This window comes from Lepidothrix coronata, unplaced genomic scaffold (assembly GCF_001604755.1).
Source record: "Lepidothrix coronata isolate B3197 unplaced genomic scaffold, Lepidothrix_coronata-1.0 Scaffold14, whole genome shotgun sequence".
NCBI lineage: Eukaryota > Metazoa > Chordata > Aves > Passeriformes > Pipridae > Lepidothrix > Lepidothrix coronata.
Genome location: NW_016690194.1, coordinates 4602122 through 4663965, shown reverse-complemented (window position 1 = coordinate 4663965; position 61844 = coordinate 4602122). Strand labels below are relative to the sequence as shown.

Here is a 61844-nt window from a genome sequence, read left to right as displayed (position 1 = left end):
TAGAATACACAGTTTTGGGTTACACCCATACCATGATGAACTGCTCTCAGCTGTCCTAACTAGGACATCTATATATTCTTTTCTTTTCTTTCCTTTGATTTTTCTAAAACATGGAAAATGAAATTCAAATTTCAACAACATTACTAGTATTTTGCATTTAATACTCAGCCTTTAGAATGGTTATAGGTAGGTCTCTCTGTCTACAGAACCTATGAAGGTATTCTTAGAGATATCTGGAAGAATATAAGGTTAGCTTGTTTTTAGTCTGTGAATCTCAGGGTGCTATAGGCCAGCTTTTTATTGGTCAGTTTGGAATGTGTGAAGCTCAGTTTCTGCAGAGATGTTACTTTGGATGCAATTAAAAAACTGCAGTAGTTGCAGAAGGTATGTGTGGGCTTTCCAGAAAAGGTATCCTTCAGTCTTTGGCTATAGCTGCAGCATTTTCTGTCAGATCCTGAGAATTTAATTGAAATATGGAAGCATTATGGTTCTCATTATGCAAAATATCAGGTTTTTTTTTTTTAAATTGGCTTGTGTTACCACTACAGGAATTTGTCTGCACTTCAGGGTGTTATAATCATGTTATACTAATTCATAATGACTATTGTTAAAATATTTACTTTTATAGGTTGTACATTACTTTTTCAAAATTACAGCTCTCACAGAATTTTTACAGCATTATGATATAGATATTTTAAGTAGTATATTTATTACCACATAGTACAGAAATTCAGAAAGAGTAGNACATTACTTTTTCAAAATTACAGCTCTCACAGAATTTTTACAGCATTATGATATAGATATTTTAAGTAGTATATTTATTACCACATAGTACAGAATTTATAAAAGACTATATTTTATTAAAATGTCACATTTAAAAAACGTTTGTCATGAAAGTAAGAACAATTATACACATCTTTGATGCTGCTGCAATGGATCATTTAAGAAATAGTTTGTTAAGTAAGAGCAAAATATTTTCTGTTGCTCTGGATTGCTTGTGAAGAGTTTATCTCTTTTTTTTTTCTGGTTTTGGTTTTTTCCCCCTCAAATTCATTTATTCAAAATTATCCACTGGATTGTCCTTAATTTTAGCTGGAAATTATCAGTTCACAATGACTACTTGAAATTAGAATTTTCCTCATTTCTGCTGAAGACAAAGTCACATGAGATGCTTATCAGGTGGGTGAACATGATGGCCTATTTGTGCTAAGACAAACCTCAGGAGTCAGCGGAGCACATTCAACTGTCACAAAGTTGTAATATGGTATGAAATACAATATAAATATCCAACAGCTTTTAGCCCTCTAATATAGTCAGCTAAAGCACTTAGACTTCATCAAGGCTAAAGCCTAACTTAATGCAGCCAAATGTGCAGCAGCTGTTATCTTTGGGTTTCAGAAATCAGGTGCTTTAGGAGGAGGATCAGCCTGCCACCAAAACCACTTTATGCTACAGAGTTAATTTTCCGTAGATGTTCTTGAGCATTTCCTTGCAGTATACTAATCTGCGTACATGAGTATTCTCACTATATAAAAGACTTGTGAGCAAAGATTGAAAGAATACAATTTGTGGAAGAGGTTTCACCTGTAGAAGATAACATATTAGAAATACTTTTGTAATCTTTTCTAGTTCTGTAAATCTAAGAAAGCATATTTTTTTTCTTTATGCTTTGGAGGCAGATGAGGGGTAACCCTGGTTTAGTAGTGTTTTAGTAACTAAACTCCTGTTTTAGTAACATTCAATAAAAATAGTTTTTTGTTTGTTTCTGATTTTATATTGTGTTGCTGAGATTATCTTTCTGTAATTTTTATGATGAGAAAAGAAGAACCCTTAAACAGGTAGAAATTCTGGCAGATGATTTTTCATGTCTTTTTTTTCAAAACTAATGACAAGATTTCACTCCTCTTTCAGATTAACAAGCACAGTATTTTATCTTACATTTCAGAAGAGTTAGTGTGGCTTTATAATTTTGTGATTCTTTTATTGTTTGTTTTACTTTTCAGCTCTGAGTCATGTAAACTTTAACCACCTCTGGTTTAAAACTCCCATTAATTTCCTTTAACACTTTCCTATTTAAAAGATCCTTGTGGGATGCTTTGCTACACCTTTGTTTTGCCCATCTCTCCATTATTTTATGACAATATTGTTTGATCATATATTAAAATAAATAATTATTTAAGGTTTTTTGATGCACTTATTTCTCTCATGATACAGAAGTAATCTGCTCAGGTGGAGAAAAGTTGAATTAGCTATGCCTACATTTATTCAGCATTTAAGTTTGAGCTATTGTCAAAGTATTATATATCCAGGAAGTAAATTCTAATAGGATTATAATCTCAAATGTTATTTTGACCTTTTATAAACAAAAAGGCCTACACAATTTAATTTTCTACCCTAATAAATTAAAAGCATCAGAACTGTTCTCTGGCACTGAGATCAGCAGATATGGCAGTGTCTACTTCACTATTATCGAACTGGACTTACCTTCCTAAACAGGGTGACCATATTACAACTCGCTTATTTTATCTCCCAAACAGTGTTCATAAGGACAGAGATATGGGAGATGCAGTTTTCCTGCAACCAACTCTGGGGGATTGTTCTAAACAACTGAACAGTGTAGGTAGTTGAGTTTCAGTGCCTCTGCCTGAGAACTCACAAAATTATTAGTTGCAGTCAAGGGGTTGGAGTAGAGTTAATTTTCTTCACAGTGGCTAACACTGTGTGCTGAACACAGAGTGGATAATAACAGATGTTTTTGTTATTGCTGAGCAGGGTTTACACAGAGCCAAGGCCTTTTCTGCTTTTCATACTGCCATGCTGCCAAGGAGCCTGGGGGTGCATGGGAGGTTGGGAGGAGACACAACCAGAACAGCTGACCTCAATGGACCAAAGGATATTCCAGACCAAATGTCATCATGCCCAGGATATAAAATGAGGGGGACAAAGAAGAAGGAAAGATGTTTGGAGTGGCATTTGTCTTCCCAGGTTACTGTTACACATGATGGGGCCCTGCTCTCCTGGGGGTGGCTGAACACGTGCTAGCCCATAGGAAGCAGTGGATTAATTCCTTGTTCTGCTTTGCTTGAATGTAAGGCTTTTGCTTTCCCTATTAAACTGTCTTTCTCTCAAACTACGAGTTTCTAGCTTTTGCCTTTCCAATTATTTCTCCAATCCCACGGGTGGGAGAGTGAGCATGCAGCTGTGTGTGGCTTGGTTGCTGGCTGGGAATAAACTATGACACCATCCAAAACTGCTTTCAATGGGGCATTGACCAGTTAGGTTTTCTCCAGGAATACTGCCCAGAAGCCTGAAGTTGTAGGAATGTCTAAGAGCCCTGTTGGACACAGCAGCTCAACAGCAAAAAACCTTCTTGGGATCCACAAATAGGACATTCTTCCCTCGTTCTTTAAAGGCCTGCTCTGTTGTCAAACACAAAGTTTGCCTCACATGAACAGGAGAAGGTTTCACGAAGTGAAACAGTAGTACCCACTTTTGCCCAGGATAAAGTAGAAAAAAGTACCGAATGTGTATGTCTTTTTCATAAAGCAACTTGAAGGTAAGAGCATTACACGCAAGACTGGAGATGGATTCAGTTTTTCTGTCTCTCTCTGAACAGATTTAATTATATTTTGCTCCAGGTAAGCAAATGTCTTACAACTGTTCAAGTGATTGAATAGATAATACTTAGTCAGAATCTGTGAAATATGATAAAATTTTTTGGACCAGACAGAAAGAAATGAAAGATGGATTGGTGGTTCACTGGCATAAGGAAAATTGGCATCTAGCATCTTCCCCAAAGACTTTTGTGTTGTGTAGTTGTAATGCACTGTAAAACACAGAATCTTGGAGCAGTGGCTTTGAGCAATTTTGTGCTTCTCAGTTCCATCACTGTCTCCAGTAGCTTTGTGGTTAGGACAGTCAAATGAGGAAAAAGAAAAGTAGCTTTAATTTGCTTCAGGCAAGGTAGTGATTTAAACTTGATTCTTCTGCTTCTGGTGAAATGTTCCAACACCTTGAGCAAGAAAGGGAAATAGGAAGAAACAGTGACCATTCTGTTTGCAAGGAAAACCTGGACCTTGCTGTGTTTTTGAAAGAGCTTTGGCACCATTCTGCAGAAAAAGGTCAAAGGTGGAAGAAGGTATGTCTGTTTGACCTAACATTGTTAATCTCTGTCCTGAAAATCCTGTCTTCAGCAATGCTTTTTGTTAATTGAATTGCACTTAGGGAATTGGATTTTGAGATGCCCATTTATTTAAGAACAAAGAAGTTTCATCAGTAGATGCCATTTGGTTTTAACTATTAGAATTGCAAAAAGCATGTAGACTTCCAAAAACAAGGAAGGCTTCCTGTAAAAGATGAAGTTCATAAGTATTTACTGCTAGCTAGTTATGTTACTCCAAAGATTAATAGGGAAAGCAAAAGCCATGCATACAAGATTTTGAGATTTTGAGAACTGGCAGGGTAACAACATGTCTTTAGAACAGTCTTTTTCTGTTATTTTGGGGCTGAAGGACTCGTCAATCATTATTGGTCCTTTCAGCATCTCTCTGTCTATTCAGTTGATCACAACAGGCAAGCTTTCAAAAAGAATGTGAGATAGTCATGCCTCATTTGCTGTTAATATCTAAAAATTTCTGCAAGAGCACAATGACTACTTTGCTATGCCAATATTAATTCCAGTCCCTTTTGAAGGCTGAATACGTTTCAACTGAAAAATTTCCACTTCAGTCATTGTCCAAAGTTTATTAAAGTAATTAATAAATCCATGAAACTCATTATCTCACTGTTTGAACTGATAAATTTTTAGTTGAATAAAAATAAATCTGTGTATCCTGTGAGACATTTTTGGTTTTTAAATGTACCTCTGCTTTGACAAAGAACTTTTATTGTCATTTTCTGTCTCATTGTTTTAATAAAGTTGAAGCATAAAATTGTGGATATTATGCACATTGTGCAATATCATGCAAATGTCTTAATTTCTTTGTCTTGTACTAAGTTTTTAAAGACACAGATTGTTCCTTTTCCCTTTAAGAGGTCATAATGATGCAGTCTATCTGAGAAACAAAGTCTACATGATGTCTGTTACCAGATACATTATTCTTAGCTTTTAATTGAAGAGAATAAGGGTGAATCATCTTCAGAAGTATTAAAATATTCAGTAGTGAATGAGAGTATGTAGATATGTTTTGTAATCTGCCTAGACTTGGCATTTAATATGCGCATCTATCCTATGAGCTTCACACAAGGTACATGCCTGGATATAACTAAATAAAGAGCTTCTTTAATGCCATCAAAGCATAGGTTGATGCATTGAAGCAAAGAAAATGCCACCAATTTAATAAAAAGTGCAAATGAAGACATAGTATGAGAAAGGCAGAGAAGGGAAGCAGTGGGGAGGAAGAACAACTACCACAGCTCATCTGCTGGAGACCTCCCAGAGCCACTCCACTGTGCACATCACCCTCTCACCTTGCCCTTCATCTGCCTGCACATAATGTGCCTCCCTTCCTGTTAGAAGGGAGATGAAGAGGTCATGAACAGGTACAGGTACAGAAGGAAGAGGTAGAGTGTCACACCAGGATTGTGATGCTTTGACATATTATGGTGGCTTGCAGAACAAGTAAAGTTTGTGTTGGTTGGGGGAGAAATTAAAGCAGTTTTAATTAATTAGTTTTCATGGTGTTGTGGCAAGTATGATATCTGTGTGTAATATTAACTGTTTTCAGTGAGATATTCCTTATTACTAGATGATTGTATTTTACTTCTTGTCTACTCTCCAAGTAAATCACACAGGTTATGCTAAGTTGCTTAAACTATCCAAATGTAAAACAGAAGATGAAGAATAAGAAAGTAATTGCAAGCACAGAGGGATCCATTCACTTTCTTAACCATCATTAGTTGAGAAGTTTAGTTCGTATATGCAGGTACTATACAGTAAGTATATTCAGTCTTCAGTGTAAAATCTGAATAGCATGCATGACATTGTAAATAATGCTCAAGGCCATGTACAAGAATGATGAAGTAACAATTGTTCCAATTTATGTTCTAATTCCTACCTTATAAATGCTTGATGTCCAAGTTAAAAGTCTTCCTTTAGTATGTATGTAGGATTCGTCAAACAATACATAGAGAGGCATGGGAAGAGGCCTGCTATATCAGGCATGGGATCTGCGTGGAGCACAGCACTCCAGCTTTTCTGGGCTTGTCCACAGTTCTGCATAGTTACTTTCAGAGATCACATATATTCAAATAGAATTTAAAGGTTCAGTAGCTTATCCCACCAGTCAGCTCAGCTCCTCTGCTCTTTCGCTTCCTGCGACAATGCTAGGTCTTGATATCATGTGCTGACACACCTCCATTTTCTGGTTTACTCCGTTTAACCTCTGTCTCTATAACAGTGTCAAAACCCACCTTTTCCCGCTCAGTACAATAGGACACTTTAGTAGTGATACAATGAATCCTTTCTTGTTCATCTGTTGCCTTAGGCCTCTCTGAAGTTCCTGAGCATGATTTAATGTTCTCTTCTGCCTCTTCAGCCAAATAGATGCTTGGGCTACCTTGTGTGTTTCATGGAACAGTGAAGTAAAATAGATGATAGACTGAAAATAGCATGCTGGGTATATCTGTATCTGTAGCCTTAGTATCTTATGCATGAATTTGAAACTTCCCTTATGAATATAAAACTACTATACCACAGAAACAGTGTATTTACATATTTATTTAATTTAGAGCTGGATTTGAAGGGGCAGATCCTTCTAAGAATAGGCACATGATTTCAGAACAAAGCACTGTTTTGTCATTGCCTGCTGGGAATCCTGATCTCACCACTCATTCTCATGTCTCATCAAATAAGCATCTTTTATTTGTTGTCTCTGTGCTGTTGTGTTAGGACTATTCAACTAAACCATGGCCTGCCAAGCAAGCACTGGTTATGTGGTACTGTACAACACTGTATCATCTATTTAGCAGAATATATGTATGCCATGACAGTGCTAAATGAGACACTGTACTTCGTGCCAGTGCCTGAGATTTGTGTGACAAAATTTCTCTAACAGCGGAAATAAGGGAGATGTCAAAGACAATGAAATCCACTGAATACACAAGGAACTACCTGCACAATAAAGCACAAAGCATGTAGGCATTGTATTGGCAAATTTTATTGCAAGACTTTCATATGGCTTGATTAAAAATGGAATGTTAATGTGAAGATTTCTGTTTGTTTTCAGTGTTACTTACTATTTACTTTGCATCATATAGGGAGAAACATAAAGGCTTTAATGAAAACAAAAATTCAGAACTTCACAGTAGAATGATCAGATCCTAAGTAGTATCCAGAACAGTGTTACATAGAAAAGCTTGGGAAAAGATGATGTTAACTATCAGAGAAAAAAAAAAAAGAAAAAAAAAAGAAGAATAAAAAATCTCAACAGAGACTACATGTCTAAAGTCTATGCCCTCTACTGTAGCAGCCCAAGGTGGTCACTACCACAAGAGATACACACAAGAGAGTGAGTAAAAGAGTGGGTAGGATAAGGATTACTGAGAAATGCCAATTTATAAACCTGCAGCCTCAAAAGCAAACAAGAAGGTGAGCACATTGATTGGAGTGGGAACTCCCTGTCTGTGTAGTCAGACTCAATTCAGCCTAGGATGAGGCTGCTGCAGTTCAGCTCATGAGCTTGTTCACTCTGACAACCAAATGTCCCTGCTTCTATGGACAGAGAGCTGGGTTGTATAAACAAGATAAATTTGTCTCTTTGGATGGCTGAACAACCCTTCATCAACCCCATAAGATCTTCATGATACTCTTTGGGTATAAAAATTTGATGGGCAGATGAGAGACCATGGAATAGGAAGAATACTTTTGTTAAATTAATTTTGTTTTACAAAAACACTAGGAAACTGATGATCATACCACTTCACTACTTTTAGTAGTTCTGCAGTTCTGTGGTGGAAATATGACAAAAATGTATAAAATCATAAATTTAAGTCCTTCAATTATCTAACATTTTTAAGCTAAAATTTATATTTCAAATTATTTAACAACTGTATTTCTCTAAAGTGCAGGGAACATTTCACAAAACTTTTTATTGTCTAGAGATAAATTGTTGTCTGCCTTCTCACCTTTGACAAGAAAGTAGTCAAAAGCTTTTTAAAAAAATTATATTTCCTTTGAGGGCATTCCACATCTCTTAGGCAGAGGAGAACTTTATAGTTCCCATTTGCAGTACGTGATTTATTCTAAGGAGAGGTCTGGACTATTTGTGCTTTGGTGGATCACACATACTTAGCCTAGGCTCTGTTTTGGTCAATAAGAAAATGTTGGTTTGACAGTAGGATTTGTATTCTGTTTATCACAACTTTAGTATGCACAATTTACATTTGTAGATAGACATAAACAAGAATAGGTGTAGGGAAATAATAGCTTCAAAAAATCTGTTAAAATTTAACTGCTTCAAATGGAGTCTAAGTTTTGAGTCTGACTTCAACAAGGGAGGCACCTTGACTTCTGTCAAGGAAGACAGGTGGTAGTTCTTCACAGAGCACTGAAAATCTAGCTCTTTTGGTTTATTGACTTGAATGCAGCTTTTGCATGTTCAGTTTAAGCTGGTATTTTAACAATGCACATTTCTAAATTACTGGTGGTGGAATATCAGTGAGCACATACTTGCACTGCTTAACTCCATGACTATTCGTGGTCAGCAAGAATTTATCCGTTGAAACTTTGTGTCATCCTGGGTTCTTGGTCTTCAAGAACATCAGGAGTATTTTTATTCTGTGGGAAAACAGAAGTGAGATTTAACACCCTATGGTGACGGCAGAGTATTGGGACTCATATTTGAGTGCTGCAGAGGGGTGAGATGTGTGTTTTAGCCCGCGATGCTGTAAAACAGTCACCTGTGCAAGGGCAAAGGGGAAAGTGGGATCGGCATCTCCCGGATGCCGGTTCGGGGTCGCCCTGCTTTGTCCCGGCCGGCGTTCCGCGGGCCTCTGCGGCACTGCCAGGCACCTATCCCGGCCGAGAGCCGCCACCTGCGTTCCGCTTCCCGCCTCCCAGGCGCGCCCGGCCCCGCGGGGCGCCGGGGCGGAGCAGGACCTGTCCCGCCCCAGTGGGCCGCAGGTCGGGTCGCCGCCTTCGCCCGTCCCGACCTGTCCAGTGCCGGTCGCGGTCGGAGGATCCGCGCCCCCGGCGCCGGCCGATGGATCCCGAGGCGGCGGGGGACGAACTGTCCCGCTTGCGCTCGCTGTTCCTGGCGTGCGACGCCAACGGCTCGGGCCGCATCGAGCGGGAGGACTTCGCGGCACTGTGCGCCGAGCTGCGGGTGCGGCCGGCCGAGGCCGAGGCCATCTTCCAGCGCCTCGACAGCGACCGCGACGGGGCCATCACCTTCCCGGAGTTCGCCCGTGGCTTCCGCGGCGCCACGCGGCGGCAGCCCGGCGGCGGCGAGCCTGCGGGCGAGGAGGGCGAAGGGGAGGAGACGGCCGCGTGGGTCGCCGCGGGGCTGGAACAGCCCTGGAAGGACTTCGAGGTGCGGCTCGGAGACGAGGCGAGGTACATCCCCAGGTAAGGTCCAGGCCCGCCCGATCCGTGCCACCCCCGATCCCGGCGGGGGGCGCGGGTCCGCGTTCCCGCGGCTGTCGGGGCTGAGGCTGGCGGCGGCACAGCGGCCCCACGGGACAGAAACCGCTCTCCTGAGGAGCCTGCCGCCGGTGCTGATGCAATCCCAGCTGGGAAATGGCCCTGTAGCGTGGCCCCTGCGCCCCTGCGCCTGCAGGTGTGTAGAGCCCTCCTCACATCTGCTTCCTGGCCTCGGTGGTTTTCAGCGCTGTTTTTCCAGCATGCATCTGCTCGCTTGCTTACTCTCCGCTGCGCTGCCAGCTACCCACGTGGGAAACTCCGGCCGGTGGAACGTACGGGATGCAAAGTTCTGCCGGCTCCGGAGCAACGTTCTCCCCGCGCTATTCCCCGACCACCCCCAGCACCTTTCTTGCAGCCCTGTCAGCCTTTTCCTGGTAAATACTGGCCACCAACAATTTTGCCCCGAGGTTAACGGTGTTGATACGTACGGCTCTCGGTCTGAGGAGCTCACTGAAATTCGTGAGAGCCTTTGCCCTAGGTGTCAGGGAAATAAAGATAATTGATGGTAACTTGGTTTGAGATTAAACCCGGTTACCACGGGTATGTCAGTACCAGGCCGGTTCCTATCTACAGAGGCACATTTTGGTGACTTGCAGTAATCTACCTGAAACCTGAGGTGCTCAAAATTGATGTGAAAATGTTGGCCATGAAAAGTACAGAGTGATTCTTCTTCATTTTAAAATTATAATTTATGATGGAAAACAATCTGCTTTTAAGGAGTTGGCAGCTAGTTAAAAAACCACATGTATATGAATATATCTATGTACAGATATTGCTCCTTAAATTCTCACTTATCCTAATAATTTAGTTCTAGCCACATTTAAAAATGTGTTTGGATTATGAGATAAAAGGTTTCTTCAGAGAAATTTTCAGTTACAGAACCTGCTACTCATGTGCACAACTGGAATAAATAGTTTTCTTTTTGGACTAGCCCTGGTTAGATTTATTGGATTGCCCCTTTTCAGACAGATCAGTAACTTACGTAGGTCTGTCTTAACTTGTTCATAATGCCCTCCTTTCTACACACTTGATTTCTACAGAAAGAGAACAAGAACAAAAGGCTGTTTGAAAGTTTGCAGAAACAGTTAATAACTTAACCTAAAGTCGGTCAGAAACTCAGTAGAGGTGAAAAAAAATGTGACTCATGAACAGTGGTAACTTGTGAAAGCATCAATTTAATTTTGGTAATAGTCTGTGTCAGTATCTTGGTTACCATGTGTTGCAGCAGCAGTTTGAGTGTAGTCTAGCTGATTGTCTAAAAGGATAGTAGGAGAGAAAGGTAATAGGTTTTGTTGGCTCCACTGTGCAGATGCATCCTGTACTTATGCTAAATTCATTATTACTCATTTAATGTAATTTATGTTACAATTCTTTTACAAGAAAACTGCAATTAACTAAATTTTGATAGTTAAATACTATCAGGTTGGATGTAATTTGGTGTAAATGTTTCCTATTCATGTTCAGCTTTATAAATACCTTTGAACATCCTTCATAGTTGGCTGTATTGATTAGGTGTGTGCCAGCATTAGCTGAAGAACAGTGTGCCCTTTGTTTTCTTGTTATTTCTCCTTCCTCTCCTGAATTGCAAGAAGCAGGTTTGTGTTACAGCTCAGCTTATTTCCATTGGCAGGCCGCACCTTTTTTGTTGAAACATACCTGTAAGGGGTTTTTTCATGTGAGTAGCCCCACTAAAATCATTAGGACCACTTATGTGAGTAATGAATATATTGAAATTGTTTGAGGAATCTTAAGCAACAGCATATATTAAAATCATGTGAAGTACAAGCTGGAATTCCAAAAAGTTATTTATCTTTTAATTTAAATTATTTCATTTATTTTAATTGTTTGTCACTTAAGGGTTTTTTTTTTATTTCATTTTTTTAATTGAAAACTAGACCTAGCTCAGAACATAACTGCATCTTCAGTGCTATAGGACAGTTGGTGTTCTTACTTTATGCTTTGTTACTTTTCATATGTTTGTTGTAACACTGGTGGTGAAAACTGTGAGGAAAGTAATTACAAAGAAGAAACTCCTTAAACCCAGATGAGTGCAGTTAATTGTCCATATTTTTTTATCTCAATTATGTGGTTTTTATCGTGATCATTTTGGGTTTCAGTCCCTCAAAATGCTCTGCCTTCTGGCCCCAGACCAGCAAAACACTGGCACATGTGCTTTGATGCTGTTACAGTTTATATAAAGAGAAACTAGGCATAGTAGATGGAAATAGTGAGATAAAACCAGGATTGATGTAGGAGAAAATCGCATAGTAAACACCTGTGGTCTTTGTCACTCTTCAGCTTGATTGAATACCCATGGAAATCAAGGGGAAATTTTTCAGTGATATAAAAGGTTCTGTCACTGTTTCAGCAACTGATTCAGCCTCACTTTCTGCTACTGAACTTTCAAAAACCGTAAATAAGCCTCCATAATGAGGTGTGAAACCCAGTAACAGATCCAGTCTTCAGTGTAGTAGCAGACATTTGATGCAACATTATTTACTACCAGGTACTTCCCGCCTTGTGCCAGGTACTAAAATAAGCATACATTACAATAAGCGTATTTTGAATTTAATTACTTTTTTAAAAACTTAGTTTTGTTATGGGATGGATTATACCTCTCTGCAGTTTGATGTATCAGTTACACAGTTCTGTTAGATTATACTGTAAAACATTCAAGTCTGTGCTGGAATTGTGGTTATATTGGTTGTATGTGGCTGTATTGGAAGAGTAATGTTCAAGAGTTTCTTTTCAGCCTTGCTCCTTTCCTCCCCATCTGAATAGATTTTTTGGACCAAATTCAGTTGGATTTCTTGGTAAGGTGGTTACTGTGAGTCAAAATATTGTTTGCCTTAGTCTTTACCTGTGCTTGGTGGGAAATTGTGCCACTAGGACAAAAGAAGTACGAAGTCTTTCCAGGCTGTTGACCTAATATGTGAAGTCAGATTTTAGTGGAATTGCACTTACATTGTTTTTTTAGGTTTTTTTTTTGGCATTCATTTCATTTAAAAATGCGGCTAGCTTTCTGTATGATTACATTTAATCTGGAATAATGAATAATTAAACATAAAAGAATGCAATGCCTTTGGCTTATATGTGTATGTAGTGAATTGCCACTGGAGATCTGTTTTATTGAGAACTCAGCCATATTCATTAGTTTATTCCTCTAAGAAGTATTTGCAATGGTACAGGAGTAGACAAAAAAAGTTCAGAAGTGTACCTATTTGGTGTTCCAGGCAGTGAGTGCTCCACTGCACTGCCCGTACTGGAGGGATTTAGCCCTTGACCATGTTACTGGGTGTTGCATTCTTTTTTGTGGCCAATCTCAGATCTAATTGAATTTCAGTAGTAAGACTGAAAGGTTCCCTCCATGCTCCTGATAGACGTGCTCCTGTAAGCGTGGGGGAAAGTCTCCTGATGGCTATCCTTTTCCATTCCTCAGCTTGAGGAAAGAATGATCCAACATCCACTGACACTTCCAAGATAAAACCTGTACTAATGAATGCTATGACACTTATTTCTGTCTATAAATCACAGGCAAAAAACTTCTGGAAAACAGATTTTTAAATTTAATGTCAGAGACCTTCAATCAGAAAGAATGAAGATTTGGGACTGTCAACAAAGGCTTTAAGCCTTCTAGGGCAATTTTTGTGAGATATTGGCAAATTGGGTAATTTTATTGGAAAATGAACTAAATTAATTTGAGCATGAGGGGGTGGATGAATCTGGAGCAGAAAGTTTTAATCCCTGTCTTGAGTTAAAGTCTACTTCTGAGAGTCCTCATACTTCATTGCTTTGCTTTTTAGTCTTGGGGTCTGTTTTATTTGTATGTCTTGTAATTTTGGCCAAGCTGACTGTTCATCAGGCTCTGATTTCAGTGCTGCCAGACTGTGAGATTTTATGCATCATACAGTTCCAATGTACTTAATGTGATTATGATAACAGTATGCCCCAGAGTCATGTCATCTGAAGCTGTATAGAAAATGTGGATCTGGGGGATGTGATAAAGTGAGAAAAGCATGCTCTTCTTAACACAAGCTGTTTAAACTGTGAAGACAGGTGATGCTCATGGGATATACTTATGTACTTGAGCAAAGAAGAGGAGCTCTGCTGCATAAAAAAACCATCCAAAACATGTCATGCTCTTGCTGTCACGAGCCAAGATGCATTTTTGCCAAAGTCAATATAAAGCACAGTACTAACTCTTGTCAGCAATAAGTGTTTACTTCCATGAGATGATGATATCAGAACTGGAGGGGTTTCCTTGGAAATTGAAGTATGTTCCCTGGAGAGAGGATAAAGGCAAATTCAGAGGAAAAACAAATGTTGGGTCCTCCCTTATCACAGAGGGGGTCTCTGCTGTAAGAATGTTGTCCTGTCTTTTAATACGTCTTGCGATAGGGGTTTGAAAGATATGCTCTGTTGAAAATGTGATGGAAGCCTTTCTGTGAGCCAGAAGACTTTCTGAGCTAGCTGAAGTTTTACTGCTCTTCTGCTTTTTGCTTTAGTCAGAACAGCAACTGTGCTAACTAACTTAAGCACTGTAGCATTCATTTTCCTGGTATTTTAATGTCATACGACCATTTGCCATAACAGTGTTGTTTGAGGCATTCTCCTTTTCCACAGACTTCATCCTTCCCTGCCTGTCCCACAATCTTTTCCACTCCTGCTCCACTGGCTCTAAATGACTCCTCTGTTTTCAGAAAGGAACATCATTTGTGCCTTGGAAACATTAAAAATCCTTTCTCTGGGAAACAGACCTTGGCTGAGCTCTCTCATCTGGGAGTTGCAGATTTATTTCTCTTCTTTTAATGCAGCCTGTATCTGAAGGGGCAGATACAGAAAAAGAGAAGGCAGTATTAAAAAAAACCCATAGCACTTCAAGTTGACAAATATCTTGAATTTTAAACTATGTTAAAATTTTGTGTAATCTCTTTTTCCTCAAGGCATTCAATCTAGAAGATGTTAGGTACTCAGCTGTGACAAAATCAGATCCTATCCATTCTGTAACAGATATGGTTGTTCTTTTCTGGTTGCTGATGCAGAGTGGCATATGCAATGTGTCTGCTTTTTAGAAAAAGGTACTTCTCTATCTCTTGGTGGCACACACAGGCGATTGGTCTCCAGAGTGAGGACAATCATCAGATGCATAATGCTAGATCTTTCTTTTCCACCGAACACCCAGCTCAGACATTCCTGGCTCAGACCACCTTATACTGCACCTCTTCATGTCCATACCACAACAGAGCTGCTACAAGTGATAAGAGAAGTTTTACAAGCTGACCTACACTAGGAAGAGGTCATTAGAATAGTGTTCTAAAACCAAATACTGCCCTTAGGGTCAGACTAAGGGAGGCCCATGCAGCATGGCATACTCTCTGCTGAATACATAGGGGGCACATGTAAGATACTGAGCACATGTAGAGTTGTTATTTGAAAAATTCCATCAACTCCCTCTGAGCGACATTTGGAGTGTGGATCATTAGGCAAATGGTCACTGTATGATCAGCAAACCAAAAATAATTCTATGAATTAATAAGGATTCATATAGCTGTGGGGGGTTAAATGAAATTATGACACAATATAATCTAAATATCTGATATCTCTTAAGACAAGTGTTGTGGGGGTTTTGATGTGGGGTGTTTTTTTGCCTTTTCTACTGGTCCCCCTGTATTCTACTGTGCTTCTTTAAATCTACCGTGTTAAAAATTGCTTTATAATCAGACCAGTTTCATTTTCTTTATGTAATTCTCTCAGGAACTCTCTGAAACCATGTAAATACAGTAACTTTGCTTAAGTTAACTCATGTGAAGTTGGGCAAATACTGACTAATTACAGTTACTAAGTACTAATTTTACAGACAGTTTATTTTATAAAACCTTTGGGATGAAGTACTTCAGTACTGCCAGAGCAGTACTTGGCCAGAATGCTATACTTATTGGGGGTACTAGTGTATTGTGTCTGTACTTTGCAGAAGCAGCAGAAAGGCATGCATGGTGGGTAGTGTAACCATAGTGCCAGATGAACAAAGTGACAGTCTTTCATGTTGTGTATTAAAAAATGCTCTTTCTATGCATTAGTATTTGTGAATATCTACAGTTTTGTTAGTGTGGAACTTAAAGAGGTACAGCTAAATACGTTGAAAAGTGATTTTAGGATTTCAAGGAAGACCAGTTTTGAAAGGCAGACTCAAGCATTTTAGATTAATTTCCCTGAAACTGAAGTAAGAACATTCTAGTTACCTTTTTGTCCAGCAAAAAGACAGACTGTTTAGAGTTCAGGTCAACTTGGTGAAATCCATTTGTAAAATCTTCTTTGATAACTAATTTTGAAGAACTAATGAATTTACAGAAAGAAATAGCATGTGTTTAAGGAGAACTTGGGGCAAACAAACAAATTGGCCAATATTAATTGCAGCTAATCTGTCCTGCTGCAGTGGTGTTACTGGTATTCACCAAAGCATATGAAAACAGAGGAGTGATTGAAAATGGCAATTTGAAACAAATAAACATCAAATACTTACTGCATGTTGATACAGTGTGTACATAGAGGCATCCTTCTGAAATCCTGCATGTCTATAAAACATTATAACAGTGCGCTTGCTGCTAATTCATCATGGATACTTGGAGTGACTATATCAGTAACAGTCTTCCCAGTTCATGAAAGTGTGTTACTTCTTCCTGAAGGCATAAGTGATTAAATAAAGTCCCATCAATTTTGTTTGCCATAGAAACACTCACATAAGTGTCACTGAGAGTTTCAGTGACCAACTGTGGTCGATAAAGCCTTTCAGGCCCTTTCGAGGAGCCAGCATGGTCAGCATGGTTTAAGTTGTACAGGTTATTCTTTGGCTTCTTAAGCCTAAGTACTTCCTAAAACTGGGTCACTGTGATATTTTGAATCCATCTGGGTGATAGCTAGTCACTGGAATAAGAAGGAATTTGAAATATAAAAGTTTTCTTTTTAATCCCAGAGGGGAAAATAAAATCTTTCAGTAACTCCTTTGTGCTTCTGAGTACTTTGTCTTAAAGCAGATTTAGATGTAAGGCAGAGGCTCAGCAGCATCGATATACTGATTTCTAGCTTCAGTTTGGGAATGTATATTTGCATATACTTTGAAAAGAATCACAGTATCATTAGGATTGGAAGGGACCTCTGGAGATCATCTAGTCCAACCCCCTGCCAGGGCAGCCCCATCTACAGCAGGTTACATGTCTACATCGATTTTGAATGTCTCCACAGAGGGAGACTCCACAAGCTCCCTGGGCAGCCTGTTGCAGTGCACTGCCACTCTCAACACAAAGAAGTCTTTTCTCATGGAGGTGGAACTTGTTTTCTGGTTTATGGCCATTACTCCTCATCCTGTCACTGGGCACTGCTGAAAAGAATCTGGCACCATCCTCTTGGCACCTGCCTTTGAGATACTTGTAGGTATTGATAAGACCCCCTCTCAGTCTTCTCTAGACTAAACAGGCCCAACTTCTGCAGTCTCTTCTCATAAGAGAGATGCTCCAGAACCCTGATCATCTTTGTGGCCTTCTGCTGGGCCCTCTCCAGTAGCTCCTTGTCTTTCTTGTAGTGAGGAGCCCAGAACCGAACACAATACACCAGATATGGCTTCACTAGGGCTGAGTAGAGGGGCAGGATCACCTCTCACGACCTGCTGGCCACACTCTTCCTGATGCACCCCAGGATACCATTGACCCTCCTGGCTGCAAGGGCTCACTGCTGGCTTGTGGTCAACCTGTCATCCACCAAGATTAACAGGTCCTTCTCCTCAGAGCTGCTCTCCAGTAGGTCAGCCTGTTCTGGTACTTGGGGTTATTCTTCCCCAGGTGCAGGACCCTATACTTGCCCTGTTGAACCTCATTAGGTTTCTCTCTGCCCAACTCTGCAGCCTCTCAAGGTCCCACTGAATGGCAGCACAGCCTTTGGGTGTATCAGCCACTCCCCCCAGTTTCATATTGTCAGCAAACTTGCTCAGGCTACATTCCATCCATTCATCCAGGTTCTTGATAAACAAGTTGAACAAGACTCAAACCAGTACTGATCCTTGGGGAACACCACTGACTGCAGGCCTCCAACTGGATTCTACTACTCTGATCACAGTCTCTGAGCTCTACCATTCTTGATCCACCTCACTATCTATTCATTTAACCCATGTCCTGAGCTTACCTATGAGGAAGTTGTGGGAGACAGTGTCAAAAGCCTTGCTGAAGTCAAGGTAGACAACATCCACTGCTTTATGCTTGTTGACCTGTCCTGCCATGCCATCACAGAAGTCTATCAGGTTGATCAAGCATTTCCCCTTGTTGAATCCATGCTGAACTACTTCTTTCCTTCAACATGGTTGGTGATGACCTCTGGGAGGATCTGTTCCATGACCTTTCCAGGGACTGAGGTGAAGGCTGATGGGCTATAGTTTCCCCAGTCCTCCTTCTGGCCCCTTTTGAAGATGGGAGTAACACTGGCTTTCCACCAGTTTTCAGGCCTCTCCTGTTCTATGTGATTTTTAAAGGATGATGGAGGTTGGCTTAGCAACAACACTTATCAGCTCCATCAGCACTGGTGGGTGCATCCGTCTGCCTAGACCATCTCTAACTCAACCCTCTGTGACCAAAGGGAATTCTTCCTTTCTCCAGCCTTTTCTTACCTCCAAGGTCTGGGATTCCTGTGGGCTGGCCTCAGCAGTAAGAACTGAGGCAAAGACGGCATTCAGTAATTCTGCCTTCCCTGTGTCTTGCATTACCAGAATGCACTCATCTGATTCAGCAGTAGCCCCAGATTTCCCCTAATTTTCCTTTTGCTGATGATGTACTTGAAGAAGCTCTTCTTGTCCTTAATATTCCAAGTGAACCTTGGCCTTCTTTGTGGCATCCCCTGCATACTCTTGACAGTGTTCAGAAGAAGCTGGAAGAGGGAGTGGCTGTGGGTGTGACATTCTTGTTGAGAATGAAAGTTGTGGAAATACATTGCACTATTCCACTGCAAATGTATTCTATTCTTGGCACAAAGTACAGTAAGCACAGTCTAATTGTTTCCCCCCTCAATGTAAGACACTGAATCTTCAATTTTGCTACTCCATTAATAATTTCTATGGTAGGAAATCTCTGGTATTGACATTGTGCATGTTATATATGTTATATATAGTTATATAGGTCCTTGAAGTTCCAATCGTGTCAGTGACCTGATTTGCACGACAGTCACGAAAACATTTGCTTAAGTAACAGATCTTTTATGTTAGGGTCAAGTAACAAGTAATTTTCCTACTGTTTGCCTGCTTTCTAAGAAACTATGTTACTAGTAAGCATATTTTTGGTGAAATTTAAAGGAACATAGAAAATTGCAGAACAGAGATGCTTATACCATGTTTGTATTTCATATTTCTAAAAATCTTGTATGCTGACTAAAATTTTTTTATGTTTTAGACTGTGCTGAATTTATCTGCCTTGCAAGGCTGATAAACTGTCCATTTCACTGTGGCTAGTGCTATTTCTATTTTACATTAAACTCATTTAAAAGACTGTGTATATTTACACTCTTTGAACGAGTGACATTCTTCAGCAGCTATTTCTGGATATGAACTGTGTCTGCTTCCATCTAAAATTTGAAACTGTTCTGGAATAGTTTATTGCCTGTTTTGGTGAGCAGTTTACAGCTCTGAAGGATAACTACTGAAGTGCTAGGAAGTTATGAAATGTGTCACATGTTAGCAATTCTCCAACTATGAATTTATTTTTTTTTGCAGCAGCAGCTATATGAAAGTAGAGAAGTGGGAACAGTAAATGTAACACAGAAGAATTGAGACATACTGTGCTGAATGTTCAAAGTCCTTATCTAGCTTGCTAAATTTTAAAACTAGGCAAAGAGGTTTTCCATCTTGATTTGCAGTAAATTTTTCAAGCCTGTTGTAGAACATTTTTCCAAGTAAGTGCATTAACATGGTTTCTCTCATTTTCAGACAAGAGCAGGTCAGTGTTCTGTATCAGAACATACACATAGCGGAACCAAGATTAATCCAGTCATATGAGCGTGTAATTAAGAACTTCATCCGAGAGATCAAACTTCAAAGCACAGAGATGGAAACTTTGGCCATAGCAGTAAAAAGGTATAGTGAGTTGTGTTTCTAGTTCAGTTCTGTAGTTTCTTTTTTTTGTCTATCATGCTTTGTGAGCTTAAACTACTGAGAGTTAATGCCAAAATAAGCCAGGCATGCACTTGTGCATAAACACATATAGCAGCTTGCAAAGGGTTCCATGTTCATACTTTGGATAAGTTCTGGACCAAATTTTTGTAGACTCTATTGTTATGTTAAATGTCTTAAAACATTTTGACTCCTCCTCCTTGGCTACATCATGGCTAGGCTTCACGAACGAAGATTTTGGAGGGCTCTATCCACGTTTGTTACAGGCCTTGGCCACAACTTTGAGTTTTATGATGCATGTCCATTATGCTTTCATTTTGGAAACCATATTTTTGCTTCTTGAGCTTCAAGGAGCATATTTCCCTATTTTAACTACTTGGCATTTACAGTCTCACATAATTACTGCCACAACCGAACAGATTAGCTCAGAACAGAGATCTTGTGTATGTGGGTGATGCACGTTGCTGCAGTTACCCTTTTGAAGTCTCTTCATTGGATAACCTGAGGGGCCTTTTATTTTTGTAACTTAATTTTAAAAAATGCAGATATTATGTATTTCAGGCTAATCATCATCTGTCAGCTACTATTTAAAAGCTAATTGGCCAGTCTCTTCAAAATAATGTGGGATTTTGGTTCCCAGGCACATCAGTTTCAAGGTCTGGGCAATGTTAAAGTGTTTCCATGTATGACTGTCTAATTTGTTTCAGTTGAGGTAAGCAGATGTGTTTTACACAGTGTTTCTGTCAAACCAAAGGGCAATTGCTAAGAGAATATTTTTTTTAATTTATTTTTTTATTCTTTTTAAAATTTTAGAGCTCAGGAGAAAGCAGCAGTTCAGCTAAGTGAGCTAGAGGAAGAGATGGAACAACGGATACAAGCTGCAGAGCATAAAGTTAAAAAGGAAGTGAGTAATTTATATTTACAGAATTTCATAATTACCAAACTCTCAGTGACCTTAAGCAGAATTGGTGGTCGGGTATGGTTTTGATCCTGATGGGCTGACTCAAAGCTGCTGAAAGCAGGGCCTAGATGAAAAGAAGCTACGCATAAGATAAAAATGAATGCTCTTAATGCTTTCCCAAAGAGGAATGTCTGCTCAGATGTGATGAAAACCAAGAAAAAAAATGTCTTTCTCTTTTGTGAGGATATGCTGACCAAGGGGAGTTTCTTTCTGAGACCAATATTGCAAACAGATCGGAGAAAATGATCTTTCACCATAAAGGAGTGGAAACTAGTAGACAAAATTATGTAGAATTTAGATCATTTAGATCATTTAGTCCTAATCTGTGTATTGGCCTGGAGTAATGATCTTTCTTTCCTCTATTTTCGTCCTGCAACTACATTTTATAGAGTTGTGGACTTAAGAGAGGGTAATTGTGATAACAGTGTGTGAGGGCCTGCACCTCCCAAAGTTGATGGGAAAATCTGTTTTGATGTGCTTGAGTTTTAGCTGTTGTTTCAACCAACTGGCAGTCTTGATGGAAAAGTACAAAAATCCTCTTGTCCTTTCCCACTGAAAGATGTATTAGAGTCACATGTGACTGTGTAATTCAAAGCAGCAAAACCAGTTGTCTGCTTTGTTTTACTAAATTAATATAAAATAAGCCTAACTTTATAATATGCATAAGAGTAACAGTTCGTGAAAGTGTTCTAATGTCGACATAAGTTATGCATTAATTAAAACATATACTATGGGCATAATTATTGCTCGGTAGGACACACAATATACTGAATGTCTGTATATGTTTGCTATGGGTTCTTTCACCAGAGCATTTCCAGAATTAGAAGCAACAAAGTGCTTTCTGACAACTTGTTGATTTGAAGTAGTTCACATTAGTTGATCTGTGAAGGTAAATGGTGTTCTGATAGATTCGCTTCAAATAGTGTATTTTTCTGTACAAGAGAAAACACTCCTGCCAAACCATAAAAGTCAACTGTTTTCCTAGAAACAAAATATAATGGCATAAAAATGTTAATAAAGATATCACCACTGCAAAAAAAGTGTGTTGTAATATGTTTAACTACTGGTAATGCATCTCTCAGTAAAGATAAATGTTCATTTTTAGAGAGACTAAGCAGTTATGTTTAGAAAACAAATAAATTTTCTCTGGAAAATTGCTGTTTCTCAAAAAATGATAAATTCCAGAAAAGAGCCCTGAGGACTTTTTCACTGCTTTAAAAGGATGACTGGGATGTGTGCATTTGCTCGCTCTGAGATCATCTACAGTTATGTACATCTTCTGTGTATTACCCACTTCTAGTCTGTATTTCCCTTCTAAAAAGTCCTCGAATTGACACCAAGTTGCAGGTGTCATCTTCACTGTTCACATCTACCTCTAGGTAGGAAAGATGAGCCGTTGTTTCTCACAGCGCTTTTTTCATTTTCACTCCTCAGTGTTCCCTTGTAGCTCCACATACTCCACCTAGTAAAACGCCCTGAGAGTAAATGTTAAGTTATTTACTTTGTAGGACTGTGCTAAGCCATTAATCTTAATGCCTGTATTCAAGGCTATTGTTTGTCAGAGTGATCTTACTCATGCTACCGTGACACCTGCCTCTGCAGAACCTGTCCTGTATTTTTTTGCTTCAAGGGAAACAAATATTTACCAAACAATACTGAGAAGTCCTATATAGTTGCCAACAGTAGGGGAATCCATCTTAAACTGATTACTTTGATTACTGTTTTAACACATAGATTTCAACATCACCTACAGGAAAGCACTGAATTCTGAGCAAAGTCCATGTGTGCCTTTTCCATGTCAAAACTCAGCCTGTCTCATTGGCACCACTAGTCACTGCTACATTCTGATTTCTTGTGTTGTGAAACTGCACTGAAGTCCCTGGGGAGTGACTGAAGTGAGTCAAACACATATTATTTTATAGCACGCCACACTCATTCTTCTCATTGTGGCTGATGTAGCCTCTCTTCAAAATCTCTCTGTCTTGATTAAAATAAAACTCAGAATAGTGTACTTGGTTTGATATTCAGACTGAGTACTGTATTCAGATACTGATATTCAGATTGAGTACCATATGAAACTAAAGATACTGTCATCTGCTTACCTTTTACTGACATGGCCCCGTAACATTCCAACATTTGTGAGCAAAAAAATGTAAGAGAAAAACCAAAATAAAAAACTAAGTGATGGTAGCATGGTAATATTATTACTAGCACATTGTATGCTGAGCCATAGAAGACTGGTTTGAAAAAAGAACATAATGGCCTGATTTGTGCATGGGTGTGTATGTATTCATCTATATATACACTACACACTTACATGTATGTACAAATAAAATTTGATCACTTTTTCAGGTCGGTTTTTATTTATTCTTTCCTAAGACATTGAAAATGTTAAGCACAAGAGACATAAGTAACACTGAATGGACTCATATCTTTGCTTCCACCTTACCATTTTATTTCTATGAATGTTGTATAAGTGGATTGCAATTACAGAATCAGAATCTGTGGATCCTAAGGAAGGGACAGGTTGACACAATTGAAAGACAAAATTGCACACATTAATTTGAGTGGTTTCCAAAATGATGAATGAATTTTTTAATAAACCTTTGAAACCTATCTCAACTTCTAATGAAATTGAAAATATTGCAGGAGAAGCGAAAAGCTGAAGAAGCACTAAATGAGCTGAAGCGTCAGTATGATACTGAGGTTGGGGATCTTCAGGTGACAATAAAAAAGCTTAAAAAGGTGAGTGAGTTGAAGTCTAGTGAGTTTTTGAAGTGTTTTAAAAGATTTTGACCTTGAAGTGCTTTCCTCAAGATGGATAATCATAATTATAGGTTTGTAATCTAATGTGTATTAGTAAATGGCAACTGCTGATAATTTTCAGTAATTCGTTGAAATACTTAGGAAAAAGAGCAACTGTTATCCAAATTCTGTTGTTAAAAAATTTTCTAGGTCCATAAAGTGTCCATCAAGTTGTTAACATTGCAGTTATCTAGTCTTGTGTTTGGTAGAAATAATCCAACATATTGCCTCTAAGTATTTATAATTTATAGATTTCAATGAAATTGGCAACCCAAATATAGTAATTTATAGTAATATAGTGCCTTTTAGAACCCAACTCCAATCTGATCTTTTAATTTGATACCTAGTAGTAAGGCAAACTGAAATCTCAGATATGAGATTGTTTTTGGATATTTTGTAATCTGGGCTTAATTTTAACATTAGTTTTTGCTGTAAGTTTTAGCAGAATCATAGCAACCAATATGGATACATTTTTTATTCTTTATATTGAATTGAACTTGAAATAGCATTTATAGAAATAGAAATTTCTCACAAGAAACATGAGAGGTTGTAGTACAAATACTACACAGCTGAGGTAATAATAATTTTTTATAATTTTTTTTAACTTAGTGGGAATACACCTGTTTGTATCTTCTCAATAGTTGACTTGTGTCACTAGTTATGCATATTTTATACCTAAAGAGTAGGTGAGCAAAATTATTGATCTAAAAATTTTTTAGAAAGCCAGTGATTATTGGAGTAATGCTGCTTACCAGCACAGATGCCAAAACTCTAACTTTTAAAAACTTAAGTAGCTGTAAAACCTTTCAGGGGTTACTTAATGTGATTTCCATTAGCTTTTGTGTACTTTGAATCAGAACAATCAAATACATTAATTTTGCATTTTTCTATCTGTCTAGTTGGAGGAGCAATCCAAAAATGTAAATCACAAGGAAGATGTGGGTGAACTGAAAAAAAGAATGCATGATATGTTCCTGGTAAGAGATTATTATCATTAACATATTAATCTAACCTCTGTTTTAGTCTGCAGTGCAAAATTTTATGTGGGTTTTTTTTGTTGTTTTTGTTTTTGTTTTGTTTTGTTGTTGGTTTTTGTAGTGTTTTTACATTTAATACTGGTAAACTACAAAGTAAACTTTTAAAGTCATTGATAAATCTATGAGATTCTTCAAGTACCTGTTGGTACTTGGAAGAGTACCTGTTCTGTATAAACGCATGCACATTCTATATATAACATTTAGAAATGGCTTGAGGCTACATAGTCCCCTTTTTGTATAACTGAAAAGAAAAATGAAAATTCAAAGGGTTTTGCATTTTAGTTTACTGACTTCTCTGTTGATTTGGTGTTCTTTCATTTTCTTCCCCCCTCTATGCCAAGATTTTAGTGTTTTATTTTTATGTAATTTTGATGATGTTTATTCTACCATTATAATTTATGAACATTTTGTGGAGGTGACTGTGACATCTAACATCTAATATCTTCCTTTTTTACAGGAAAATCAGAAACTTAAGAAAGATCTTTTAGAAGCACAGACAAATATAGCTTTTCTACAGAGTGAATTAGATAGCTTGAAAAGCGAGTATGCAGATCAGTCTTTGAACACTGAGAGGTAAGTTACTTTTACATGATAATTTTCACCAGGGGAAAAAAATCTGCTCTCTGATGTAGTTATTATGTATGCAGTTGTTTTTTTCTAAATTTACCATAAAGGACAGGTACATGTTTGGCACCATACCATCACTGCTGTTCTTATATCTGAAACAGCAAGTTCTGGATATGATGCAAACTCATAATTTTGCAAGAATGTCTGTTGATTTTAGTGGGACTTTAGTTAGGAATGAAATAAGAGTGCAGCATCAACCAGTTTTTTTTCTCCGTGGCATGCACTCAGATTAATATCTGTTTGAATATTAGGGAGAATAGTTTTGGAAGCCTTCCACATCAATCTCAAGCATTTTTTCTGAAGTGAGTAAAAGGTGCTTCTAGTTACTGATTTAAAGGAGTGTAAGTGACAGTTTCATTGAGTGCTTGTCTTCAGATAACACAAATTATATTTCAGGGGAAAGGAAGAAATCCATATGATTATTTTGTACTTCTTTTATTTTTCAATCTTTGTTGAGTTATAACGGCAGAGATTAATGAAGTCACCGAGTGATCTTACTTTGCATAAAACTGCTTTCAACATGTGTCAGCATAAATGTAAACTCTACCAAAAGCAGTATTATAAAAATAAAAGAAAAGGATATCCTGTAAGGTATAAGTTTATTTAAACTTGGTATTTGTTTTTTTTCTTTTCCAGAGACCTAGAAATTATCCGAGAATATACTGAAGACAGAGATAATCTGGAAAGACAAATTGAAATACTGCAGTAAGTTTTTAGTAATTCAGTTTTTTATTATCAAATTTTGTCCCAGTGCGTGTGGGGGTAAATATTTTGTATGCAAAAGAGTGGGTTGAGATTTGGAAAAAAAATACAAAGTGAAAATATTGAAATGGCCTCAACTGTCGTGGAAGGTATCGTGCTTAATCGTTGTAGATGTTACTTTGCTAGTAAGACTACTATGTAACTGAGACAGTAACTCTGCATTTATTTTTTTTCTTTTCTTAGCCCCAATGAATTTCTTTATGATAAGCTGAATGAGATTTGAGTCTATCCATGCTATCATAAAAAGTATTGCCTGACTCATTTTTTTTTATTGCCTTTGCTTCTCCAGTAACTCCCTGTCTTATTTTTGTCTGGGAAGTACTACAAGTGCACAGTATTATACAAGAGGTGCACAAATTTTTGCTTTTAAGGAGGGTCACAATGAATAGACTTTTTTATATCTTTAGTTAGTTTCTTTATCCTAAAAAAATTCTTTCTTTCAAGCAGATGAATCACATTTGTCCTTAGAGTCACCTCAGCAATATTTAGAGGGTATTCACTTTGAACAGAAATGGCTGTACTAGTAGATTTTTTTGGGGGTTTTTTTTGGTGACCATTTCTACAGTATTTTTTTCCACTCAGGAGACCAGAGATCATGCTGCAGAAGTGAAAACAGGTTTCCTAAGCTGGCACTGGGGACTAAACTTCACTGCGGCTTTTTCACATATAATGATTTTTTTTTTTCAGTATGTGTCAACATGTTTCTAGTTTCATCTTATTCTTTAGTGTCAAAAGAAAAAAAAAAGGGTTTTTTGATAAGTCCTTATTCAATATTTCTTTGTGATAAGTTACATAGTTTTCAAGTTACATAGTTTTCAAGTTTTCTTTACAAGTTAAACTGTGTTTCCTTATTAGATCAGCTAATAGAAAGTTACATGACAGCAATGATGGTTTAAGAAGTGCACTTGAAAACAGTTTCAGCAAGTACAACAGATCGTTGGTATGTATTTATGATTTTGTTACATTGTACTAGAAGGTGTAAGAATTAACATACCAAATTTAAATTGGTTCTTCAGTGGCTAGGTCTCAGAAAAAATTGAGTTTAAATCAGTGGACTCACTGTGGGGATACTCTTGTGTAGTTGAATCGTGTTAGATTTTACTAATGCGTTGTGAAATAATGGGGTTTTGTTGGAGCACAACTGCTTTCTGAGATGCTTTGGAAAGTAGTAATTTTTTTTAATATACTGTGTTCAGATGTATTTAATGACGTGAATAAAGCAGCAGTTTTCCTTTCAAACTAAAGGAATATGTTTGTATTGAGTTGCCTACCACTGAAAATACACTTTTTCAGAAAACTGCCCTTTCTCGATAGCAAGGTCTTCACCTAACCTGGACTTTTGTCCAGGCAAGTCACTGGGAAAATAAATAGCAGGGACTTCTGATAATAAAGACCTTAGTCAAACCCTTTTGGGCTATTACAACTCCATGGGAATCTATTATAACAGGTGTAACCAGACATCCTCCAAAACAGAGAAAGGAAGGCTTGAAAATAACGAAAAACCTACTCTACACTGCCGTTTTCCAATCTTGTGAAACCTGTTAAACTCTAAAGCTAATGACTGAGCATCATGAGTAAAGCAACTAACTTTTTTAGAAAGTTGGGGCCTGAATAATGGGCCCTCAAAGATAATATTGGACAGGAAGGAGGAAGATAGGGGTCATTGCCTGTTTCCAGTGTTCCATGCCAATGAACATGAGTGCTTTTTTGCTGATACAAGCTACTAGATATTCACTACAGATGCAACAAGAGATACCATTTCCTTCTGTCATGCCCTGAAACAAAAGGGAGCATATTACAGAGAACACAGAAGAAACTGTTTCCAGTGAATAAATGTGTAGGGGCATGGCAGAATATACAGAGTACTCTGTCACATTGTATCAGTTGAGACCTTTCCTTCACTATCTCTCTCAAGAATTAGGAGGTAGCTCTACTGATACTAGGTCACCCAGTGACATTTCCATTTTATTTTTAGTAGTCAACGTGCCTTGTTCTAAATATTACTTTTCAAAGTTTAGCAATTCGGAGTCTTCAGGTGTAGTCAATAAAATAATCTTCTTGGAATTTCCATTGTCTTTTGTGATTGAATGTGGTTAGTAGGTTCAGTATTACGGCAGCAGTAGGGTGTAAATTTTATTTGTAATAGGCCTTTTGACTCTCATCCCTATATAAAGCATGAGGTTTAATTAAATGTAAGTAGTTAAATACATATTAAAATACACATTTCTCATTTTGATGATGCGTATTTCTTTTCACAACAAATCTGGATGCTTTCACTCTGTTTATCAAACATATTATGCATTTGTTATGTATCTGTTGCAGCGGTTAGCAAACACCTCACCAGGAAGTACCAATTCTAGAAGCAGTCCTAAATTTAATGGTGGACATTCTCCTTTAAATCCACGGTATGACAGGTAAGCCAGGCTTGCTTTTGTTAAGTTAAGACTAGGGCATCACACTTTTCATAGTAGAGCAAATTGCTGTCAAATAACAGAGAGAATAATTCTGTCTGAATTAAAAGGAATGTGTGACCATAGCATAAGATCCAAAGTATACTGAAGTCGAGGAATCTTTTCAATTACTTCAGGAAGCTCAGGAAAACTCTTCTCAGTCCCAATAATGAATTTATGGACAGTTCAGACAGCCTCTTGTTGATTTTGGACTGTTTTGTTGTATTGATTCTAGTTTGATTCTTGATCTCCCCTCCTTGTCTCCAAGAAGCTACAAAAATCTTCTGAGGACCTCTGTTACCTAGCTTACCGAGTACTTAAGACATAAAACGTTTCCGGTTGTATGTTCAGCCTGTGTGTCTTGTTTTCCCATGTACTAATTATTACAAATGTGGGCCTAATTCTTCAAAAGAAAAAGCACCCTCATCTCATACTGACATGCCAGAGCAGTGAGTGCACTTGGCTATTTGTGCGGTAAAAGTCACAGAGAACAGTAAGATATCTAAATAAAATATCAAATGGTCAGAGGTATTTATTTTTGTACCTACTGGATACATGTCATTGATCAGACCTTCCTCAGATCATTGCAGAGACACTGAAGATACTGGGCAATGGAGACAACCCCAGGCACTATCAATCATGCTATAGTTTCACACTTTTTTTTTTAAACAGCTAGATCTGCCAGCAAAAATGTGTGTCCTTACTCAGTTGATAGATTATTTTGTCTTCTTTTTCTTTCAGTGGTACTCCAAACCTTAGAGTTCTTAGTAGTCTGTGTGTTACATTTACATTTACAGAGAGAAGAGTATCTTGGATAGGGGTGCTGTCTCTATGAGATGTGTTTGCTGGCTGTAAAGTTTTGCTCGTCAGAAACTGTTTCCTTCTTAATGCAGCCTCTCTCTTTGGACCCTCTGCAAATTTTGAAAGGCATCCACTACTAAGTTGCATATTACATTGAGTAATTTTCTGAAGGAGTGCAATCCTTGCATTTCCACAAAAGTGAGAAATACAAGCTACTTTAGAGGAAAGCTTATGTGGTAGAAATAAAACTCACTCTTAACAGATGTGACTTAGTATCAAACGACAGAGAGTTTGTTTTCAGTACTTTGTCTCCTGACAGCAGATCAGCATTAAGAGCTATTGATTTGCATTCTGACATGTTTTGAAGCAATTTGTGCAGGTGTGTTTTTTCTTTTTTTATCTGTAACACACATCTTGCATCTAACTTGCTTTAAGCGCGTATGAAATGCCCAGCATTGAATTCATGGTTCAGTGAGGTTGAAAGTTTGCTACTAAAGACCTTTATTTCAGGGAATGCCTGACAAGCTTAACTTTGTTATAGTATACGCTCTTCTTCTATATTTCAGTGATTTGGTATGGGCTCGTAGGTGCATAAATGCAAAGAGCATGTATGCTGTGACAGTCTAAAGCAAAGATCACATTCATTCGTGTGATTATTCTTTACCCTTAAGGTATGTAAGTTAGATAGTTCTGAATGTTATTGCATGGAACAATGATACCCTGTCCCCCCCATTTGGCCATGTGCAGGAATTGGACTCATTATTCACTTCATAATTTGGTGTTCTCCCCAGTGTACTCTGCTGTGCTGTGCCATCACGCTGGGAGGTCCCAACCCCTCTGGGACCAAGTTATTTTTACAAGGATTGATGCTGACCTTGTCTGTTTTAGCAGTTCAGTGCCTCACATCCATTCCCAATACAGCGAAGCCAGACTGTTTCTCTCTTCTGTGCTGTGACTTGAAGACCTTCTTTACCTCACTGTAATTTGTGCCTGTTCCTGTCTTGCTACAGGAGCATAATAATGCTTGTAGCCATCATACATTTTTTTGTAAGATTGATTATTTTAAGATTTACTCTATTAATCTTTCTTTTATGTGGTTTTATTTACATAAATAAAAACTTTTTTTTTCCTGTAAGCCATACTGGCATTGCTTCATCCATTAAAGTACTTTTATATATTACAGCATCCAAAATGAAAACCAAAAAAGCCTTTGAAGAAGGGGTGAGGGAAAAGAAAGGACTTCTGTGTAAAATCTTAGGTTTTACGTAGCCTACCAAACTCTAAGAACATGTGTTTCAGTGACTTTTTCCACCATTACTGATCTCCTGAACTTGGCTACTCCCTTTTCTATATTTACAGCTGTTCCTTATTAGCACGTGTGCTTCTATGAGGAAATGCAATCATTTAAATGAGACAGAGTATGTCAGGGTCCTTTTATGTCTTAGAATAGGCCAAAAATTAGCTAAACCATTGTCTATAATTTTCTGCCTTTGATGTCTTCATAGTATGTCATTTTTCTGAATGTTCTTAAACAGTTTTTTTTGATTAATAAATAGACATACTGAAACATGGGAAGTCATCATCAATAACATAGATTAAATAATTTAATCTGAGCATTGTAAGAGAGATGATTGAGAAAGAAATTCTTTATAAAGGCAAGATAGGCTTGACATATGGCTTTAACTTAGCATTTCTAAAAATCAGCTGTTTCAGAATGTCTCAGATTTTGTTGGGAAAAACAATTGTGTAATAACTTATTCTTTTCCCCTCCAATATTTTCTTATTAGGTCATCTCATTCGTCTTGTGTGGATGACGATTTTGATTCTTTAGCCGTTTGCGATCCTATGCAAAGGATAAACTGTGAAGTTGACAGCTTACCTGAGAGCTGTTTTGACAGTGGTTTGTCTACCTTGAGAGATTCAAATGAGTATGATTCAGAAGTGGAATACAGGCATCAAAGGATTTTTCAAAGGTCACAGTGTGTACAAGAAGGCTTTGGTGGTGATGCTTCTGATACAGATGTAAGTGCCAGATTTAGTCCTTCTCTGAGAAAGACCTTTGGTTGGAGACAAAATTAGTTTCCTGGTTTTAAAATAAAATGGATCTTTTTCCATAGAGCAGTTAAAACTAAGTATTTGGGTTATATGTATTCAAATAAGATTAGTAAAATTGTTTTGGAGAATGCATAAATATTTAGTTCTCTTTAAAATAAAATGTTCATTTTTACATTTTTTGGTAGATTTCTGAGGTAGTAACTTCATTTTTGAACTATGCTTGTTTTTTTAAGGTTGTTAAACAGTTTGGAGAGAGGAGCTCATTTTCTAATGATAAAAAAGCAGATACTATAGAAGTAAAACAGGTTTCCAATCACTTCCTCTTAGTATGCTGTGGCAGTGAAGAAAAAAGCATATATGAGAAAGAAGAATACTCTTGGTGCATACATCGACTTACACGCTAAGTCTCAGAGAATTTAAAAATGTAAAAAGGTGTCATGCCCATTTTATTGTTAGCAAAATGGAAAGATTTAGTGATGACTACATAGCAAGACTAGTATCAAACACAGTAGAACATGGGGTTTTTTAAGGCAACTTCTTTGCTGTGCTTTTAGTAGAGACATTTAATCTCTGTTTGTGGAGACTATGTTATGAATAGTGTTGATTACAGCTGTGCTGTATTTAGTTTAGCTTGAGTAGTAATATCATAGAGAGTAATGTCTTGTAGGTAAATTCTTAATATTTGTAAAATAGACTTTGAAATAAAATATTTGTTTATTGTTACTGTTCTTAAGCTGAAATTTTCATATGGAAATTAGTTTGCTCTATCAGAAAGAGTACTAAAAGAATGTATGCCAAACCATAAACATGTTTAAGGACAGTATGTAGGCTATAGTCAACAGCAAATGGATAAGAATAAGAACAGAATAATCACAGTATTTTTACTAGAATTGCAGAGCTCTATTTGGTCATTCATCTCTGTTTAATCCAAATTGTTAAAACAAATGTTTTAATGAATCTTGCCTGTGCCTTTCCAAAAAAGTGTACTTTTTTCACCAGAGAATTAATCTGTACTTTCAGGTTCCAGAGATCAGGGATGAAGAAGCGTACAGTCCTGATAACAGTACCGCAGTATTAGACTGGAAGCCCTCACGACCAGTAAGTCGAAGCAGCTCAATTGCTTCAACAAGGAAATACATATCTGCTCTCACTCCCCAGGTAACCAGTTCTTTAGTGGAAAAAGGAAAAAGAGCAATACAGAGAATATACTTTCTATATAAGTTGCAATAGAGGGATTATTTTTATTTTCAGTCAGATGCAACCGAATGCACTCTAAAATACCCCAGTTCAGAGAAGGCTTACAAGATTGTTCTTGCTGGAGATGCAGCAGTGGGAAAATCCAGTTTCCTTATGAGACTTTGCAAGAATGAATTTCGAGGCAATACCAGTGCAACTTTGGGTATAGTTGTTGTTCTTTTTAAAGTATTTAAATGAATTTCATTGCTGTTTTGCAGAAATGGGTGAAAAGATTCCATTTGTGATTGCTTGCTAGGATTGCCGGCATATACAGACACAGTTTCTTAGGGTGGGAGAGCTAATTGAGTTCTAAAGCTTAGCAGTGCCTAACAGTTGTTTGTAGGTTTGTAGGGTCCAGATCTAATTTAGTTTTTCTTTACAAAGCCTGTTTCTGAACAACACAAAGCACCAGAAAAGAGAATTTCAGTATAAGGAACTTCTAGTGTTTGTATGAATGTTTTTGCATTTTTATTGCTTTCTTGTTTTCTCAGCTCTTTCCTCTTTCCTTAGTATTTTGTAGTGTCCTTTTATACTATTTTTGTCTCAATTTCTTTGAAGTGTTACTGAAGCTTTGGTTTAAATACAGCTAGAGGGATTTCTGACTGACATCTTGTGTATACTGTTATAGCTGTCAATTAGCAAACTTGTCTTAACAATTCGGCAGACTTAATTTTTCTTCCAATTGAATCATAGTTATATATTTGTTTTATTGCCTCTGAGTCAGGATTTTTTTCCAATTTATCTTTTTCCTCCTTGGCATTTGAAAGAAAGTCTGTTTTATAAAATATTTTTGTTTCTTTGATAAAACTGTTTAGCAAAATAAAAAAGAGAGAAGTCTTATTTGCTGTTCAGGATGCCATTTGTATCAATGCTTCTGGGAAAATGCTTGGGCAAAATATTTTTTGAAATAGTTTTCTAAAGACAGATACCTTCAGGGGATTATTGCAGTTCAAGAGTATGTGAACAACTGAAATCTCATAACCTATTAAAAGAGATGAATTTTGAAATAACTCTTGTATATAGCATATAACTTTTCATTTTCTGTGGTTTTTTAAAGGTTATTGATGTTTTTTGTTAGACTATACACATGATTTTTTTCAGGTGTGGATTTTCAAATGAAAAGACTAATTGTTGATGGAGAACCTACAGTGCTACAACTGTGGGACACAGCAGGGCAGGAGAGGTTAGTGATCCTTCACACTTGTCTATTCTGAATTCTTTTGTTTGTAAAAGTCATTTGCCTTTTTTCGCCTAGGTGAAAAAAATCCACTAATGGTTTAGTCCTACAGCAAGTCAATATGGCCATATGTAAATACCTATAAACAGAAGCGATTTTTCTCTTCTGAGACTCCAAGACAGGTGCAATGTTTTTTTGTTAGCTTTGGTGATGCTTGAGGTAATCTTTTTTCCCCACAGAGAGAAGTCGTTAAGGTTCACCACAGGATTAATTAATGAAATCCATGTGTCCCTCTTATGCAATGCAAAAAGATGCACATTGTTTTTCTGGTTTTAGTCTTTAGCTTTCTTTGTCCTCACACACTTTTTAAGCTGGATTTTTCTTAGACATTCCCTTCCCTTCTGCCTCCTCTCCTCTTCTTTCTTCTCCTCTTTGAAAATCCTAGTCCTGATTTGCATTGTATTTAGGATATGAAAACTTCTTCTCAAAACCTTTAGAATTTTGCCGTCTCTTCACAGATTGCTGAATAGATATCCAAGATTCTTAAATTATTACATAAAGTTTCTTCTATGTAATCTTTTCTTGAGAGCCATTACTTCTTTACTGACAGCCTTCGGAGTTTATTGAGAGATTAATCTAGCACCTTGGAAGTCACTTTAATCTGTTCAATGACCAAAATTTCTGTTGGGCTGTATGTGCTTACTTTTACCTGAATGAGTGATTATGTGAAGCAGGGAAGCAGTGGCCCAATCGTTCTCCTTCCATGTAGTAAATTTGTGAAGAATATTTTAATATCCAGTGTAAATACAAAGTTGCTGTACTTGGTTAAATACATTGTGTAAAGTTCATGTCAAAGATAGTTAATCCCTCGAATAATTTTATTGGTTTCCTATCTTTTTTCAAAGGAGGTAAAGTAACCCCCTCAATTTAGGAAGTTACATGTAAGTGAATCATAGAATCATAGAACCATTAAGCTTGGAAAAGACCTCTAAACATATGGAATCCAACTGTTAACTTAATACTGTTGTATTCACCACTAAACCGTGTCCCCAAGAGCCACATCCACACATGCCTTTGTGAACACTTACAGGGATGGCGGTTCTGCCACTTCCCTGGACAGCTCATTCCAATGCCTGACCACCTTTTCCGTAAGGACATTTAGTGAAGAAAATCTAAGCCTCCCTGGCACAACTTGAGAACAGATTATCTGTGATAGATACACTGTAGATTGTTTTGATATACAAAATATTGGTTGTTGTTTAGGACAGAATCCTGTTGATCCTTAGGGAGCACTTATAGACCTGCATCAGCAGTTTTTAAGAACTACTTACAAAAGAAGCTATGCGAAAACTCATCATGTAATGTGGAGAGAATCTTACTCAGTAGTGAAATTAAGAAATGCTCCTTTCTTATTGATGTTAAATTTAATTATTTTTTAATATGGCCTTATGCAGACCTTTTTTTCCTTAAAGATTCCGAAGTATTGCTAAATCATACTTCAGAAGAGCAGATGGTGTCTTGCTACTATATGATGTAACATGTGAAAAAAGCTTTCTTAACGTGAGAGAATGGATGGATATGATTGAGGTAATACCCTTAAGTATAATACAGCTTATAAGCTATGTTTCACTGCATTGTTAACCTTATTATTTATAAAATTTTATTATCTGTAAATTGCAGTTAGCCAGACTGCAGGCTCTCATAGGAGTAAAAACTACATTGAAATCCTAAATGCATCCTGACATATTCAGTTAGCATGCAATATGATGCATCTTTTTGTAAAAGGTTGTCGTGGAATCACAACATTTCCTTTGGAAATGAACATGAGAACCCATTTCAGATACCTTCTTGTGGATGGCTTGAGTATTCCTTGGAGTCTTTGCGTTTTGAACCAATATTCTTGTTTTTTTATTTGAATGTGAATTTGCATTTAATGCAAAGGCTTTTTCTCTTGTGCTGAAGGTGTTTAATAGGATGAAAGTGGCAAGCAAAATATTTAGTTTATCTTCTGAAAGCATTTTTTCTAAATCATGGTAGTCACTTTTCCCATAGTGATTTTGTCATATAGCGTTTGGATGCAATAATTAATTCCATTAGACTAACTTCACATATTAAATGAATTGTCAGGAAGCAGGGCTTATAGGAATGGAAGCACATCTTTGCAGGCTGATGTTTAAGCTGACTGCTTACATATTAAATGGTTTACAAAAAGTTCTCAGCATAACTTTCATAGTTAGTCACCTTTCTCTGATAGTGCACAAGACCTTTTGTGGGAAAGAAATCAGTGTGACATGATGGTGTTAGTTACTTTTTTGTATACTGAGTGTTCTAGCAATAAGGAAATAAAATTCTCTTTACAGGATGCAACTCACGAGAATATTCCAATTATGATGGTGGGAAACAAGGCAGATCTCCGTCAAGCTGTTACAGAACAAGGGCAAAAATGTGTGCCTGTAAACTATGGAGAAAAGCTGGCTATGGTAAAGTCGAAGTGTACCTCTTTAGTATAAAAGGGTCTTAAGAACTTTAATCTGAAAACCACATAAGGTAGTAAACGGAAATAATTTTCTGGTCATTTGTCCAAATCCAGTAATGAGTATTCATGGATACTTTTCATTAAAACTATCCTGTTTTGGTGGTGTTTGCTGGGTTAAATCACATCTCAGTGTCTAATAAGCTTAATTTTGTTATTGGCTGGGATAGTCTTCTCAGTCTTTTTTGTAAAAAAAGTGGTTGGACTAGGAGACTGAGTTTGCTCGCTCATATATGAAGCATGCTATTTAGTTAGGCTTTTCGACTGGCTTGTGTCTGTCCTGGTTTTAAGTGGAATGGTTTCACTTCAAGAGGCTAGCTTGTATTTCTGCCTCATGTGCGGAAACAGAAAAGGAATTCTCTGCTATGAGTAGAAGTGTGGACAATTTTTTTCACATGTATTTATATGGGGGCTAAGAGATGCATAAATCCTATATTTGGCAGAAAAATAGAGAATTTTAAGAGTCTTGAGTCTCTAAGTGCTCGTACAGTTGTTTGATTGAACTGCAGCAGATACCATGTCTGTTACTTATGGAATTATGTTTTTGGTTAACCTAGACTATCAGGTGCTGTAGTTTGAGTAAACTAACAAGCTAGATTGAGTAACCTGTCCTAGGAACTCTCTTCATATTTTGCAATCTTGTGAACAAGAAGATTGAGTTTGGAGTTAAGAACTATGATATGTTTTTTAATCCGTTTATTAATTCAGACTGTACTTAATATAAAACAGATATAATTAAAAAACAATTACTGTTTTCTTTCACAGTACTAAAGTGAATATTTTGGAGAATTAAGAGCATTAGAAGAAATCCTGTTGATTTAAATGTGTATCATCATTGTTTTTTTTTACTGAGGAAACCATTTGTAAATAAATGTACATGTTCACATGGGAACCATTTCAAATTTGTTGGCTTAACATTTTATTTTTACTCGTAGACTTATAATGCGCTATTCTGTGAAACAAGTGCTAAAGATGGATCTAATATTGTAGAAGCAGTTCTTCATCTTGCTCGGTAACATTATTTCTTTTTTCAAATAAACACAACTGAGTATATTTTGTGAAAAGGATATAGTATGTGAATATACATACAAAGTCATACATGTAGTTTTAAGATCGTACCAACATAAACAAAAAAAAAAATTAAAGAGAATACCATGTTGAATTGTTATAGATAAATGAGGGGCGAGATTTATTTTCAGTTTAATCAAGTAACATTTTTGCTTACAAATGTTACAAAGCTATCTCAATAATTAATATTCAAATTAGAGCTCAGTTACGGAGCCCACCGTTTTAAAACTTACTTGGTGAATGAATTACATTTTTAATTGTACATGGATTTACTTTCCTAATTCTCTCTTAAATTATTTTCAAATGTGTGTAATTCTATGTATAAATAATTTTTAATTCTTTCCAATATATTAATACATGCTCAGTTCTGTTACTGACCATTCTAATTACACATTTTTCTTTGATGTCCCTTTCTCTGAATTACTTACAAGATAGAAATTCTTTATATATTCATTTAGCGCCCTGGTATTTCTGTGATGTGTGAGCCAAACATTACACTTCCATTACCTTTCCAAATAATTTTTGATTACAGTATAATTTTTCAAGGCTGATGTTCTGTAATCAGTAATCACTCATACATGCACAACTTTTAAGCCCACATTTATAAAAAACAGCCAACAATGTGCATTTTTATTCTAAAGATAAATTTATACTTGAAACAGAAGTTCTTTAGTTTTATACTTTCAACTATGAACGTATTCTGAAGCAAATAAATAAAAATTCTCAAAAGAAAAGGAAAGGCATATCAGAACATTGGGGAGTTATTAGATATTAGGTATAATTGTATTTTTGTGACTAACTATGAATTACACAGAAATATCCATATGATTCCAAAATTAGAAACTTATGAGATGTTGATTCTGTGCACTAACTCCATAGTTTTAGCCATGCAACAGATGGTGGTAAGCTCTGTAAGATATAGTGGGAGAAACAGAACAGTGAACATGGATAGAAATATTATAATTGAGTGCATTTTTTGTTTGGTGATTTTTTTACAGTGAAGTGCGAAAACGAAGTGATAATCAAGATGATACGAGGTCAGTAACCAGCCTGGCTGGGACACCTGTCAAAAAATCAGCACTGACAAAAAACTGTTGCAATGTTTAAGAGACACATAATTTTCCTGACTTAAATAACTTGTGTATTAAAAAGAACCAAAACCAAACAACAAAAACCAAACCAACAACCAAGCCAAAATATTTCAATAATGTTTTCTTTTTATTGTGGATTTATACATTTGTGTTTAGAAATTGTGCATCATGTTAAAAATCTGGACTCTACTTTCTATTCATTCATATTTGTACAATTGCTTCACTCCATAGACTCCGGTTTCACTTGTCTGAAGTAATATAATATAATGAAACGAGCTCAGAATGAGTGCTGCAGTAGTCACAGCATACAACATTGCAATACATGTTGTTGTCTGTACCTGCCTGTTTCTTTATGGCGTGAGTATTTCAGAACTTAGTAGTATCATATATCACTCATAGGTAAAGAGAAAATTACAGCTTTAATTAATCTTTTTGCTCGTGTCTGTTTATCTAGTTTTTGAGGCCTTCAGTTACGTGTTGAGGAAACATTTCTTAAGAAAACTCCAAACCATTAAAAGGCTGCCCAGGTCCATGTAAACCCTAAGTTTAGGGCATGAAGCAGAATGATCTCTGTCGGGAGAAGACAGTGGCAGGTGCATGGGGTTCTGGTGTACTTTCTCAAAAGCTGGTGAGTTAGAATGTGTTTTGTTTTGGGAGTTGGGGTTTGTTTCAGAAGGGAGAAGTATACTTTACATCTGATCTGACACAGCTTGGAGGTGAAAGAAGCATTTGTGTGGACTGTTACCATTCAAAATTCCAGAGAGAATGTAACACCTGTTATATTCATTGCTGAAATGAATTAATGATCCAACCTGCCTGTTTGTTTAGACTTTATTAGTATTACAGAGTGATAGGGATTGTAATTTTCCCCTTGTTTTTCAAATGTCTTCCGTTCAGTCAATAATTGAGGGATTGTAATAATACATGGGAGTCTGATTTAATGAATTTTTTAATCATTTTAAAAGTTTTAAACTATGTGAAAGAATTACTGCACATGCACAAGCATCTGTATAAGCTGTTCATTAAAAGAAGACCCTGAAATGAACAGCAACTACTTACCTTAATGAGAATTCCTTTGCCTGATTTTGGGAAAGTTCTGAGAAACTCAGCAGGGGGTGGTAGCTTTAAGTGTCAGCATCTCTAAAAACTGAGTTATTATTGCTTAAAATAGTTCCAAAGAGTTCTATGGTATAGTAAAAATTGTAGGTATTTATACAGTTATCTGTCATGATCCAGTTCTTCTTAGCTTTCACTAATTTTGATCAGAATGGGATCTTTTCAGAACCAGCAGGTTTGTCTCCTCTGTATCTATTAATAACACATCTCCAGGCTAGCTCCGTAAATCAACCTTGGATAAAGTTTTATGGACTGATTGGAAACCCATATGACTAGCAGCAGTTACTGCATTTTATCAGCATTGTATTTGAACACTGTATAGTCTGTATTGTGTTACCTGTTGTATAAAATGTAGAGTTGTCAAAAACAGGATGATTCGTAATTTACAAAAAAAAAGTTTGAAGTAGGAAGAGCAGTGTTTTTAGGCATCCTTTCAAACTCTTACCAGAGCAGTTAATCCTCAGGTAATTATCTGGAAGTTTGTTCTTAACAAGAGAGAAGAATCTAGTACTGGAATGAATAAGACATTTTATTTCACAGTATAGTAATTTAGCTCTAAAAGAGAAACATATTTGGTAGTTTGGGGTTTTTTAAGTACTAAGAGAATCTTCACACACTACTTTATTCCATGTGGGAGACTTCAGGGTTGTAGCATCTTCCCACACAGCAGTACAAGAGGCCTCACTGTAGTCCTGAGACATATCTGGAGCTGATGGCAGAGAACAAAGGACACTCAGGTGTATGAGAAATATGCTTAGTCACATACATTTTGTCTGCTATTAACCCTGTACTATTTAAACAAGAAAGTTACAGTTCCAGTTAGCTTTTCTGAGGAGAAAAACCATGTTGAACTGACTGCATTGATGAGGGCGTCTTCTGTGTCCTTCTCTCTCTCCATTAGTGAAATTGAAGTAGTATTAATTGGATTGTATTTGCTGATAGTTCTTCCTGCAGCAGTAGGGAGAAGAGAGGAAGATGATCCAGCGCTTGGTTTCTAAAGTGTGACCTTACAACATGTAGGTATTTGCATTTTCTCAGGATAAGAAGGTCATGATTATAAGTTTTCTGAAAAATCCATGTACTAAGAGCCTCAAAAATAGTCAAGAGACAGAAGAGCTAACAAAAACTTTCATTCAAATAAAAGGGAGAGTTCCTTGGGCATTCCCCCAGTGAGGTCTCTCAACTTGACAGGGGTCGTAGCCTCTTTTATCCACTCTGCCCAAAACTCAGGTCCCTCCCCATTTCTCCATTGAGTGAGGTATTCCGGGGTTACAGACCTTCTGACCTGCCTACTACATGTCCCCCATTACATGCTCATTAAGGGCTTTGAGGGTCCCCAACATTTTCAAAATGGAGGTTACTGCATATTTATCCCTTGCTGCTGATTGGTCTCCATGTTCTGGGCACTGTATTATCTCATGCTGGGCAACTACATAACTTTTCTATCCCCTACTACTAAGTTAACTGTGACTACTACAAACTTTGCAAGAACATTCTACTTATTCCTAATAATCCTCCTTTTTTTTAAAATTATGTTCTTGCAAAAGGGAGTACCGTTTTGTTACTAGTTGTCACTTGATCTGCTTCAATATCTAAGGTTAAAGTTTCTTGAGAATGAGTAGTTGGTAATTCTCATTTACACACTATTTTCAGAGCCATTATTTTCTGTCCTTTAATTGCCATTTCAGGGTCATTAGGCATAGCTACTATTTGCATCCTCTTCATCACATATGCTGTAAGTTGCATAAGACAAGGAATCATACAAGGCAGGAAAATTAAGGTAGCTTGCCTGCAAAAAACAAAGAATAGTATTTTCTTTATTGCTGGTCCAACTGCAAGCCATGAAAACATATCTATGCCGCACTCCTTCCAAGATTCAACTGGGACATGGACTAACTTTCGGATTTGTTTTGTTATTTATTTTACTGTTTTTCCATTGTCATCGATTTGCAGGCAGCAATTTGAGTTATTTAATTTTCCACATACTCCACTTTCCACTGCTAACAAAAAATCAAAAACCATTTGATGTTTAAAGTTGGCAGTTCTCATTTGGGTTACTTGGTCTGCCAGCAAGTCTAAGACATTAGCTGTTTGATTGGCAATAATCTAATATAGCTTGGAGTCAAATTATATGATTTAAATTATAGATGGGCTCTCTTGTTCCATGAATCAGTTCACGGGGGTTCCGTGATATTGTTATCCTGTGGCTGTTAGCTGGGACAAATGGGTTCGCACACATTTTATTGATATGGCTTCTGCCTTATATATGGTAGGGTAAGAACTTGCAAGGAAGAGGGCGTAACTGAGGAGGAGTAAAGGAGGAGCATGCAAAATAGGAGGATGACACAACCATATAGGGAAGGGTTCTGCAATGCAGCAAAGATTTACCAGTGGGAGGGCAGGGTTCAAGACCATGAGGGATAAGGGAATTTTCCAGAACTTACAGTCCACTGTATATATCTATAGGGGATTACACAATAAACTGAGAAACATAATGTGAAATCCAAAATGCTTATTCTTAAACGGTTCATATCCATTCATACGATGGTCTCATCTTCACAGGGAATCTCAGGCTCAACACTTCTCTTCCAATCTTCATATTCATCTTCTCCCACATTATCCCAACAAGGATCCTGAAATACATATAGTGGTGGGCCATTAGGAAAGGAAAATACTCTTTATTTTCAGGTCCTGGAAGATGAGGAACTCTGGGATAGTCCCTTGTCCAGTGTAAACTGGGCACTTAAAGGACACTGTTGGATCAACAGTGACCAACACACATGTAGAAGATTGCCTGAAAATTGGACAAGGAATTTGTTTTGTAGGATGTATTAAACCCTTATTCTTTTTTTTAAGCCATATACAGTTTGGGAATTAAAGTATATGATGATTAAAAAAAACCCAAACAAACGAGAACTTAATACCTCCCCTACAGGAGGAAGAAAACAAAAAATGGAAAAAGAATGAGTGGACTTCTCAAAGGATTATTGAGCATTATGGACCAGCTGTTTGGAACTTTGAGCTTTTGCAATTTCTTCCCCTAGTGCTAAAAATCCGTTTCCTTCTATTTGACCAGCGCACAGGTGATAATAAAGAAACAGGATCAAAAGTTTTATCTTCATTTGACTGTCGATAGGAAGGTCCATTTGAGTAGACATTAAGTAGATGCTCAGTGGGTAGATGCAGGAACTTCTTCCTAAATCAACACAGATGCTTCTACTCACGGTTTCTGTGTAGTATAAGTTTAGGCTTTCCTTCTTTCTCTTCTAGTTGTGAAGTCCAGAACTCTGGTGCTCTAGAAGGTTTCACTTGTGTATGGTGAGTCCACTCATCCTCAGCGGTCTTAACTGCTCTGTCTGTGGTCAATAACACCTAATATGGTCTGCGCCACTTTCCCACTAGTGGTGTTTGCAGTCCTTAGCTAGAACCCAGTCTCCTGGACAGATGTCATGAACTGCGAAATCCAAGGGTAGAGTTTGTGCCAGCTGGGTTTCCTTTTGAAGAGATTTTACAACAGACAGTATTCTGGCCACATGCTGCTTTATGAACAAATTTCTATTCTGCTTTCTTTTTGTAACCCAACCGGATAAGGGATTCCAGACATTATCTCAGATGGAGATAACTTAAGACTTTCTCGATGTTTATCTCTTATCCTTGCTAAAGCTATAGGTAAAAGCTCAGTCCAGGGCATTTTTGTTTCCATTACTAATTTTAAAAGATATTTCTTGATCTCTCCATTCATACATTCTACTCATCCAGAACTTTGAGAATACCGTGGAATATGAAAAAGCAATGTCACAAAAGGCTCAATGTCACATACATTTTAAAAAAGGCCTCTGCTAGTGCTCAGGAGCCTTAATGACTCCCTTCATGAAGTTGTTTTGATATTTGTAAGGCCAATGCCTTTGGTATCCTTTGTTTACCCTTTTTTGTAAATCAATTTTCCCCTCTATTTTCTGCTACACTGTTATTAATTGTTTCCAATTCTTGTGGCAAGAAGGACATTCCTTCTGGCAATAATTGAGTCACTGGTAGGAGGGGAAATACTTCAGATACCTCAAGCAAAAGTGTTTTTTCCAGGCCTCTTCATCTGCTAATCTATTACCAGTCACTTCTGCAGAAGCATTTGATGTCCCATTTGATGTTCTTTAACATGGACCGCTGCTATGTGTTGAGATAAATCCATGGCTTTCAATAATCTCTGTATCAAATTCTCATATGCTAGTGCCTTGCCTCTACAGGTTAAAAGTCCCCTTTCTTCCTGTAATTTCTCAAACACATATGCATATTTGGAATCCATATAGACATTGACTGCTTTTCCCTGGTGTATTTCACAAGCTCGTATCAGAGCTAATAGTTCAGCTGTTTGTGCTGACTAGATATAAGGTAATCTACCACAGTCTTTTAACTGTTCTTCTTCAATTATAGCATATCCAGTATAACGCTTCCCTTCTATCACCTGTGAGGATCCATCAATAAACACATTTTGTCGTCTAGATAGTGGACCATCTGTTAGGTCAATTCTAGCTCATGTTTGAAGACCTATTACCTGAATGCAATCATCAACTATTTCAGGGTTTTGTTCATCCCTGTTTAAACAAGAAGCTGTACTGAAACTTTTTCTACCTTTAACTTCTAAATCATCTTACTCCATTAGACAAGTTTCATACTATAACCATTGTACATTAGTCATCCATTTAGAGCCTTTTCCTGTTAATAATGCTTTAACTTGGTGTGGGACTCTTAACTACTGAGTGTCCTCCATTAGTTAGCTTTCTAGCCACAAGCACCATTTGAGCTGTGGCTGCATGACTTTGAAGGCAATGTGGCCATCCCATAACTACTATGTCATAATTTAGAGAAATAGGCCACTGGCCTACGAGAGCCACCGTGGTCTTGTGTTAGCACTCCTTTTGCATGTCCCTGGTTAACATCTACATATAATGCAAATTCTTTTGTTCAGATCTGGAAGAGCTAGGGCAAGAGCTTGAATTAATTTACTCTTTAGTTACTGAAATCTCCTTTTCCCTTCAGGTATCCAAATAATTACTTCTGGATTTTCTCAAATAAACAAATCATACAATGGTCTGGCTATTATTGAAAAATCTTCTGTCCAATCCTACAAAATCCCACTAATCCTAAAAATTCTTTCTTCATTTTTGGAAGAGGAATTTCCAAGATTTCTTTAACCCTTTCTGGATCTACATATTGTGATCCATGCATTATAATATGTCCTAAATACTTAACTTCTGTCTCTACCATTTGATCTTTCTTTTCAGAAATTCTTAGTCCTTTTTCAGCTAGAAAGTTAAACAATTTCACAGTAGTGTCTTCTACTTGTAAAATCATCTACATACTGCAATAACCTTACTTGTGGAGGTAGTGAGAATTAATTTAAAAGATTTTTTAAAGCTCGTCCAAATAAAACCGGTGATTCAGTTTATCTTTGTGGCAGTGCGGTCCAAGTAAGTTGCTGCTTAATTACTTTCCCTCCTTCTTCTTGTTCCCACTCAAAGGCAAAGTATGGCATTTGGACAACCAAAATGCATCCTAACACAAATAATAACAGTGAGAAGAGAGAATTTGATTGAGAAAAGTATGAGGATCAGGAACTGTAGGGTGTCTAGGCTTATCTATTTCATTAATTATTCTTAAATCTTGAACCATTTGGTAACTTCCATCTAGTTTCCTCACTGGTAAAATTGGGGTGTTATAAGGAGACATACATGGTTCTAACAAGATAGCTTGTAATAACGGTTGGATTATAGGTTTTAACCTTTCTCTTCCTTCCATTGAATGAGGTACTGCTTCTGGGATACAATCTGATCCTGATGCCTTAAAGTAATCTGTTCTGTATTTAATTTTCCATATTTCTGAGATACTGCCCACATGTTGGGGTTTACTTTTCCATAAGCCCCTGATGATAGCTTATGGAGTGTAATGATTGTATTTGCTTCAGTTTTATCCTTCACAATATTAATTTGCATGCCCACTTTTGCCGTCAAATCTCTCCCCAGCAGATTACAATCACAATTTGAAACAAAAAGGTCATGCATTTCAAATTTATTTTCTATGTCAGCTGGTATAGGTTCCAGTATATGTACTTTCTCATCCTTCCCTCTTACCTGTTGAATAGTTAAACTTCCTTTTGATAATCAATCTCCTTTTGGCATAAAATTCAGTGTAGATCTAGAAGCCCCAGTATCCACTAAAAACTGCACTACCTCTCAATCAGGGCCCAGTAGGCAGTTTATCAAGGTGATGGGCTCATAATATGAAGGGAACCCGTGACACCCCTAGCAATCCATTTCCATTAAATGGTGGGTCTCCTCCTCTTCTTGATCTGTCTGCTTCTGTGGCCATTCTTTTTTTCCAGTGTCCCTCTTTCTTACAGATTGTACATTGGTTCCTCCCTAACTTAGATCGTACTTGAGCTTGATTAGGAGATTGAGGGGTATTGTGAAAGGATCTGGGGGTCCAGTCTCTCCCTCTTGCTTCCCCTTGTCCTCTCTTTCCTCCTCATTTAGGTTGAAGAATCTGGGCCATTATCTTAGCCTTTGTTTTGGCTTTCTCCTTGTCCTTCATTACATAAACTTGTGTTTTTCATATTAGATCTTCTACAGATTTATTCTGCTACTCTTCTTCTCTTTGAACCCTTCATCTTATATCAGGTTGTGATTGAGTGACACATTGTACCTTCAATGAAGTTTCAAATGCAGGGCTTTCAGGGTCTAACCCTCACTGTTTTCTCAAGGCATCCCTAAGCCTTTCTAACCACTGGGTGGGGCTCTCATCTTTCTCTTGTTGTAGAGACATAGATTTAGACACATTACTCGTTTGTGGCACTGCTGTTTTTATTGCTCTAATTAAATATGTGTGATAATCTCTTAGATGACCTAACTGCACCTGGCTGTTTGGGTCCCAATTGGAGTCTGCTTGTGGAATAGCATTGTCCACAACAAGACCGTTCTGTCCTACTACACGCACAGCTTGTGGGTGCTCATCTTCCCAGGTTTGCTGTGCCTTTTGTAAAATCATTCACTTTTCCTGAAATCCAAAAAAGATTCCTAGGAAGAAATCTCAGGCTTTCCAAGTGTAATCTGCATACCCTAAATATTCATCTGTTCTCTCTCCTACTCCTGTAGGATCCTCCAAGTGAAATGAAAGCCTTTTCTTCAATCCTGAGTTGCTAGTGGCACTATTACAAACCTAAAACCTCCTCATTGGCCTCCTAATTGGGCCCGTCTCAGTGGCATTTGCAAAACTCTTTCTCCAGCAGCATACTGTGTTCCTGCTCTTGTCTTTGAGGGAGACAGGATTGAATTGCTTCCTACCTCCCCCTCCCGCAGCATCTGCAAACCCCCCTCTTTGACAGGAAACCGAATTCCAACCCTTGCCTTTGAAGCAGACAAGGTTGAGTTACTTCCCCCCTCCTACTTCCTGTCACCCTCCATCCTTAGGGCACTGAGAATTCCCCGTTCCCTTTCCTGTGAATGACTTCGTGGTTCTGACTGTCTCCTTGATAAGGTGGAAGCAATACTTGCAACACATCCCACTTTAAATTTTTTTCCTTCTCTCTCTCACCTTCTCCCCAATTTTCTCTTTCCCTGAAAGGACACAACTTCACAAAAGAAGTCTCTTTTGACTACATGTCACCACAACTCCTCTTAGTTGTTTCCATCCCACTATCATCCAAAAAGACACACAGGGTCTGAATAAGATCCTCATCATGAGACCCAAAATGCGGCCACCTAAACCCACGAGGTAGTGAGTACTTTGGCCAGTGAAAACAACAGTATTTTACCATTGATTCCTTAGTCACCCCTTCTGGTGAACTTATACTGTCCCAAAATTCCAGCATTTTACCCAAGGGACTGTGTAGGGGTATACAAGGGTCATCACCCTTTCTGCCAGATCCCTTACCTGGCTTTTTGCTGTCTCTGGGCCCTCTCTTTTTACTTCCCCCAGTTCCCGTTACTCATTGGGTGAGATGTCTCAGTCCTTTCCCTGACTCCTTTCCAAACCAAAACAAATGTTCCTTTATCCTATTGTCCTCTCTTGTCTGTCTCTGGATAGCCTTGGGAACCCAATCACCCGTCTCATTTTAGCCTCTAGTGAAAGCAACTGATCACCAAAACTGTTGATGCGGCATCTTCAGCTCCACTGATCAGCCCCTGCCCTTGGACGGTGGAGTCAATCCTGGACAAGAGCCCCCATTTATACTGAAAAATCCAGGTACTAAGACCTTCAAAGATAGCCAAGAGACAGAGGAGCTAACTAAAACTTCTATTTGAATAAAAGGGAGAGTTCCTTGGACAATCCGGCAGCGAGGTTTCTCAAATCGATAGAGGTTGCAGCCTCTTAATATAAGCTGTTACTTACATTCCAAAATATTTCTCCTTCAATGTTGTTACCTCTTGTTAACTCTAGGGCTTAAAGTGAGGCTCACTGTTCCTTGTGTCTGTCCTGAGCTACTGTGTTTGATTAGCTCTGTGGTGTTGGCCTGCAGTAAATGAGATGAAATACACTTTCCTCAACCTTGTTGACATACCTACATGAGCAAAGCAAGCATTTTGGTTGAATACAGAGAATCACATAAAGTTGTTTGCAGGAAGAATTTTTGGAAGTGGTTTTATACAACGTCCCAAGCAGAGATGGACTTTTGCCAGCCCTAGATCAGGTTAGCTGTAGGTTTGGCTATCTAGGCTCTGAAAATCTCCCAGGACAGAGATACTGTCACTGTTCTGGGCAACCTGTTCCCATGGTTGCTCTCCCCTTCTGGATAAACATTTCTCTCCATGTCCAACCTCAGTTTCCCAAGTGGCTACAAATTAGTAGCAGTTTCCCCTCATTATATTGTGTCCTTCTACTAAGAAGAGTTTAACTGCAATCTTGATGACTCACCCTTTTGGTATCTGTAGATCGCCCTTATTTTTCTCTTGACTAGTGTAAGAACATCAGGACAACCTCTTGCAACCTCTTGCAAATGTGAATTCCACATCCCAGAATTAGCAGCATATGTGCATGTGTAGTAATTGCTTTTGTATCTAATATTTTTATCATACAGAGAGTGCCATGTTAATGTCCATGCCTGTAGAGAGGCTTTTTGAAGGATGTGAGTTCAGGGACCTGCCTTCACACCTGTTTTTCTTTCTCTGCAGGATTAGGCCATTGATATTTTGGGTACTTTTTTTTTTTTCATTTATTTTAATGACCAAAATCTATCTTGTGTTATTTAGCCAAATTATATACCCTGAGTTCCTTTTTGTAAGCTCTGTAATTTTTTTGTAAAGCAACTTTAATTTGAAACAGTGTTGTTTTTTAAATAAGATTCAGGGTTGAAAACTGTTAACTATAACAAAGTTTTACCTTGAATTAAATCTATGATCAATGTTTAGAAGACTTAGAAAGCACTACCAAATGGGGATATAGCTATAGCTCAGTTGGAACTGGTTTTGGAAATCCCACAATGATCAGCTCCATCATGTCTTTAGTGTTCACATAATAACATGTTGAATTCATGTTAAAGCAAAAAAACTTGGAAACATATTTAAATTTAGAAATTAAAGCATGTATTTATACAATGCACAAATTTTTGCGTTGTTTTGCTTTGAAGGGCTACCTTACCTTCAGCCTGAGGGTAAAATGGCATACATCAGCTTCTGCTCTGACATGATTGCACTGTTGTCCTTTGAATGTTTTTATGGTTTTGTTCAGTACGTAAGAACTGTTAATTTAATTGCAAAAAGTTATTGTTTCAGTTAGTGACTGTGCTCCCTTAGTACATGTATTTATTTGAAAAGGAAAGGTTTTTCATATTTGTCCTCATAATCTGTAACTGAATTATTTCTATTCAGTTGATGTGGAAGCATTGTTTTATATTGGGTTTTTTGACCCTTTTTAATTGTAATGTAGTACACATTTCTTAGGCAATCATTTCTGTGAGACACTCATAAAAATATTTTGATCACATAAATTCTTGTAACCACTTAGTGCCTGTTTAGCATATATTTGTCTTAATAAGACAAGCTGCAGCTTCTTAGTACAGTGATGGCCTTATATGCCTTAAGTATTTTTCTGTGTAAGTAACTACTTTTGTATTGACTACAAAATCCTCTATTATTTTAGGGAAAAAATTACAGATATAAATGTCTATGACATGTTAAAATGTACTTCAAGGAAAATATCTATGGGCCACTGCTGCAAGGACCGTCATGTAGATGTGCCTACATGTAGATCCCCAAATGTGCATACATGTAGATCCCCAAATAAAGTAATAGGTTCTGTGCTAGTGCAAGCAATCCATATATAGATCCTTTTAAAGTGGTTTTCTTTTTTTCCTCAATCCACTGCTCTACAGCAATGCTAGGCAATGTTTTAGGGAAAAACACTACAGTTAAAGATCCCTAATTCTTAAACCAAAGGGACAAATATATTCATATAGTCAAGGCACTTCATTGTATTTAAAAGAAACATATTTCCAAGATGTTTCTGGCTGTTTTAGATAATTATAAAAATGAATCAATATTTCAAGTGCAGTTCAAATGCCCTTTACCACTACCTCTGCTAGACTTGATGTGGCATGTAATGCTATCCCTCTGACCCTGTCTGGGCTACTTATGAGTTAGAGAAGCTTTTTACAGCGCCGGTTATTTTATTACTTTTCTTCCACTATATTACTGTGAGTCCTAATGCTTTCTTATTGATATCCTTAGGACTGGTAATATCTGTATTCACCGTTATTAATTTTTTGAGAGAAATTGATATGTGAAATGTATATGCGAATGCGTTACTGAGTTTGTACAAAGAGGTCCTTTTTCTACAGTTTGTACTCCTTCAGTTATGGCTCCAGATAGCTGGACTGATAGGAAATTAGTCATTAAGTGTCTGAGTAACAATCAAAACCAATTTGTGAAGATTTCCCACTGACCATGAAGTTAAGTATGCAAAATAAAAGTGTGTTTTCATACTAGTATGAAGAGGAAGAAATTGTGCCTATTGCATGATCATCTTTTAATAAAAGTCTGTATATTATATAAATAAGGCTCTAAACAGTGAAATGTTCCTTTAAATTTTATACTGTTTACAAATAAAACTGGTGTTCATGCAGTTTGCTCCTCCTTAAATCTACTGATCACTGCATTTACTGTAATTTTATATATATAGTTGTTTAAAAACTACATCTTTCCTGTATTACAAATTGCTGTATAATAAAATGCACTTCAATAGCCATTTTTCTTCAGTGTATTTTCTTTTTGTCAATGCTCATGAGCGGCAATCCAGTATAGCATCTGTGACCTGTCAGCTTACTGTTGTTATGGTTCACCAGTTTCTGCAGCCAGCTGCATACAAGAGTGATGCAACCAACCACTGGTATCTAGCTGCCTCCAAATTTTTAGCTTCAATGAACAGTCATCAGCTTACATCTGACCTGGGAGATGTCCCTCACTGTGATATCTGAATAAGTCTTGAAATTATGCTGCTGTATCTGTTTCCAGAGATGCTTTAGCTGCTCTGTCTCCAACCACTAGTATGTGATATTGGTAAGGTAAGACAGAAAGTACCCAAAAGTAACCAGCTTATTGCAAATATGCTTTACATAGGGCTTTAGACATCAAATAAAAAATACTTAGAGGTCCATATGTCAAAGAAAAAAAAATGCCCCATAATGGAAATTAAAAGCTGTTTAAGGTAAAATTGGCCAATTTAAATTTTACCATAGAATCACAGAATCATAAATGCTGGAATAGACCTCCAAGAACAAGTCCATCCATCAACGTAACATTTCCAGGTCTACCACTAAACCATGTCCATAAGTGCCACAACTACAGGTGTTTTAAATATCTCTAGAGATGGTGACTTAACCACTTCCCTGGGCAGCCAATGCATGAGAACCCTTCGAGTGAAGAAATTTTTCCTGACATTGTGTAAACCTCCCCTGGAGCAACTTGTGGCCATATCCTCTCATCCTGTCCTTGTTACTTGGGAAAAGAGACCGACCCCCACCTGGCTACAATCTTTCAGGTAGTTGTAGAGAGTGATAAGGTCTCCTGTGAAGCTCCTTTTCTCCAGGTTAAACAACCCCAGCTCCCTCAGCCAATCCTCGCTGGACTTGTGCTCCAGACCCTCCAGCAGCTTCATTGGCCTTCTCTGGACAAGCTCCAGCACCTCAGTGTCTTTCTTACCATGAGGAGCCCAAAACTGAACACAGGATTTGAGATGTGGCTTCATCAGGGCCGACTACAGGGGGCATAATCACTTCTCTGGTCCTGCTGACCATGCTATGTCAGATACAGGCCAGGATGCCATTGGCCTTCTTGTCCACCTGGGCACAACCTGGCTCGTGTTCAGCCAACTGTCAGCCAGCACCCTCAGTTCCTTTTTCAACAGACAGCTTTCCAGCCTCTCTTCCCCAAGCCTGTAGTACTTGTAACACTTCAGCCCTGGAGCTGCAGGCTCACAGGCTTAGCTGGGAGTTTTACTTTTAAAAAGAAATATATATATATATGTACACATATATATATACAGTTCTTTAATTCCTCAAGATGGCATTAAGAGCATAAGCAACAGACTTGTTCCCAAGATGTGTCTTTATTAATTTAGGGGAGAAAATAAGGGAACTTGGCAAAGGTTCAAAAAGGGCAGTACACAAGCTAGACAAAAATGTTCCACCACAATACTAACTCAGCAGATATTAATCCACAACACATAAGATCTAATCAATCCACAACACTTAAGTCAATATCCAGTCCCTCCAGCTCCAAGCCACCCAAAGCATCAAGAAAGAAACAAAGAAAGAGAAGCAGAGGGAGTAAGAAGAGAGAAGGACAAAGAGGGAGAGTCAGATTATATAGCTACCATTGGAACCTTGTGGAAGACCAGCTCCCACACATCCAGGCAGCAGGGCCACGACATGTGGCAAACATATGCCTTAGTTTTATCTGCTCTGGTCCTTATGGCAAACCTGTTTGGTGGGGCCTGTGACCCACCAGCCACTCTGGGGTTCTAGGCCAGGGTGAGGGGCAGTGTCCTCAGTGTCCCTGCCAATATGAGGCTGGTTTAGGGGCTCCAGGAGGTGTGGTGTCTTATAGTTTTCCCAGGCTGCTTGTGTCTGACAGCTACTCCGTGGCTTCCCCATGTGGGCTCCAGGGGTCTGCCATGAGGGATACAATGCCACCCCACGTCTGTGAGGTTTGCCCTGTCCCTTCTCCCTCCACACATACACACACACATATGCACACATACACACACATGCACACACGCACACATGCAGTCCCCACAAGGTGGTTCTGACCCAATAATTACTGATCTGATGTCTAACAGTGCTGCATGAAGTTGTCGTGACCAAAGGGCACTTCATCTTGTTGAAGCTCATACAATTGGCCTTGGCCCACTGTACTGTCCAGATCTCTCTACAGAGCCTTCGTACCCTCCAGCAGATCAACACTCCTGTCTGACCTGGTATTGTCTGCAAACTGACTTGAAGGGGCAGTCGATCCACTTGTACAGATAAAGATAGTAAACAGGACTGGCCCCAATACTGAGCCTTCATGACTGATCACCAGCTGCAAGTAACTCCATTCATCACCACTCTTGGAATCCTGGCCATCCATTTTGATACTATAGGAATTTAAAAGCACTTTTTTATCTGGTATCTTCTTAGACATAGATTCTTAATATTTCATAAAAAGCAAGGTAGTTTAGAACAACCTAAAAGAGGTATCAGATTGAGTTCCTAGCTTTAGTGGCAGAACTGTGGTCACATGGAACAGCTGCTGCTTTCGTGAGTGCTGACATCTGCCCTTGCAAAGTTTTCACACCTTGAGCTCCTTGATGAGTCTAGAGTGACATTGGCTAGTAGTACACTGTGTATCTTTTTTGTTTCTAGGCTGGGAGTGAAACTTTGATCTTCTCCTTGACAGTTCTCCAAGGAAAATTACATGTGCAGCAACAGAAGTTGATCTTACTGCAACTAAAAATACACACTTGTAGTTTTCTGTTTACTCTTTTCTGTTACTTTCTGCAAATAATCACAGATTTGCTAAGAACTTGCTATTGTTTTTGTTTTGAAAAATGTCTTTTAGAAAATCTTATATAAAATTAAAAACAAATCAAAGATGGAATCAAGGATAGAATCCCTAAAAGAATGGAGAAAATACTCCTTATGAGTTGCTTATTTTTCCTGCTCCCCAGCACCAACCAAGAATTTCCATGAGGAAAAAATTTTGAGGTGTTTGCACCAGAATGAAAGATCACTGACAAAATTTAAGATACAGGGAAAAAAGACTAAAGCTACTATATTTAACCTGCAATACTGACTGCCTCATGTTTGTTTGTTTGTTTTTTCGTGAAAATAGGTTTCCATTCTAAAACTGTATCCATTCCTGTAGAGATCTCCTATTTGTAGTTCTTAGGAAATTGTTTTTTTTCATGTCACAAACATAGTTTTAGAGAGATAACTGTAATTGAAGTGGATGGTGAAAATCTTCCAGTATTTTTCAGTAAATTTATAAGAAAAATTCCCTTTATCAATTAAATCAGCCAAAGTGCCTGAGATTTGCCTTGATTTCACAAAACAAACTCACTTAGCCTCTATATACCAAATAGATGCACATTCTAAGATAAAATAATGGAGTAAATTAGCTGTGTGAATGATGTCAAACTAAAACTAGGCCTAAGAGAGCAGATGGTGCTGCATTAAACTGTGTAAGTGATGCAAGTAAAACCAGAAGTTACCAATTCAGTGAAATGTTTTAGATTAATCTAAACCCCAAACTGTGAAAATGTTTTCTTTTTGAAGAAAAGTTATTTATCCAAAAAATGTAATCAAATATTTGAAGACCAAAAACACAGCACAGGCAAAAACCCCTTACTGTTCTGCTTGCAAGTTCTGGAGTTTTCTAGCTTTTATTTTAGTGGCGTTTTTTTTTTTTTGTTTGTTTTGTTTTTTTTGTTTGTTTTTTTGTTTTTTTTTTTTTTAAATTTATTTTTTATTTTTAGCTTTGTCCTGTGTCTCTGTGTGTCTAGCCATCCCATACTTTCACTATCCTTCTTCAATGCCTTAACATACCCTTTCCATTCATCTACTTCCAATTATTCTTTTCTGATTTTCTTTCACCCACATCATTTCTTTGCAAACTTCCATCCCTTCTGTTTCACAGTGCAAGGGCTCTGTCTCCTGACACTCCCAGACCTGTCTCTGCCCTGCCTCAGGGAAAACCTTCTCAGATAATCATGTGATAGTTTCTTTGCCATGTCACTAAAAAAGAGCACAGGTGATAGACACTTTCTCTGAGAGATTTCAGATAGCAAAATATGTTTTTATTGCAGTTTTTATGACTGATTCTTTTCAGATCAAAGCTTGTTGGTGGAGTACAAAAGTGCAGTGCAGCAACCTAGAAGACTGCATGTGTGTGTCCCAGAAACTGATTATTAGTTAGACAGCTGTTTAGTATTTAGCACACTCTGTTCTTCCAGGTTCATTACAGAACTAATAAGTTTGCTAATGATGGAAGAACTAGCTTTGCTTTCATCTGGAGCATTATAGTCCCGGGTTAACCAAAAAGAGGAATGTGTTCTGCTTGTCAAAGCAGAAGTGCATGAGAATCCAAAAGGGGTTGGCAAACTGAAAGACTAAAAATGACATGAATAAACTGGTGGGTTTTTTTCAGTATTAGTCTGATTCAAAAGGGAATTTACTGAAGACAAGTTTGCAAAATACAAAATATGTTTTGGCCTCAGGACTAACTTTGATCTTTAAGTCCTGGCCATGTTCTCTGATCATATTCCCCATAAAAAACTCCCATATTTGTTTCCTTGTGAAACAAATGGGTTTGAGATTTTGCATCCAGAAACTGCATCAAAGGGTACAATTTTCATCATTTTTTGCAAGATGGGCAAGGTCCCATCAGAACACAAATCTGTAAGGTAAACAAAAAAACTAGTCACAAAATATTGGAAAGTTGGAACTACAGTATTAGGGACTATCAAATAACAGGTCTACCATAAAATACACATTTTGTCAAAAGAAAATAAATCTGAATTTTTAGCAAACCTTATAGTAGTCGTTAGACTACTATAGTAGACATTGAAACGTTGGGCAGTTCTGCATGTGTGCAATTTATGGAATGAAGGCAATGGTGCACATTTATGATTTACATTGCTTTTTGTTGAAGTGTCTGACACTGTTTATTGTGAAAGTCCCCAGTAGTGTAAACACTGTCCCATACATGAAAACTTTCCTAGATAAATTAGATCAATTTGTTTTTTGAACTAATTGTCATGTAATATAGTTTCCTTGTTTTCAGCTCTAATTTTTCTGAATTGCTTGTCATACACTATTTTAATGCAACACAAAAGTATTGCTGATTGTAGTCTGCGATCATTTATTGCACTACACATTCCACTTGTAGAAATATTTATTTATTTAAATTCAAATGCTTTGTTTACTGAAATGATATTTTAAGGCTAAGGTTAACTAAGATTTCACTCTCATAAAATTTTGTCATAGTTCGATGATATCCAACTGATCACCTACATCTTGAGAGCAAAGAAACCTTTTGCAGCCAATGCTCTTCCCCAATTGCTTGTCCTAGGTAGTCACTAGAGGGCAGCAGTGTCCGATATAAAACTATTGCAACCATTTTATCCTTCAGGTTTGGCTCCTGTTGCAAAAGCTAACAAATAAACCCCCCACATGACAAATGCATACGGTCAAAACGTGGATTAATATAGCAGAACATTTTCACTATCTTAGTAAATTCAATTTTTTTTTTCAGTAAAACAACCTTTCTAGTGGTTTATTACTTTCTTTGAAAACTACCCCAAGGCTAAGCTTCACATTCAAGAATCTTATACCACCTGCCCACCCTTCCCCTAACCCTCAACATGTTCATTTTTTTTCTATAGATTGGTTTGGCTGTTCTGATGTTGGAGATTGTGGTGCAGCAGTGGCTGTGTCTATGGCTGTGGGTGCCAGCTGCTGCCTTTCAAAAATGCCTGGATTAGTTTCATTCTTTGATTGCTTTTCATTTTTGAGTACCCTCAAGTTCATAATAGTAAACTTTAAGGTTACTATTTTTATAAAAAAAATTGCATATGGTAATTTTCTCTAAAGACAAGCATTTCATTATAGTCTTTGAATGGAGGGGAAAAAAACCTCTGACTGACAGTGTTTCACAGAATGAGGAATTTGTGCTATGTTTTGTGTCCTAGAGTATATTGGAGATAGTGAAGAGATTACTTCTTCCAAGAGTCTCTTTACATGTGTGTCTTGATAGCCTGACCTTGTTAATTTTGAGTAAGTAAATAATTAAAATATAAGAAATAAAAGACTTTCACTGTGAGACTCTCCTGAGTAGAGTTTTGGTATTGTAGAGGCATACATTAATTGATACCTATTTTAACTAAAACAACTGTAAATGTTAAGACTGGCTAGTCCCGAGGTATTTATTTATTCATTGCCCCATTTCATCAATGAAGAAATGTTTGTTCTGTATCCTGCTGATCAGCCTAGCGTAATGAACAAATGTTTGCAGTTGGAAACAAATGAGCTCCATGCTAGCCTTACTGTGTGCAATGGAAAACACTTGCAAACAAAGAAAAAATAACTCATTAAGTGGTGAACCTCTGACCCTGGATCAAAGTCACTGACCTGATGCTACAGTAGCCTTTGCCTTTACTGTGGAGGCTGTGAGCCGAGTGAGAACTGGCCCACAACTGCCTCCACAGCTCCTGTCACTGAGGCTTTATATGGCTGCCTGCAGCTGTGGAGAGCTTGATGCCCCTGTGAGGTCATGTGATGCTTGAATTAAAAATTTGTACAAACAAAAGAGAAAAGGATCTGCATCTGCTGTTGGCTGCCGGTGAGGTCCCAACCCTGCAAGGTGCCAGCCATGCTGGTAGGGGATTGATAAGAAGACTGGGGCGTCCTGGGAACTGGTGAGTGAGGGTGAAGTGGGACCCTGGCTCTGGGAGTTGACCCAAAGTTCACCCCCATAGCAGAGGGCCTGCTGAGTGAGGGTGGGAGGGTGGAACCGCAGGGTTGTGCCATCACTAGAGGTGGTGGTGTAAAACATTGTCCACTGGCATGAGTGGTGTGGTGAGGTGGTGGGTGCTCATGTCTGCTGTTGCGGATATGCCCGAGGCTGGATTCTTTTGAGCCAACCCCTTCCCATATCGTGTATAGAGGCCCCGTGTGGGAGGAGAGAGAGAAAATGACCCTGCTGCAGGCTATCAAGGCTGCTGTGAGGGTGGAGAGGAAATTAATGTATATGAAAGGGAATAGGCTCAGAGGGTTGGGGAGAGATGTGAACAGGGAGCTCAAAGAGAGTGAGTGGAGGACTTGAGAGAGTGCTGTTTATATAGGCAACCTGTAACAGCACCTATTTTTGAGAGGATGTCAGGGCTGCAGACTCTAAACATGCTCTTCTGCATTGCTAGGTGAATTGCATAGATTCTGTGCTCAGCCGGCCTCTCTGTGGTGTTTGACCTTGCCGCACTCTGAGTGTTGGTGCTGCCTTGAGCTCCCACTCACCATGCCACAAGCAGGGCACAGCCCCTGGTGGGACCCGGCTGTACAGTTTTACAGTTTTGTGTAAACTCACGTTGGTTTACATAATCTTTTCTCTTCTTTTTAACAGAGGATTTCAAGGTCAATTGGTCATGTCTGCTGTCTGGAACAGCCCCAGCATTGCCATTATCTATCCCCCGATGAACCTGTTGGTGGCTGCAGCTACCGGAGGTTGGGAGCTGGGGCATCCAAGCTCAAGTACCCAATAGACCTCTCCAGACATCCTGGTGAACAAATGTCAAAATGCCATGCATACGTGGGCATAAGTTTGACTGTTTAAAAGGTAGAGTCTAATCCCAAATGGTAACTAGATATGAGTTGCATTAGAGACCCCTTGGAGCCCAGGAGGAGTTTGTAAGATGGTGGGTGTTGAAGCTATTATGAGAGGATGGTGTTTCCAGAGACAAAATGGTTTGTGAATTGTTATTTCTCCTTTGTCTCAACATGTGAAAAAGAATAATAAAATATAAGAAAATAGGATTTTTTTTTTCAAAGTCTCATAGATAGCTTTAATTTCTTCCTTGTTTTCTCTGGTTTTTGAGAGGAGTTGCATGGGAAATAATAACATTATTTTGAAGCAAATTCACATGTATCTGTTCTGGAGATAGGTTTATATTCATGTGTGTGTCCGTATGTATTAATATATATATACACACACACACTTTTTTCCGAAGTGAGTTGCTTATGAGGTTTCAAAAGCCATGTTTCTATGATTGTTTTTGTGTTGCTTCAGTAACTCTGGAGCATTTGTCCATGTAATAGCATGGTCTTCTGCTTCACTGGTTATATAGAGCTCATGCTTCAATAACTTTGTTTGATAGGATTCAGATGAAATGCTGCTTACTATATTTTGTGTTTAAAAGCTTACTTATAGCAAATAAGAAAAGCAGACATTTAAAAAGACATAATCAGGTTGATTTAATAGGCTAATTAGGTTTCAATATGTATTAAAATAGAAGGCTGAACCACTTATTTTTAATTGATGTAAATGTTACTGTTTATTGTGGTACAATTGAAATGTGAATTATTGGCAAATACAGTTTTTGGTAAGTGAAGAGATCTTAATTCCTTGTATAAATAAAAAAATCCTAATTGGCAGTGTATTTTGGAAGTCAGAGATACAGAAGGTTAGTCTTCACATCTCAGCTAACTCAGTAGTCATAGACATTTCCAGTCACTTTCTTGCAGTTTCTTGCAGTTCAGCAGTTACCATGTGTCCCAGAGACAGATAAGGATTCTTCTGGAACAAGTAAGAAAGTAATTTTTTGAAGCTGTGAGTCTTACCAGTTGTGCCTTCTCATATGTCACTGGAGTTTCAATTCAAACTAGGTTGTTAGTAATTCTTCAAATATGGTAAACCAGAAGGTTTGTCTTTCAAATGAGTTCCATACATGTGAAGTCTAATAGCTTAAACCCCAAACCTGGAATTCAATCCAGACTTGAAACAACTGATTTCACCTAGGGAAAGAGGGATGTGACGAGTGTTTAGGCAACTGTTTTTGACTGCTGGACTCAGTCTATTAGATAAGCCTGTCTACAGACTTGTTATATTCACTTGGTTTACTCCCTCAAAACTTAGCAAATAAGAGACTAACAATGTCTAAGAGGGTTTCTTCCTAGCACGCAAATGACAATCAATTATGGAGGCTATCGGGAGAAACATGACAAATCATGGTTATCACACTGTCTCCAGAGTACTCTCCAGAGTCCAGTCTATAAGATGTAGCTGTCTGCCAAAACAGTCTAGAAATATACACTGACAATTTGATTCATCCTTTTTTAAGTAGCAGGAAATGTACTACTTGATGAATAGGGAATTGCTTGGATAGCCACATTCAAAGAGTTGCAGTCAGTAGCTTGATATCCACGTGGAGACCAGTGAAAAGTGGCATTCCGTGGGGATCAGTAGAGGGACTGGCACTGTTTAACACCTTTGTCAGCAGCAGGGATCATGGGCTTCGGAGATTGGCCTGTGTGAACCACATGAAGTTCAACAAGGCCAAGTGTAAGGTCCTACATAGGGGTCATGGAAATACTAAGCCCAAATATAGGCTGGGCAGAGAATGCATTGAGAGCAGCCCTGAGGAGAAAGACTTGGGGGTGCTGGTGGATGAGAGGCTGAACATGAGCCAGCAATATGCACTTGCAGCCCAGAAAGTCAGTTGTATCCTGGGCTGCATCAAAAGCAGCATGGCCAGCAAGTCAAGGGAGGTGATTTCTACTCCTGTACTCCCACCAGTAGTGCTATGTCCAGCTATGGGGCCCCCAACAAAAAATGACATAAACCTGTTGGAGCAAGTCCAGAGGAAAGTCTCAAAGATGATCAGAGGACTAGAGTACCTCTTCTGTGATGACAGTCTGAAAAAATTGTGGCTGTTTGGTCAGGAGAACAGAAGGGTTTGGGGATATTGTATAGCAGCCTTTCATAAGCTAAAGGGAGGCTGAAAGAGAGCTGGAGAGGGACTTTTTATGAGGGTGTATAGTGATAGGACAAGTAGGAATGGCTTTAAACAGAAAGTGTGTCCACTTAGGTTAGAAAGAAGGAGGGATTTTTTTTGCAATGAGGTGCTGAGACACTAGAACAGGTTGTCAGATGAAATTGTGGGTGCCCTGGAAGTGTTCAAGGCCAGGTTGGATGGGGTTTTCAGCCACCTGGTCTAGTGGAAGGTGTCCCTGCGCATGGTTGAGTGGTTGGAACTAGATGAACTTTAAGGTCCTTCCAACCAAAACCATTCTATGATTCTGTGAAATTTTCAGTGAGAGACAGCTGAATCCCTAGCAGTGAGGAGGAAGAAGCATGTGGAACTGGTCTCTACTATCTACTGGAAACATATAAAATGGAAGAACATAAGATCTAAAATAAATTGCCTAAAATAAATAATTCTGAATAGTAAGCCCTCTTCAATGGTGAACGCCATCTGTCTAGAAGAAAAAGTAGTTTTTAAACCTTTTCAGAGTGCGAGTATATGTTGTGAGCCATTTAGACTGCCAGAGCAGTGCTCTGGGTGTTGCAGTTTGATTGATTTGGCTTATCATTTCTCTACCATTGTTTCAGGGGATCAAGGGGAGCCAACAGAGACAAAGACCCTCATTGTTCACATCTCAGCCTTGGATTCATCTTACGCATCTTATTGGTTATGTTGTTAACATAAGTAACTAGAGATATGGTGTTACTTGAGTCACTAGTGTGTGTTAGCAGGAAACCAGGGGCATGCTGATACTTGAAGTTCTTGTAGTTGACCCCTGACTCTGGGGTAAGAGTAAAACATTCCTCAAAAACTCTCATATAAGTTAGAACGACCAAGTGTAGACTGGATGGCATAGCTCTGTGTGGTAGAAGACTTAGTTCTCTTTTGGTTTTACCAGAAGATGTTGCAAGATGGATAGTATTATCTCTGGTAAATAAAAGTGTATTTTTTCATAAGACTCCCATGTCGAGAAGTACAGAATGCCAAATTGCTTGTTGAAGGCATTTGGGAATGTCAAGGAAAGCTAGACCTTTCAAAGAATTAAGACACAAATCTCACTTTAAGCTTGGATGAAAGAGTCTCATGGCTAGGCTTCGCGAACGAAGATTTGGGAAGGCTCTATCCACATTTGCTACAGGCACGCTGGTGGCTTATGAGGCCAATACGAGACAGACATATCCGATTGCAAAAGGCACAACAGAAAGACTCCTTAGGAGGTGTATTCTGCAATTTACGGTTCTTTCTGTGTTGCCTTTTTTCCTCGAGAATGATCCTGCATGTGTTCTCGAAGGAGACAGCTGCATT

At 38.0% G+C, this 61844-nt stretch overlaps 1 protein-coding gene and 1 long non-coding RNA gene across 11 annotated transcripts; both read left to right on the top strand.

Moving 5' to 3' along the window:
• Positions 1-9200: 9200 nt before the first annotated feature.
• Positions 9201-50725, top strand: RASEF (RAS and EF-hand domain containing). 9 transcript variants are annotated; one of them, XR_001873391.1, is made up of 18 exons: positions 9201-9565; positions 19599-19745; positions 20595-20685; positions 23392-23487; positions 24447-24524; positions 25042-25157; positions 25848-25916; positions 26829-26913; positions 28296-28387; positions 31012-31246; positions 32300-32437; positions 32510-32678; positions 33617-33698; positions 35165-35279; positions 36053-36172; positions 37161-37237; positions 38292-39012; positions 42436-42515. XR_001873391.1 is itself a non-coding variant. In XM_017806286.1 (18 exons), exons 1-18 carry the CDS (start codon positions 9201-9203, stop codon positions 42542-42544), a joined length of 2202 nt encoding a protein of 733 aa, XP_017661775.1. In that variant the 3' UTR covers positions 42545-50725. The 9 variants fall into 9 exon arrangements, 7 of the variants coding, with proteins under 7 accessions (XP_017661775.1, XP_017661773.1, XP_017661777.1 ...); XR_001873390.1 differs by lacking the exon at positions 42436-42515 and having other exon boundaries at positions 38292-38741; positions 38839-42400; XM_017806286.1 differs by having other exon boundaries at positions 32531-32678; positions 38292-38330; positions 42436-50725.
• A 6340-nt stretch (positions 50726-57065) lies between these two features.
• LOC108493176 lies at positions 57066-61705 on the top strand. 2 transcript variants are annotated; one of them, XR_001873388.1, is made up of 3 exons: positions 57066-57440; positions 58142-58433; positions 61127-61705. It is a non-coding gene; the product is annotated as an uncharacterized LOC108493176 (long non-coding RNA). The 2 variants fall into 2 exon arrangements; XR_001873387.1 differs by having other exon boundaries at positions 58142-58482.
• Positions 61706-61844: the final 139 nt, after the last annotated feature.

Bases quoted from the DNA above. Each gene is read 5' to 3' on its own strand.
- RASEF (XM_017806284.1), top strand. From the start codon at position 9,201: ATGGATCCCGAGGCGGCGGGGGACGAACTGTCCCGCTTGCGCTCGCTG. The intron at 20,686-23,391 runs GTGAGTAATTTA...AAAATATTGCAG, and splicing joins AGCATAAAGTTAAAAAGGAA to GAGAAGCGAAAAGCTGAAGA. The intron at 35,280-36,052 runs GTAATACCCTTA...TTCTCTTTACAG, and splicing joins AATGGATGGATATGATTGAG to GATGCAACTCACGAGAATAT.